Here is a 72,089-nt window from a genome sequence, read left to right on the forward strand (position 1 = left end):
ATAATGATTTACTTGTGTTTTACTTTTGTAGGTGCAATTCTATTGATTTGTGATAAAATTGAGCTATAAGATGATGTTTAAAGATGATTGTTCTCTTGGAGAAATTTAGAGCGTCAGAAGAACTTTATTGATAAGGCGTGGGCGCGTGCTGTCAACTGTGGACCTGCAATTTTTTTTTTTTTGAAAAGAAACTTCTATTAAATCAATAAAGAAAAAAGGTAAATCACTTGTGAAGGGTATGAACCCTTCCACACAACAGTCTCGCACTTCTCTAAAGCTAACTTAGCTAAAGAGTGGGCAATAACATTACAAGATCTAGGCGTATACTTAATACTAACACGTTCGAAGTTTTCCGCTAACTTCTGAATTTCTGAAACAACCCAATAGATCTCGGATCTGCTGCCCTGCTTGTTGTTAACTAAATTGACCACACCTTGAGAATCTGATTCCACGATGACAGCTTTCACTTGTGCATCTCTCGCCACAAGAAAAAAGGTAAATACTTAATACCCCATTCTATAGCTTCTGCTTCCGCATAAGAAACATCTTCGTGAAACTTAGAAACCTTGATAGCAGCTGCTGTAACATGCCTTAAAACATCTTTGATTACTGCCCCCAGCCCTACAATGTTCTTTTCGAAGCTGATAGCTGCATCAATGTTTACTTTGACAAAGCCATCTTGAGGGGGATTCCATGTCTGGGGAGGTACCCTCTGCTCTGTTTCGCTGCAGGCCTCAGCTGGAGAATGCACCTTCTTATAAGCTGCAATCATAGCTTCAGCTTTAGCTACCATGATCTGGGGGGTCTCCCTTTTTCCTTTGAAAATCAACTGATTTCTAGCATTCCATTTTACCCAGAAAATTGTTACCAACAGCTCCAGGTCATCTCTCATTCTCATTCTTTTCATAGCATGCAACAAGCTTAAAATATCTTGACTGTGAGCTACATGAATGTCATCATCAAAATGGATTAGCTTCCATACCTTCTCAGCCGATTTGCAGGCCACTAAAGCATGAAAGACATTTTCCATTCCCATTTTACAGACTTGGCAAGTGGGTTCCTAGATTATTTTTTTCTTCCACAGATTCTCAGCTGAGGGGAGTTGGTTTTTGGCTGCTCTCCAGGCAAAAATTCTAATCTTTTGAGGCAAAGCAAGGGACCAAATAATATTCCACTCATTTTTGGAAACCACTGAGCTTGAAGGCATGGCTGGAAATTTTATTTGGAGGGTTGTCTGGTATCCACTTCTAACCGAGAATTGGCCATTTTTTCCATAATGCCAAATCAGCTCATCCTCTCTTGGTCTTCGAGGCAGAGGAATCTTAGTAATTAAATCAGCATCTATTTTGTCAAAATGCTCATAAATCCTCTTCTCATCCCAATAGTTTGCCTCATTGATTAAATCCGAGACCATAGCATCAGGAAGCAGAGATGGCTTAACCACTGGCTGGAAAGTTGAAGGTTGTGGGATCCAATTAGCCTTATGAACATGAATTTTCTGACCATTGCCCACTCTCCACCTAGAGCCCGAGCAAATAATTTTCCTTCCCCACAGAAGGCTTCTCCAAATATATGAAGGGTTTGAGCCGAGTTTAGCATCCAAGAAATTTTTTGACTGGAAATATTTGGCTTGCAGGACCCTTGCCACCAGTGAATCTGGACATTGCCGAATCCTCCAGCCTTGCTTAGCTAGAAGGGCTCGGTTAAAGCTTGAAAAGTCATGAAATCCCATCCCTCCCAAACACTTAGCTTGGCTCATATTTTCCCACTTCGCCCAGTGAATATTCCTCTCTTCCCTCTTGGAGCCCCACCAAAACTTTGCCACCATTTTTTTAATATCATCACAAACACCCATTGGAATTTTAAAAACGCTCATTGCGTAGGCTGGGATGGCTTGAACAACCGCTTTGATTAAGACTTCTTTCCCTTCGCAAGAAAAAAATTTATGCTGCCAGCTTGAGATCTTATTGGAAACCGTCAGTTTGATGTCATTGAAAAAGCTACTTTTCTTTCTCCCGATCATAGACGGCAAGCCTAAATATTTTTCATGTCTCGACACAATATTGAGTTGAAAGAGATTCCCAATTGCCTCAGCTTGATCTTGTTGTACGTTGCCACTGAGAAACAGAGAAGATTTCTTGAAGTTAAAAATCTGACCGGAAGCTGTGGAGCAGCTCTCAAGGATCCTCTTCAAATTTTGACAGTCGGTCATGGAAGCTCTACTGAAGACAAGGCTGTCATCAGCAAATAAAAGGTGCAAAATCTTAAAATTATTTCCAAAAGAGAGCCCATGAATAAGTCATTGTTGCTCAGCCTGCTGCAGCAAAGATGAAAAAGCCTCTGCACATGTAATAAACAAATATGGAGAGAGGGGGCAACCTTGTCTTAATTCCCTTTGAGGTTTAATTAAGCCATTCACTGAACCATTTATTAACACTGAAAATGTAACCGAACTAACGCACCCCATAACCAAGGTAATCCATTGATGCGAGAAGCCTAGTTTTTTCAAAGTTTGCTATAAAAAATTCCATTCCAATCTGTCATAAGCTTTACTAACATCTAGCTTTAAAGCAATTAATCCATTTCGCTTGCCTTTACAATGCCTTATCTTGTGCAAACATTCATATCCAACTATTATATTGTCAGTGATCAACCTATTGGGGATGAAGGCACTTTGCGACAGAGAGATGATTTTGTGCAAAATTAGTTTAAATCTATTCACAACTGTTTTAGCCACAATTCTATAGATAACATTGCACAAACTAATAGGCCTAAAATCTGTCACTTTCCTAGGCTTTTCGATTTTTGGTATCAAAGCAATGTAAATGTGGTTTAGGGGGCCTATAGTACCTTGTGAATTGAGGATATGCAGACAAGTGGTGAGCACTCCCTCCTTAACCGAATGCCAATGCTTTTGGTAAAACACTGCTGGCAAACCATCCAGCCCCGGAGCCTTCCTTGGGCACATTTGACTCAGAGCTTCCAAGACTTCCTCGGCTGTAAACGGTTCCCCCAAACTCTCATTCATGCTGGCTGAAACTCTCAGAGTTATTCCTTCCAAGGCTGCTGCAATTTGATCTTGGCTCGGCTGGGTTGATGTAAAAAGATTGGTGAAATAGTTGCAAAACTCATGCTCAACTTCATTTGGCTTCTCAATCCATCTCCCGAAATTATCTTCAATCCCCCAAATTCTTTTTTTTTTCTTCTTGCCGTCGCTTTGCCGTGAAAGAATTTTGTGTTTTTGTCCCCCTCCTTGAGCCAATCTACTCTCGAGCATTGCTTCCAGTAGATTTCTTCATCTATGAGAATATTTTGGATTTGCTTTTCCACCTTCCGAATTTCCTCACCATTTACATATTGCACCCTTCTTTGTTTTAACTACCGCAGCTGATTCTTTAGCTTCTCCAATTTTCTGTCACGTTTTCTAAATTCCAGCTTGCTCCACCCCAACAGCCTACCCATCGAAGCTTTTGTTGCTTGTCGAAAAGATTGGGCTGTATCTTCACTGCTCCAATTTCTATGCAAACTCCATTCCTCCTTAATTATCTCTTTACATACATCATACGAGCTCCACATATCCTCATAATGGATTCGCGAAGAATGTCTACCCCTTTGGTTCATGCCCTCCCTTTTCTCTTGAATAGCCATCAACACGGGACAATGATCCGAAGTCCAGGTGTCCAGGTTGCTTGCTTCACAGTCCACAAATCTGTCACTCCAAGCTTTAGAGCAAACAAATCTGTCCAACCTTTCTTCCATGAATCCCTTCCCATATCTTCCATTATTCCAAGTAAAATCATAACCCCGATACCCAACATCCTTTAAGCCACAATCTCTCAAAGCTTCTTTGAACTCATTAATTAAATTCACGTTCCTGTCATTGCCGCCCCTCTTCTCATCTGGATGTAAAATTTCATTAAAGTCTCCACAACACAACCAAGGGCTAGAAGATAAAACCGCCAGCCGCCTAAGGAGCATCCAAGTGTGTTTTTTATGACTTATTTCCGGATGGCGGACCTGCAGTTTTTAGTTTAACGTGTTTTGTATTTTTAGTTATTTTTGTAATTACGAATTTAATATTTCAGATATTAGTATTTTATTTTAAATAGAACTCTAAAAGAGAAGAAAGAGAGAGTATTTAAGGGAGGAATCTATTGTGAAAAGGGGGAGAAGGGAGAAAAAAAAAGAAACCCTAGATCTAAACTTTTCTCTTCTCTCTATGAAGAACTAAACCTATTTTTCTGGTTGAAGGTTAATGAAGCTTTGATTCATCACTACTGTGAGATCTTTCTTATGCTTTAATTGTTTTATTGCTTTTTGGGTATTTGTTTATTCTCTGAATTATTTTCATGATTATGTTTGTTAATTAGATAACTGGCCACTATTTAATTATCAACTTAATCTATTGTCAATTAAAGGATTCATCGTATGAAGATTTTAATGTTTGTGACAAATAACATAGCAGTGAGTTGTGTTATGAGAATAAACAATCTAATTTAAATGAATCATCGTATGTATTGATTATGATTTGGGTCTCTCTGGTCTTTCAGGCTGTCAATTGATTAAATTCTATGATCGTATCTAGGGTTGTCTATTGATTAGGGAAATAACCAACGGTCGTACCTTGGTTATCGACTAGTTAAGGAGAGATTAGCTATTAGAGAGTCTCAGTAGCTATAACCGGTCTATTCATAAGTAATAATAATCTATATTTGAATCAATGATCAGTAGTCGAATCAAGCTGAGTTAATTCCTTCAACCAGAGCTTTCTCTAATTTGAATTACAACTTTAATTTGCATTCTTGTTATTTTAATTTGATTTTTATTATTGTCAACAATTCCCCCATTTTACGTTTTACGTTTCAAAAGGATTTAAACAATTACCGATCTCTGTGGACACGACCCTACTCAATCACTATACACAATTTATTTAGAGTAGGTATTTATTTTTGGTGGCTTCGACAACCATCAATATAATATGGTGTTAATTTAACTACATTAACTTTTTTTTGTATTTGCAGATTTCTGCAGACTTACAGAAGAAAATTCATAACTAATCCACCGACTGTAAATTTTTAAATTTTTAGTTTTAATGCAATTCGCTAATCCAAAAATTATATTGTTGCAAATCAAATTTTTGTGGGTCAAAAGAATTAAATGGATCGGATTGATTTCGAAACACCCCTAAGATTAAGGGTGGGCAAAAACCCATTGCCCTTAAAAAATTTGACTTGGTTTTTAAAATAAAAAATTTGATCAGTTTATTTTAGAAAAAATTGAAAACTAAAAAAATTAGAAAATAGAACGAAAATTACAGTTTATAACTGAAAAATAAACCGAATTGGAAATCTGAACGAATTCAATTTGATTCGGCTCAAATTAGTACTTCTAAAAGATCGGAACCGACCCAAATAATTGTCTACCCCCACTGAATGCTTTCTAGTTTAATAGTCGCATAAGTATCTTATGCCACTGTATTGGTAAAGTTTATTAATGATGTTTAACTAATAGTCTTGAATCCAATCTTTCTCAAGATAAGATTGAGTTTATGTTATTTTTTTTTGTTTTTTTCAATAAGGAAAATTTGTATTCAAGCTTAAATAGAAAATTAATCAATAAGTTTGGCCAATGTCATACTTAAATTTGACTAGCCACAATATTAAAGTGTTTTTTAAATTGATCTCTTTAGACTTAAAACTTTTGACTGCTAACCTTATATATATATAATCATAATTAAATAGATGTAATGTTATAAGAGTAGGACTATTGGCACCCTTTAATTAATCTCATAAAACCTCTATTCGATTGAAATTATATTTAAAGACAACTAAGAATAGACAACTAAGGCACCCTTTCAGAAAGCCTTGAAAAAACTTTTCCTAAAGATGTGCCATTAAAAAATCTAAAACTTCATATTCTAATAATACCATTATTATCCTAGAACAGTCCCTTTCTTCTCCCTCTTCATTCAATTTCTATAGTTAAAATTTACAAAAAATGTTTAATAAATCATATTTCTCTCTCAATGTTTAATATATTGAGTCTTTTGTTTTTAATTAATTATATTTGGCTTATTCTATTTTTTTTTCTTTGAAGTTGCAGCATGTTATTTTCTTAAAAAATTAGTATTTTTTTTTTTGTGTGTGTGTGTTATTTTATATTGATGCTCGAGAAAAGGAGGGAAAAAATCAAGAGGCTTATTTGTAGCGCAAAACTAAGAATTGGTTGCAATAAACTCTCGTGTGTTTTATCACCATGAATCTGTAAACCTCTCTCCTCTCTCTGCAAATGAAGCTCTCTAGAGAAAGAAAAAGAATAAAGAATTAAATTTGTTCATTTTGAAACCTAAGGAAGTATGCTCTGCACTTGCCTTTTAATAAGGATCCTGTGCATCAGAAAGCTTTTGATCATTTTCTTATCTGGTTTGGTACCCTGTTTTAGACTAAAGGAAAGTCTGTTTTGGGTTGTATAACCCGAGCTGAAAAATGTTTTAAAGGTTTTTCTGATTCCCCATTTGAGTATATCGACGGGAAACCGACGACGTAAATTCCAGAGGTGATCCTGAATAGGCACTAGTCTGGTCTGCACTGTTGGATAACAAGTCACGTACCCTAAATGATATCAGAGCCATACCCATCCTTGAAACTTTCATGTTTTCTAAATCACCGTTTTCCTGACCAAAATGGTATAATTTAAGGCTTTTTCTATTTTGCTCTCTAGAACTTCAGGCGCAGAGAGAACTTCTCATTCATGGCTTCCACTTCATCTTCACCTCCTGTTACTCTTTCTTCTACTCTTTCTTTGCCCAGATCTTGCACTTCTCATAACACCAATAAAATTGAAAACCTTGTAGAATATTCTTATATCCCTGAATCAACCTAAATCAGTGAGTCCTCCTACCCTCTTATTAGCTCTTATCAGTTGTACAAACGACCTAGCTCCTTTACCCGCAGTATCCACACCCTCATCTCTACCAGACGCCCTTACCCTAAGGAATATATCCAGTCTTCCTGCCTGGATCAGTGTGCTCTTCAAGCCACCTCTGCTAAGCAATATGTCACTCTGGAGATTCCCTCCGAGTTACTCTCCAACTGAAAACGAGAAGGTTATACTCATCTTCATCTTGGAGGCATCAGATTAATCCTTACTCTTCATGGAAGAAAATGGTTACCGGTTACAGCTCGCCTTGCTATGCTTGATACCCGGTTTAAATAATACCAAGATGCTGTTATCGGCACTGTTCTCACCACCCTCCATGCAGGCAGTGTTTTACTTACCTTTTACCCAAACTTCAACATTTCTCTCTAAGATCCCAACTTGCCCACAACCTTGAAAGTTCAAGTCCAAATTCAAGGTGTTGAACAAATTTCTTCTGCCAAAATTGCCACCTTACACCACCAATTGGTCTATAGGCTTCAAAATCATGCCTTAGATCTACCCACTCCTGAACATCATTCTGATACCCTCATGGTCTTAGTCGAATCTGACCAAATCCCAACCATAATCCAGATCCCAAGACAAATTCCCCGTCATAAGCTCATCAAGCTTATGCCTCTTGAATGGATCTCCAACTATGAACAGTTCCATAACAATACAACTCTAATTCAGACCTCTAAAAGCATGTTTGAAAGACGCCAAGATAGAACAGTCTGAATAACTTTTAAACCACCTCCAAGTGCTCCACAAGAGCCTCCTCGGCTCTCCTTTACCTATTCTTCAATGATTACAGCTGTCCAGACAGCCCAAAAAGATCTGCCCATCTCAGGGTTCAATTCTGAAGGCTATCATGTTTATCCAGCCAAGCAAAATGACCATTTTCTATGGGATGCCCCTGGCTCAAGGAAAAAGAAACCTAAAAAGAAAAAACCTCCAGTTTCCTGCCACCACTACGATCCTAAACCGCCACAAGATCCTCCACCTCCACCAGCTCCATTACCCTTTTACCAAAAAGAACTCAAATGGATTGCAAAGCATTGCAAATCTGAGACTCCATCACCACTTTCACTTCCAAAACCCCCACTGGCTTGTATGATGTTTTCATCCACTTCTTCATATTATTCTTCCTCTTTTCCTCCTTTAGACACCCACATCGATTCCCAATGAAATGTTGTGTCCAAACCCTTTGTCCCTTCACCAATTACCCCATCTGGCCACCTCGAACCTCCCAAACCTTTTGAATCAGTCCTCAACTGGCAAACCCAAAATGCCAGAGCACAGAATGATACTTTGTTGAATATCAACTCCAAAGTTGAGAACACCAATTTACGAACTGAACAACTTGAGACAAAAGTTGACTCCATCTCTGCACAGATGCAGCAAATCCACCAAAATCTCCAGTCCCGAGTTACCCAACTCGATTATGAGTTACGAGCTATGCTTGCCCAGAGCTATTATGGCCCAGAATTTGACCAAAAGGAAAGGGAAATTAGACGCTTAAAAGCTGAACTTGCTCAGATTGAATCTGAAAAACAAAGACCTACCCTTTTTACCACGTCACCGCCTATCCCTTCCATAGGTCCAACTTATCATCCTTTTGCCTCTATGCTTTCACCCATTAGACAGTATGATCCTTCCAAGTTATTCTGAATGACCCATACTCTTTTCAGAGACAATCCCTTACCACCACCACCTAAGCCTAAACCAAAGCCTAAACCACAACCACGACCCGTTCCATTTCATTAGTCATCTATTACCATCCCTGGCCAACACTCTCCTGGTCATACTCCGGCATCGCCACTAGTACCTCCTCCACCAACTGAATCCCAACCACCATCTCAATCCAAAGATAAACAACCAATGCACCAGTTTAGTGCCCATACAATCGCCCACTCTTCTACCATAGATGACCAAACTTCAGATTCAAATCTAGTTGTTTCTGATAGCCATACTGAGACTGACACAGAATCCTCAGTCTCCACTAGTGATTCTGAAAAGTCCTATGCTGATATCACCAGAATCTTGATGGCCCAACCTGATCAACCTCCTCAAGGCCAAACTTCCCATACAGAACCATATGTTGATATTCCCTCAGAAGTTGAAGAAGAAATGCCTGAATCTTCTACCACAAACCAACCCCCTCCAGCTCAAGCCCATACCAGTTCACCCAGTAAAAAATCTTCAAATGGCCCATGGTTCACATTTGATGATCTTCCATCTCATAAATGACGTGATCGCCTTAATGAAATGTCTGCCTGGATTGACCTTCAAATGCTACGTCCAGGAGCCACAACTCAATCAATCCTTAGAGAGTTTGCTACTCGTTTTACGGGTGCTCTAAGAGATTGGTTTGATTCTTTAGGCAACTACAGACAATTGCAGTTTGTTCAATTACCAGAAGTCTCAAGTGCCCTTGCAGTTATCCATGATCAATTCCTTGGAGACCCCTCTGCAGTCTTTGAAGCTGCACGACGAGACTATCTCAACATGAAATGTTGTTCCCTTAGTGCTAAGGATCTTGATTTCCATTACAAGCGGATGTCTTTGCTATTTTATAAGCTTAATGGATTCAATGAACCGACATTAAAGCATGTCTTTCTAGCCTCTCTTCCAGATGAACTCCAACCCGACATCCAGCGACATCTCACAGCATCCAATCTTTCCCTTGGCAAAATCTTCCAGCTTGCCAAAACTTATCTCGATAAACTCTGCGAGCAGAAACAGTTTTTCAAAGAACTGTTGAAAGACAAAGAACCATTTCGGAGTGCTTGCAAAAAACCTTATTTGCAGATCAAATGCAAAAAGAAAAAGGATTGCGATTGTAGTCCTAAAAAGAAAAAGTATTTTAAGAAATTCAGAAATCCAGAATTTTCATCCAGACCTCGCCGATCCAGAAAGCCTTACATATTCTTCCGAAAGAAGTCATCTTCTTCCAGAGACTTTAAACGGAGAAAATCAAGCAGATGTTTCATCTGAAAGAAGAAAGGTCATTATGCCAAAGACTGTCCCAACAAGCGATAAAAATCTATTCTGTTAGTTGAGCATCTTCAAGCAACTACAGATTTCTCTCCAACAAAGGATGAACTGGAATTCTATTTCTCTGAACAAGATGAACCCAATGATGAAACAGTGTTCGCACTGCAGAACTCCTCTGATGATTCAGATAGTGATCAGTCCCAACTCATTTTCCACCAACAGTTACTGTCCCTTGACACTACTATTCCTATACCATCCATCAAACTCCAAATCTTGCCCTCGAAGTTCCAAAGGCCCATTCCAGCAATTGATCTCATCGACACTGGTGCCCAACGCAGCATGTTAAACCCACATCTTCTTCCACCAGAATACTGGACAGACTATGAAGAACATTTCAAAGCTGTCAATGGAAAACTCTTCACCACCTCTTTGATTACCAAAAAACCCATTGGTATCCAAATCTTCCCAAATTGTGTCATTTGAACCAAAGTTATCGGTTCAACCCTTCCTAATAAGGATCTCTTGTTAGGTTTTGACATCCTTCACCAGATCTAACACCTCCAAATCCTTCCCAATAGAATTCGAGTCAAGTCCATGTTCAAACCTTTCACAGACATTCTAAAACTCTATAATCTGTCTGAAACCCCTCAACCCTACCAGGATATTTCAACCAAGCTTTTGAGTTTCTGTTCAGAGTCTCATTCTGAGTTCACCCATCCAAACCCATTGTGGAAAAACAAGTCTTTCTTCATTAGGTTACCTTTCAAACTCAATGAAGACATTAACCCAACCAAATCTACTCACCCAGGAATGAGTCATTCTGATTTACTCCTAGCCCAACAAGAATGTTCCCAACTGTTAGCCCAAGGTCTTATTGAGCCCACAAATTCTCAATGGGCTTGCCAAGCCTTTTATGTTGAAAAGCATTCTGAAATTGTCAGAGGCAAGAAATGCCTAGTTATTGACTACCAGCCATTAAATATGTTTTCACAAGATGACAAGTTTCCCTTGTCCCGTCGACAAAGCATGTTTACTTTTCTAAAAAATGCCTAGATCTTTTTCAAATTCGATTTAAAATCAGGTTTCTGGCAATTAGGCATTGAACCCTCTGAGCGTTACAAAACTGTCTTTTGTATCCCAAATGCCCATTTCCAATGGACCGTCCTACCTTTTGGCCTCAAAACTGCCCCATCCATTTTCCAAAAATCCATGGTCAACATCTTTCAGCCTATTCTGCATCATGCATTAATTTATATTGATGATATTTTACTTTTTTGAGGAACACATGATGAACATCGTCAGCTGTTAACTCAATTATATGATATTGTCCAAAGTCATGGAATTATGTTATCGGCCAAGAAAAGCACCATTGCTACCGACAATATTGAATTCCTCGGTATGATCATAAAAGATGGCCATTATCAACCAGGAAAGCATATTGCCCAAGAATTGCTTCACTTTCCAGATCAGCAACTTTTCAAAAAGCAAGTTCAACAGTTTCTCGGCATCATCAATTACATCAGAGACTTCATCCCACATGTGGATCACTACACTCATCACCTTTCAGCTTTATTGAAAAAGAAGCCCCCAGAATGGAATGCTGACAACACAAATGCTGTCACTACTCTCAAGCAGATTGCGCAAAATCCGCCTCCTTTAAAGTTGATCACTGATGGAAAGCGCATATTGCAGACAGACGCAAGTGATGACTCATGGGGTGCCATCCTCCTTGAGGAGATCAATTGAAATGACCACTTTATCGCTTACGCTAGTGGACAATTTTCTGACACACAGAAGCACTACCATAGCGTGTTCAAATAAATCTTAGCGGTAAAGAATGGCATCAAAAAATTTGAGTATCATCTGATTGGACATCATTTTCTCATTCGTATGGACAGTTCAGCCTTCCCCAATATTCTCAATTTCAAAGGTAAAACTGTTCCCGAAAAAATGTTACTCAGATTAAAAGATGGTTTTCCAAATATGACTTTTCGGTCCAGCATATAAAGGGATCCCAGAACCTCATCCTTGATATGCTATCCAGACTCTCCAAATCAGAAAAACCTCTCACCCTGTTTTCCACTACATACCACTTTTCGATAATCTCCATGGCTACATCATTACCCCCAGAAGCTCTCACCAAGAAAACTTTTCCCTTTAACAAAAACTTCTCTTCTGTTTTTGCCATCCACGAATTTGGAAAGAAAGCTCTCTTTCGCTTCTTCATAAAAGCCTACCTTATCACAGAACCTTTTCCATTTTCCTCCTTCCACCCAGAAAATCTGTTCCTTACAGGTTTAACCCTTAATCCATCCAGAGAAACCACTGAAGATGTGTTATGGTACATCTGGTGCCTAACAGTCCTTTATGTCACTAAGTTAGTCCTACCAATTACTCCCACTTTGGAACATCTCTTTGACCCAGACAAAGCCACCTCTCTTACCTGGACATTACTTGAATGGTTCTCCCCAATACCATGGTGGAGAAAGAAGCTCCAACAATTGTCAGAAATTTATAACCTTGAACGTATGCCTGCCTCGGAAGCACAAATGTTTACCTCAGTCTTTATCATTCACAGGCCATACTTTCAACATGCAGACACAAAACTCATTTGGACTCAAGACCAGGTATATGAATAGTTCACTGCACCACATCTAGCTGTCATTGAAAATGAAATCCAAGATGTCCTTCACAACTACCTTTGCCAATTAAACCACCAACCTCCGCCACTTAAAGATATCTTCCACACCTCCTTAAGCCCACAACATGACCTCCTCATGATCCCCACTTCATCCGCCATATCCAAACCGAAATCCACGGGAATCATTATCAAGGAAGAAAAGCCAGACTACACTGACTTCCTTTTCCAAAACTCCCAAGACCCCTGGGAAGATTTCCTTCCCCTCAGCCAACATCTCCAACAGTTCCCACAACCATCCATGAATGAACCAGGATCCTCATCCCAACCTCCCAATGCTGACACAACCACTACACCCTCCAAAGTTGACAAAGCCACTCAAACATCACCAAGGCTAGGATACCGACGAGATTGTCCTTATCCCCCTTGCCGTGGTCCCCACTGTAAGCATCCAAAGCTCTCCAAGACCTTTTTCCCAAAATCCAACCGTGACACTGACCCCGATGAAACCGAAAGCTCATCCAAAGACGATTACATGAATCTCCACTCTCCATAAAGTTGTTTGTCTTGTTGCTTTCAATAAAGTAGTTTGTCTTGTTGTAATAATTATGTTTTACTTTATGGTTTTGTCTTGGCTTGCCTTACGCTTAGGCTTTTGCCAGTTGTAAAAATCTTTGTAAGCCTGCTTTATCTTTTGTCCATTTGTCCAAAAGTCTTGATCGATGGGCTTAGCTTTCTAAAAAGGTGTGCTACAGGTCATGATCACTTGAGAAGTCATGATCACTTGAGAAGTCATGATCAATGTTGTCGTATCTTTATCTTTTGCTTTTGAAAAAAGATAGGGGTCCTGTCCTATCTTCTCTGAGAATTCTCCTATATAAAGGATTCTCCCCTTACTTGTAAGATATAGAATATAGAAGTTTGAAGCAATAAACTCTCGTGTGTTTTATCACCATGAATCTGTAAACCTCTCTCCTCTCTCTGCAAATGAAGCTCTCTAGAGAAAGAAAAAGAATAAAGAATTAAATTTGTTCATTTTGAAACCTAAGGAAGTATGCTCTGCACTTGCCTTCTAGTAAGGATCATGTGCATTAGAAAACTTTTGATCGTTTTCTTATCTGGTTTGGTACCCTGTTTTAAACTAAAGGAAAGTCTGTTTTGGGTTGTATAACCTGAGCTGAAAAATGTTTTAAAGATTTTTCTGATTCCCCATTTGAGTATATCGACGGGAAACCGACGACGTAAATTCCAGAGGTGATCCTGAATAGGCACTAGTTTGGTCTACACTATTGGATAACAAGTCACGTACCTTAAATGGTATTATAATTAATAATCATTAGTGTGAATTTGATTTAAGTTTTAGAAGATGACTCCAACCCAAGTCTTGATCCTAAACAATGAAGTGAGAGAAAAGAGGGGTTTCATCATTTACTTACAAATGAAAATATTGTTCATTTAAAAAAAAGTATATTTTTAGTATCAATTGGGGTATAATTAAAAAGAGTGATGATACAACCACAAACTCTTGTATAAACTTATCTTGTACAAATTAATGTGGTATTAATTCATTGGTTGATTGAAAATATAAAATAATATAAATAAATCATGTGGACTGAGAGATATTTAATTCAACCAATTTTATCATGCCACATTAGTTTGTACAAAATAAGTTTGTATAAGAATTTGTGATTATATCATTACTCAATTAAAAAAAGAGTTTTAAGAGGATTTTGCAGGGTACCAATAGTTTAACTAATGTTATAATGCAAGCAGCAATTGTAACATATAATTGAGGCAGATCTAATTATTTTTAAAATTAGGAAACATCAAGATTCACGGGGTTGTAGCTAGAACATGGGAATATTAAAAAAGAAAAAAGAAACAAGAAAAAGAAAAAAGAAAAAAGGGATTCGTGCAGCACGACTGTTACTTTAGACCAATTTGCTGTAGGTGAGATTAAATTCCAATTTCCAAATTTAAATGCGTGCTGCAGCTCCACATATTTGCACACACAGTGTGCGTGAGTCGACGCGCACGTTGGATAAGATTATCACACGCAGGCAGAGGCACGCACACCAGTCCACAAAAGTACCAAGTTGGCTAATTTATTTGTTAGGAGTTGAATTCTATAAAGTTTTTGCTAGTGCAAATTATATGAATGCTGACATATTTTGACTGTTAGTTTGTCGTGTTTTGTCAATTGGAGCTTTTTCTCCGAAGACCAACGATGGCACAAAAGCTGCCAACCCAAAGACCAGAAAAATTGAGTTGTAGAAATTAACCATTTTAAAGAATAAAAATCAACCTCTTATCACATGCTCTTCTTCTAGAGGGATACGGCCAATTCTTCTGGCACACGTGCACACAAACCGGCTGTATTTCTCTGACAAATGACAGCCATACATACAAACATTCATCAACTTAATTAATTACCTGATATCGGATAAATTGTAGGGGAGATAATGGAACAGCAAGAACAAGTTTTAAAATTATAAATCGGGACTTCACATGTAACAAAGATTACAGTTGAAACAATGATTATAGTAATGAGATAAAAACATAAAAAATAACATGAGAATAGGATGTAAATCGATGCCTTGTGTGATCCCACAGTCCTTTTAAAACAAATTCACAACAACATCTATATTTTAGGATATAATGGTGACGAATAGCTCTAGTGCACCACTAGGTCATTCTACATCCATTGTGTCTTAATTCTATAAAAATTGAATATTCTATAAAGAAGAAATTAAGGATCTTTTATTCCTATTCTTGTATCCTTATTTAAGATATTTATGTGTCTCTTATCTCATTCCTTGTCACTTTAATTGAAATGAAGAAGAATGCCACTTTATTGAATGGGGGGCATTTAGTCCAAAAATTTGATTGCTTAAATTTTGTAAATGGTACTTTTAATATCTAACTAAATGCGTAACCGTTGTTCATTAAACCTTTGATTTAATTCTCAAATTAAATTTAAAGTGTAATTGTAGCCCTATTAATCACATATTAAGTTTTGGATTTAATTTCATATTAAAATTCAAACTTAATTCACCGTTATAATCTCAAAATAAGTCCCAAATTTAATTAGTAATTACAAATAACAAATTCTGAAATTAATTGCATAACTAACTCCAAATTTAATTAGTTGTTACAATCTTGTGTAGCCCCTACTCTTATTTAGTGCAGTAAATTAGAGTGTCAATTTCTCATTCATCACATCATGATTTTGAGTTTATAAATATATTATTTCAGAATACTCATAGAGGAGATTCCGAATATTTTTTACTTTTAACTTACACCAAGTAGTTCCCACTCAAAATTATGCTTTAACGTTATGTTATTTTTCCTACATAAATATGAATGATGATGATGTCCAGGCTATTGGGTACTTGGAGTTACCGAGCTTGAGCTTTCAGTTGGACAAATAACATAGTGAGTTGCTATTTTAAAGAATAATTTTAAGTGTACTTACTTTGCGTAAGTGAAAGATCAAGAATGAGTCAGAATCTCCTATGTGAATACTACGAAATGGTGTACTTGTAACTTGAAATCTTGTGGGGTGACTGAGAAATTGATGCTTAAAATATAATCGTTAACTGTATTAAATAAGAGTAGGAGTTAAAAAGATAGTAACGGCTAGTTAAATTCATATTTAATTATGCAATTAGTTCCAAGATTTATTATTTTGAATTGCTAATTAAATTTAGGATTTATTTTAAGATTGTAACGGTCAATTAAATTCATATTTTACTATGAAATTAAATCCATAATTTAATATGTAATTAATGGGGCTGCAGTTACACTAAAAACTTTTTGTACGTTCTTCTTCATTTCAAGAGAGACAAAATATATAGCGTATAAGGTGACAAGAGAAATGATTATAAATGGAAGAATAAGAATAGAAAATCCTCAATTCCTCTGTTGCCGTATATTCATTTTGATAGAATTCACACACGATAAAAGTTCAATGTTGAATATCAAAGTTGTTCATCATTGTTGTATCCTAGGAAAGAGATGCCGTTCAAATCCTAAAAGTATTGACAGTAAGAGGCAAATCTATTTCATGGAAATTGTGGTATCACATAGGCCTCAACTTGTATTTTATTCTTATGTTATATTTAAGTTGTTAATTTTATTCTTATGTCATATTTAAGTTGTTATCACATTACTGTAATTATTATTTCAATCGTAATTTTTTATGATTTGTAAAGTCCCAATTTATAAGGGGTGTTCAGAATTTATTCCAATCTGCTCAATCGGTTTGATCTGCTCTAATTTATGGATTAGTCTATTAGATTGGAAGAAAAAATTAAAAATCCACATTGGTAGATTGAATATGGATTTAATTATGTAAATCTGAAAAAATCGTGAATTGGTAAAAAAAAATTAAAAAAAATTATTTAATTAAAAATAAAACTTGTAAATGTGGCATTACTACTTACTAATAAATAAATAAGTTAAAATGTAGTTAGATTAACACTATATTATATCTTATTTGATAATAATATAAATAAAAATATTTAAATAATTGAATAATTACATAAACATATATAACTTACTAAACAACAAAAGTTATAAAAGTTAAAATTTATATTGTCACTCTATTTTTTCAAATTGACATTTTTCTTTTGTCTTACAAGTATAGAGATTTTGGGGCTGACAAGAATATATTTGATGAAGCTTGATAACATTTGATGGGAGGGTCCAGCTACAATACCCATGGGGTTTGGTACCCTATTTTTTGTCTTTTTCAAACTTACCGTTGGATTTAACGTAAGAATTGCATAATGGCTGAGATGTGATTATTGGGTTATTAACATCAAAGACCCTTATTGTTCATGCAAAATAAAAACAATCAAAAGTTTTGAAATAATGACATATAAATCCATAATATTCTCTTTTTTTTTTTTTTAACTCCATTGAAATAGATTTCCAATTAAATGACTTATTCTTACATTTATTAATATCTATTTAAATTAATAAATTAACTACTTTGTTATATAGTTAAACTATGCATGTATATTATTTACTAACCATAATTAGTGATAAGTATAAATATGATTTTTTTTTTAATTTAACATAATGGCAACCAATTATCTCTCACCTATGTGAACAATGTTCAAAACCCATAATTTTGTTTTTCAACACAAGAGATTTTATTATCTCAAGTAGATGAAATATACAAAATACAAAAATAAATTTAATTTCATATTCTATGTAGTTGATTTTTTTTTGTAACATAATATTTATTAAACATACTATCAACTATTTAATTATATAGTAAAAATATGTTAATTTACTAGTAATAATAAAATGTTAGTTTATTAACTTGTAAAATCTTTTTTTTTAACAATGAGTTTTTGTCCTTAAATAAATAATAATAATTTAATTGCACGCTTAAATAAATTGGTATTTGTTACTCCACCCCAACTGTTTAAATAGTCATTAACTTATCAGAGAGAAGGGTAAAAAAATTCTAAACAATTACTCTATTTGAAAATAATTTAAATATTTCTTTAGAAAAATAAACTAAAAATAAGTATTTTCTATTCTTTCTTCTTTCTTGCTAACATCACACATGGATAACAATAGAGATGGCAATTCAACACATATCTATCAATTAAAATAGAAGTCAATTAATATAATTAATTGACTAATTAATTGTGTCATGAATGAGTTATCATATTAGGAGTTTTAAAAACAAACCCAATAGAATTATTAATCAAGTTAATAGCTAGAAAGAGTAAACAAATCCATTCAAGTTGGATGTCTAAGTATCTGATCTGAATAGATTGGATAATATTCATCTAAAATACTCTGAATTTGATTTATTCAATATCCATCCATGAACTTGAATATTAGTAATATTTAAGTGTATGAGACTAAAATTGACTATTATATTTAATATTTAAGTTTTGTAAATCAAATGAAAAACCAAAATAATATTGCTAAAAAATATTGCACCACCAATGACAACAATGATGGTATCATCACTAAGAAATAGACGTGAGTGAATAGAAAAATAAAAACTATCAAAGTATTCAAAATTCTTCGATCAATGTAATGGTGGCAATGTTGCCGGATAAATAGATATGTCAGCGATAGATGAGCCTTCCAATGCAAAACAACTATAATAAGACCATATGATTAGATGACGTTTTAACGCAGGGCGGAAGCAATACTAGATTTCGTTCTATCATACGTCTTGAAAACTCAAGAAAGAGACTCTCATCAAAGAGAAGATATTTTAATTGAGAAAAAACTGAATATTATTAATGAGAAGCTTGTGTCTGTTATCATAAATTAAGAATAACAAGCCTATATATATAACAATAGCTAAATTAATCATTATCTTTCTCAAATCAGAGAAATAATCTAAAATCCTAATTAGATTGGAATTACAAATATGATTCAAGTAAACTTAATAAAATAAGATAAATCCTAATAAAATACTAAATTTTAAATTGACCCAAATATTATAATTCCTAGTAAATTCTAATTTATTTATTTTTTTATAAGTTTGTTTGGTTTTTGGGTGTTTTTTAAAGAACATAAAATTATAGGTAATAGTATAAGTATAGAAAAGTAAATGGGCAAAATTATAAATAGGCAAAAGTTGGTGTTGCCGGCGACGGTGGTCAAAAAATTGGCCTAGGATAGGTGGATTTGGAAGATTTGATGGTCCTGAGTGTGATGGTAGTGGTGGTTTGTCTCAAATAGTTGTGATTTGACCGAAAAGTTGAGTTAAAGTAGCGGGTGAAGGTTGGTTTCGGTTTTCGGCGATCCAGCTGGGGGTTGGCAGCGTGAGTGGGTTGAAAAGAAAGAGCTGATGATCGTGGACGAATGGGTGGTGGTGGAGGCTGTGAATCGCGGCGGATTGCAGCGAATAGAGAGGCGAATTTTCGTGGTGGTTCAGTGGCTGTTTTGGCTAGTTTCCCGTGGCTATGGTGACGGGATGGTGGTTTTATGGGTTGGGTTATGATTGACGGCGTGAGGGCTTTCGGATGGGAGAGAGGATCGACCGAAAAGAAGAGAAACCAGTGGCGGCAGTAGCCGTGTGGCACGGATGTGATGGCGGCTTCGGGTTTTGTTGGGTTTTTTTTTTTTTTTAACTTGATGGAATTAATGTACGGAGTTGGTGGTCAAGAATGCTCTGCCTGGTACAGAAAAAAGCTCTAATATGATTTATGTCTTGAAAACTTTAAAAAGATGCTCTCACCAAGGAGAAGATATCTCAATTATGAAAAAATTAAAAATTATTAATAAGAAGTTTGTGTCTGTTATCATAAATTAAGAATAACAAATTTATATATATAATAGTAGCTGATCTTTCTCAAATAAGAGAAATAATCTAAAATTCTAATTAGATTAGAATTACAAATATGACTCAATTAAGCTTAATAAAATAAGATAAATTTTAATAAAATACTAAATTTTAAATTGACCCAAATATTATAATTTCTAGTAAATTCTAATTTATTTTATCTAATATGCTTCCTACATTACGTTTTAAGGTTCATTGCCTTTAACAACCAAATTGAGGGTCTCTAAATTAAAAAAAAAAAGAAAAGAAAAGAAAAGGTGGTAGTGTAATGTAACTCCTATAGTTATTGTTGTAGTTATTTTAGAAAGAGCATGCAACTTTAAATATCACCATTTGCTAGCATTGAGACTATCTTTAAGTAAATCATCCAATTTCAAATATAATGGAACCCTTCATGTCCCCTTTCAATTAAAAATGTCATTGCACGCGAAGAAACAGTACTCACTAGTGATTGTTTATTTTTTAATACAAAATATCTTTTTATAATTAATTAAAAAATAAGAATAAAAATTTTATTTTATTATTCTGTTTCTATATGGAAAATAATTTTAATTACCTTTTAATTAAAATGGGTGAGAAAAATGATGTCATTGATGGTGCAAAATGGATGAGAAAAATGATGCTATGTAGGTGCAGGACTAATGCGTAAAACTTCAAAAAATTTCAACATTTTCATTTTTATAACAAATAGCAGGACACTATGATAATTGACCTTTAAAAAGACAAAAGAGAGGGGTACCAAACGCATGTTGCAATGTAGCTTTGCCCTTGATGGGATGGTAAGTAAGGGTAAATATTTATTAATTATTTTATTAAATAAAATACTTTTTTTTTTGCTATTTATTCCAATTCTGTCTATTTTGTTCACGTGAAAATAAGAAATACAAATTGGAGTTGGACATCTTGACAGAACATCTAAGCTCTCAAGTTTCAATATTTGCATAGATTTAAATTCATAATTTTAGTTGTCTTTCATGTATTGATGTAAACAAATGAGATTTTTTTTTATATTTTTGGTGTGTTATATTCTGAAACTTTCCATGTACTATTCTAAATTTATTTAAACAATTAATTTATTTAAATCTTATTCAATTTTGAATTTAATTGATAGTAAAATTATTTTTATATTAGATTTTTTAATTAGTTCATGAATTAAACATAATTAAAAAATTTTAATTTACAAACCAATCCACGAAATGATAGATTGAATATGAATTAGGTCAAATTCACATCAAGTCTACGGAGTGCAGATGTATGGATTGAATTTGAATTAAATTTTACCAATCCATAAATTAAATTGAATAGAGTATTTATAATAAGCAAAATCGTGGATTGGATATGGTTGATGTTCAATCTGTAAAATCCTATCTGTGAAAACCATTACAATTTATGATTTATAATTTGATAATCCTTTCCTCCTATTCGGTGTATTTTCTCCTACGCTTTCTTACCTAGACCTTGACCGTTTTGTGCTCTAACATAAATATTGTTCATATTTTCGGAAAGGAAAATTATCAGTCATATACCCTTAAATGATATCCGTATCAAACGTGCTACAACACTTTTCAAGTGTATCACTTGTATATCCTAAGTTGACAAAACACTTCTGCCGTCCACCAATCCGTTAACTTCTGTTAGAAAGTTAACAGAATTGTGGTAAATTGACTATTTCGCCTTTGAAACTCAAAATAAGGTAAAAAGATAAATTTACCCCAAAAATTAATATAAATTTTCAATACACAAATTTTTTTATTTTTTTATTAACAATACATTTTTTATTAAAAAAATATGAATTATTAATGGTACATATTATTAATAATTATCCGTAAAAAAATCCATATTATACCATAAAAAATTATTAATAACATATTATTTACAATTATACATATTATATGATAAAAAATTCCAGTTGGGGCTTGGAGAAGTAGATTTTCAAAAATTTAGGTTAAATTTTGGAGGAGTAGATTCGGTTGTAAAGTAGTTTTTTTTAGCAATTATTAACAATTATCCGATAAATGGGATGACATGTCATTTTTATCAATATGTATCATATGACATGTCATTGTTTACAAGGTAAATGGGATGACATGTCATTTTTTAAAAAGACTAGATTACCCTTATGATGTCAGCGCTTGCAAATGGCAGTTAACGGATTAGTGGACGGCAGAAGTGTTTTGTCAACTTATGATCTACGAGTGACATAATTAAAAAGTGTTATAGCATGTTTGATACATGTGTCATTTAAGAATATATGACTGATAATTTTCCTTTCGGAAATTGGTAGCATTTCGTTTCGTTGTGATTATACGTAACGGATTCAGACGAAACGATGTTACCACCGTTGTAAGATACCACCTAGAGTTCACATAATATGCATTATGAAATATTTCCGACATGTAATCAACAACTATGTTATCAATAGTGTGTGTTTAGTTGCAGTTTAGTAAACGGATTGTACAGTTTTTAATCCAATCTTTATGTTGAAAAATGAAAAATGAAAAATGAGGGATTAACTGTAGTGGATCTTACCTGCTACTCACTATTAGCACCCAAATAAGGCTTTAACTCATTCCATTCACACTGGATCAGGTAAGTTTAAGTAAGTAAATTATAATTATTTAACTAGTAAATTATAATTAATCATAGATTAAATTATTTAATTGGTAAAATTAAAAATTTTAAATGAACGATTCACAATAGAAAAAACTCAGCAAGAAAATTGAAACTATTTAATTACATAATGAAAAATAAAATATTTTTTTATAAGTACTTAATTTAGAAATAAATGTCTTAATTGTAATGTAGTTATAATTTGAATATTATATAATGCAAATAATAAGTAAAAATATTTCTATAAATGAAAAAATCTTAATTTTGATATTATGTTTTATTCAATAATAAATAAATTTTTTAATAGGGTAAAAGATGTATAATATTATAAATAAAAGAATTTAAATATTTAATAATTAAAATTACCTATTATCTAACTATTTAATTAATTTGCTTAAATTTAAATATTTAATTAATTGTTATTCGAGCTTAATATAATTGCTATTTTGCTTTTTATATTAGTATTATAATTATAAAATTAAATTTATAATCCATCGAATTAATTATATATTACCCAAACAAAAGATAGAACAGTAATATATATAATCTGAAAAAATCCGATAAATTCTTTCCAATTCATTCCAGCACAACAACCGAATGGCAGCTGCAAATAGTACGACCGGTTAGCTGCCGCAATCTTTGGTCATATTCTATTTTGGAGATCAAGGATTCCACGCAGGGCAAAACTAAGAAATTAGGAAATGAGTAATATAATATTATTCGTTCTAATCGATAATAACTCAATTAAATTAAAGTTTACTCAAACAAGTATAGCTAGCTAGAGAAAGAAAAGATTTGAGATCAAAATTTGATTTAGTGTATCTGAATTGATTTGATTTGTATACATCGATCTATAAACAATTTTACAAAGCGAATGAGCTAGGCCAAATTAAGAACTATCAATTCAACCAATCGACCATTTTCTTGATGATTTAATCTTGATCTTGGACGATTTTGATGAAGATTTGGTAGAAGTTACACAAACGAAATGATCCGGTGTTGTTGATTTCTGATTCTTCTGATGGCATAATTTATTCCTTCTCTTCATCACAAATGAAGAAAATCTCTTCTTGTTTTTCTCTTTCTCTCTAATGGTCTCCAGCTTTGGTTTCCACCTCCGTAGGCCAACGAGCTGGGTGTAATCCTTATGTAACTGCGCCGTGTTGCATACTTTTGTTAAACTAGTAGCATCGTCATCACCTCTTAATTTGTTGCTGCAGCTTCCTTGCTCTATTAGTTGGGATATAAACTCGTCTGAAACGCGTATTCTGGGACACCCAGATGCGCTTTTGTGGATATCGAAAGGCTGGCGGCAAGAGGCCGCCTTCTTAAAAAACGCGTTTCTTGAGGCTAAAGAGGCGATGGTCACAAACGAAAACACTGTTTGGAAAAATTGGTTAGGTAGAAGAAAGTAGTTTTGTCCGAGCTGGAGCTTTTCATTTTCAGAAAGGGTTGGGATTTTCTGGCCTATGTAAAATGAATCAGAACGGCATACCAAATGCTTTGGAAACTCCATCATCAACTCTGAGACATGAATTGGTCTCTCGTATATCTTGACATGCCCATCTGAGTTTACAATCTTGATTGTTCCGACTCTTCGAGGCTTATCAGCCGTAGCTGCCTCATGAGGATGACTCTGCTGAAGTTGCAGGCAGGCAATATGGTTTCCGAGAAAATGAAACCACCATGGATGCATCTTAAGTTTTAAAAGCTTCATCCTCAGCTTTGTATTTTACTATTTTCTGGATTTCTCTTTTGGTTTTGATTTCTTTTGATTCTTCTCTAGTTAGGATAGGTGGGTTGGACTTTGAAGAGTCGGAGATTTTATATATATATATATATATATGTATATACATGCATGTGTGCGCGTGTATGTATATTTAAAAGGAAAGAGAACACACGTGGACATGGAGCTGGGGAGGATTGAATTGAACATGTGGTTTCATAATTTTATATTATTTAATAAAGAAAAGCAATGGAATATACAAATAATACAAAAGTTTTTATGGTTGGTTCGGTTTTAATATTGGGTTTGAGTGAGAAAGCGTGAGACCGAGTAAATGAAAGATTTGCTTTTCTGGCGCACATTACATTGAAATTATTTTTTTTGTATTTTTTATTGTACTTTGAAACTTTGACACTCTTTATGTTCGACTGAAATGTCTCTATTCCTTTATCCAATCGACGCCAATTGAGGCCAAAACAATTTTGAATGGGTCTGCCCACTATGGATCTGGTGTAAGCATACTTCATTTTGACATGACATGCAGCCAATGCAATCGTTTTGTGTGTGCGATAATGATTGTAAAGTAGGATCCGTTTACTGTGCAACAGTTGCACGCTACCCAAACTTTTGCCTTTTCTGGTTTAGCCAATAAATTTAATGGTTAAAGTGTTCAACGGCTGAGATATGTTTAATTAGTTATTAATACTTAAATTCCTAATTTTTATTACAAAATTATAAAAATTAAAAGTTTTTAAATATTTACTTAAGGCAAAATAATAATAATGACAATAGTATTACTTAAAACTAAAAAATCTATAAAGTTTAATAATGCTGATGATGATGTTGACAACATTAATAATAATATAATAATTAAAATAATAAATTTAATAAATTTTAATAATATTACTATTAATAAAATAATAATTAAAATAATAAAGTTAATATACTTTAATAATAGTAATAAAAATAATAAATAATAATAATAACTTAATTAAAGTAATTGTAACAATTAACATAATAAAATTAATTAATTTCATAATAATAATAATTAATGACAGTAATAATAATACATAATAATTAAATTAATAAATTAATGAATTTTAATGATAAAAATAATATTATTAATAATGATGACATTTATGGTAGTAATGAAATACATGACAATAATTAAAATAATAAATTTTAATGATAATAACAATAATATTAATATAATAATAATGATATTAATAAATATTAATAATAGTAACAGTTAATTTTTTTTAAAAATCCATTTTATCCCAAAAGAGGACTCATATATAAAAATTTGTAACTTCTAGTGTCTATTCAATTTTTTTTATAAAATATAGGTATTGGGATGTAATTAATTGAAAATGAGAAAATTGAATGGTATGCTGCAACCGTTGCACCATAGTTTCATCTTGTAAAGTATCCGGTTATTCCGGTTAAGATCGCAACATTTGTTCTCCGTTCTCCAAATTGTTTATAAGTAATTTTTAGGGACCTCCCCTGAGGTTTAGTGTATTGACAGTTTGATAAAAAGTATTCACGTAATTATAGAGACCTCCCCCGATATTAGTACCCAATTAACTTGACTATTACTGGACTGACGAAAAGCCAAAAATGCCCTTGGCCGCAAAAATGCCCTAATAGTTACAGTTTCTATAATGATAGTAACTATAGTTTGGCATTAAACATCACACTAGAGCACTAAAAAGTCTAAAATAACCATTGAAAACAAATCATTGACATTACATAATATAAAAAAGGAGAAAAATATAAATTAAGAAAATCAACAAAGTTATCAATGTATTGAATATTTACAACAACAGTGGCTGTAAATGCAACCATTGTCAAGCTAAAATCACCATTACAGCCACTGCTTCTTTAACTTTCATCTCACAATTTCTTCCTTCATCATTCAACACATCTCAAAAGCTCAATACTTAGTAAGCTGCTTCAATAAGACAATAAACAAACCATAAGTCACTCTTCAATGCATTCAAAATACACAACTAACACAGTAGAATCAAATCCACAAACCTCTGCTAATGAAATATAAGAACAAATGGGGAAAATATGGAGCTGACATGGCTTAGATACTCCCTCCATATAGCTGTTAGAATATTATCAGATATTGTTGTTTTTAAATACAACAGAAAGATAACAAGTGATTTATGAATCATGATGCTTGCTTTACTTTTTGGCAGTGGTAGCTTCAAATTCAATAACAGTAAATGAACAATGGTTCATTCATTATGAATGCAATTGTAAAGTTAGGAATTTATAATATTCAGATGTTGGAATTAGAATAATATTTCTTAGTGATTTAAATTGAAGCCAAAGAAAAAAAAGAAAAGAGTTCCTTTCATAATCCAAGTTTCACACCACTAGCCATATGAAGAAGGTAGACCAAAGCATAACAACGAATGCTACTGCCACAACAAAAGTCTGGACCAATTGGGTAATGGTACCTGCCATGCCAATTTGACGACAATATCATCCCTAGACCAGAACACCAAGTGAGCCTACCTTTTGAATATAAAATAATAAGTAAATAAATCGAAGATTTCAACGCATTTAAGTAAGAAATCAACTAAAACAGCAAAAAAAAAAAAAAAAATTTCCTTTTTTCATTCAACATAACTTATCCATCAACTTCTTCAACATATCTTTTCATTCTTAATCATCATATCAATTCAAAAAAAATAGCGAGTCTAACATGCAAGGCCTTTTTGCGAAACTAACCTTTTTTGGGTTCCAATTCTAGTCGTCTTAAACTTTAGCCATTAGTGAAATTCACTTCACGGCACACTTGTGCCACCATTACAGTTTATCATGTTCATACTCAGCTTAAAATTACTTGAAGGTAGAAGAGATTCTATAGTTACAACTTACAAAAGCTTCTACAGAGCTTTTCAATCTTGAAAATAGCTGTGGATTTCATAATTAGGGAGAAAATAACATTTTGGTTCTTTGATTTTTTTATTTATGAAATTACTAATTTACCCTCATATACTAACAATAGACAAAAACGTGTATTAATGTCAGGGGAGGTCTCTACAATTACATAAATACTTTCTATCAGACTGTCAATGCACCAAACCTTAGTGGAGATCCTTAAAAATTACCTAAATGTTTACCCACCTTGATAAGGTCACTCAAGGCGCATTTCATATAATGTATTATATTATCTTGTATTGGAAAAATATCCACCGTCCACCCGTTTTTTTCAACTTTTTCAAAAATACACAATTCTTTTTTTTTTTTTGGGCTGGAATCCACTTAAAGTTACATTTTGTTTAACTTCTCCACTTCCGTTTGGAATCCATTAAGGAAACTAACGGAAATTTTAAAAAATAACCATTTTACCCCCAAATGAAAATTTCAATTTCACTCTAAAAATGCCAAAAATAATTAGATTTAATAATGAATATCATTATTGGTACGTTAATGAAGTACAAAAAAATCTTAACTACTAGAGATTATAATTCAATGAATAATAAAATTATATTTATCTTAAATTCAATTGATGGTTTGTGAGATTGGACTATTTTTAATACTACTATTATAAATTAGCATTCTAATTACATACATATTTAAAAAAAAACATGCATTTGATGGTTGTGGAATTAATTTCTTTATTAACTGATGGGGAAAATAATTAGATTTAATCTGATTATTTTTGGTAATTTTTAGGGTAAAATTGAAATTTTCGTTTTGGGGGGTAAAATGGTCATTTTTTTAGGTTTCCGTTAGTTTTCTTAACGGATTCCAAATGGAAGTAGAAAAGTGAAACAAAATGTAACTTTAGGTGGATTCCAGCAAAAAAATAAAGAATTGTGTATTTTTAAAAAAGTTAAAAAAAACGGGTGGACGGTGGATATTTCCCTATTGTATTATAAAAGTATATAAAGGCATTTCATATACTGTATTATATTAACACTGTATTATAATAATATTTTTACGTTCTACTCTATTGTATTAATATTAATTAGTATTACTTAAATTTATTATTTTATTATTAATTATATTCAATAATTACATTATATTAATTACTATTATATAAATATAATATAGTAATTTTTATTTATATCTCATAATAATATAGTATTATTAAATAAAACGTATTATAATATAATTTATTTCTATATTTTACTTATTATAATAGAGATTAAATAATATTTGATGCCTCAATTAGCTAAAAGTTAATGCATTACACAAACCCGATGTCCCATTGGGTTCGTGTAATGTGCCAAAATGACGCATGTGGAGCACTATTAGGTTTGATCAACAATATAAAATATTTGTATTAATAAAAGATATAAATCCTTAAAAAAAATTGTATCCTATTAATAAATTGGTTAAATTTTTTAACTAAAAGAAAAAAAATGTTATAATCCCATTTTGTAAAATTCATATAATATCATAGAAAAATCTGTAATTATAATTGTAATAGGAATTTTAATTATTATTTTAATACAAATTGTAATAGAAATTGAAATTAGTCAATGTTTTTAATTCCCATTGAACTAAAATTGTAACGCTGACATAATTAGAATTGTCATCGGCATTGTAATTGAAAAATTGGAATTGGAATTGTAATTATAACTTATTGTAATTGGATTTTTAATTGGAATTGGAACTGGAATTGCAATATGAACCGTAATTCAATTGCAATTGTAAATTGTCAGTGTAATAGAAGTTGTAATTATAATTGTTACGGCTGTTGTAATTGTTCTTGTACAATTGCAACTATATTTTAGCTTTAGTTACAGTTAATAATATATATATATATATATATATATATATATATATATATATATAAAGCTGGGACTTGAGGAGGTGATGTGGCATCACCATTTCTCATCTTTGTATATTCTCTATTATCTAATAAATAGAGAAATTTTCTTTTAGATTTGGCTTTTCATCTTCTCATAATTAATTTGATTGTTATTACACAATAACAATTATATAAAGATTTTAATGAGGCATATTCTTTGTAATGAACATCCAAGGGGGTGTGTTATGAATTTATTAAAATAAATGTAAATGTTCATAACATTTATCTCTTAGTCTCCCCACTATCTTCCATTAGCAACCTTTAGCTTCCCTATAACTCCCACTATCTTACAAGAAATTATGATCCATAATTTTTCATTAATTTCATGAAGTGATTACGTAACTATAAAAGGAGAGCTCATCTTTTTGTTTTGTACACACACAATTAGAATGAATAAATCACTTTATAATATAGTATCTTATTTTATTCTTTATCTTGCGTTGCTTCTTTATTTTTATTGCTGGCTAATAGCTTTTTTTTATTTTTTATAAGGCTGCCTCATCTTAAAAAAAATCAATTCATATTTTTTTATCAGTTTCATCAAGTGTAAAATAAGAAAAAAAGATAATATTAAATTCTTTTTTCAAAACCGCGTGAAACGCGGTTCTATTTTCCAGTATAATTATAATTGTAAGGAAATTATAATTACAATTGTTATTATAATTATTGTTACAATTACAAATTCGTTATTGTTATTTTATTGTAATTGTTATAAAATATTATTATAATAACAATTGTAACCATTGATGGAATTGAGATTTCAATTAACATTGTACACACTATTGTAATTAGAATTGAAATTGTAATTGTAATTATTATAATAATTGTATTGTAATTAGAATTACAGTTTAAATTAAAGTTGTAATTGTTGTTTTAATTGAACTTGGAATTAATAATACAAAATTGGAATTGGAATTATTGATGTAGTTATTGTAGCTGCAGTTGTAATTTTAATTCTAACTGTAATTGAGATTAAAATTACAACTGAAATTATAAATTGTAAATACAATTAAAATTATAATTAGAATCGTTCAACAAAAAATTAAGTAAAAAGGTGTCCACATTATTTTTCATTTTGAAAAAGAAAGAGAAGCAACAGTAACAAAATCTTTAGTGTTATAAAATAAATGTATAATATATATAGAGGAGAATTTAGTAAAGAGAGGAGAGGAGCTTCACGCTGCTCCATTTTCATTCTTATTAATTCTTATATATATATATATATAAGTGGAGTGGGCATTATATTTACAACATTCCTCTTTGAATGCACTATTTATTTACATACAATGTAAATGTATTATTTGATGTGCTTAATACTGCCTTGTTAAAACCTCACCAGTAAAATCCAATGGGCCAAAACCTAGTTGAAGGAAAATGAGTATAATGCACATTTATCTAATGTAACTGTAGAAACTCTTATTAATGCAAAGTACGCTCCTCCTAATGAAATATCTTTTCAAGAGGCCATGTATCAATTTGACAGTTTGTTGAGTTATATATGTCAATACTGAGGACTAACTTTTCAAATGTTGATGGATAATAGGCCGCAACTAAATACACTCTCATTGAAAGTGAAAACATATCCTGTTTGTGAATTAGTTTTGTTGGAATCATAGAGGTAGCTTGCGTCTACATAACTGATAAGACAAGGATTTTTTATTGGCTCACTTGAATAAAATAACCCCAAGCCTATTGTTCCACAAGGATATCAGAAGATATATTTGATGTCATTCCAGTGTCGTTGTGTTGGCACTAAGCTAAATCTCGCCAACAAATTCACATAGAATACAATGTCATATGTAATGCATTAAACCAGGTACAATAAAGCACCGATGGCATTTGGATATGGTACTTCTAGATTAAGTATCTTCTTGTCATCCTCTCTGGGATAGAATGGATCCTTTTTAGAATCGAAAGACCAAAGAATCATAAGAATGCTTAGCAGATGAGCATTATCCATATTGAAACACTTTAAGATTTTTTTCAATATAAGCTGATTAGTGGACAAGTACTCTGTTTATTTTATGCTCAATGTACTGGCCAAGACAATTTTCTATCTTCGAGCAAATCAAAGGCATCATGATGAGTCAGATTAATAGGATATGAGTTATTAAATAAATTAGTTTCAAAATTTTTTCCATTTTTTTTAGATGATTCGTAGAGGTCTACTAAATGCTTATCCATACTACAAGTATATGACCAATATCCTTGTCATTTACACTAATAAAAAATTTCTTCATTATTTCATCTAACATTTTTCCTTTCTACATCATTGTCCTTATCATTTTTCTCATAGACATTTCACTTTTTATGGCGTCCATTTTTATTATTTCACTCTCCTGACCAATGTTCGTTTTCATCTACACTAATAACAAATTTCTTCATTATCATATCTAACATTTTTTTCTTTCCACATCATCGTCCTTATCATTTCTCTTCTAGGCATTCCACTTCGGTGGCATCCATTTTTGTTATTCTGCTGTCTTGAATGCCTGTGACCACTACAAGGGTACTAACCTCACCCTCTGTTGTTTACTCAATTACATCCATTATTAGTTCGTATCTTTGCATTCACTTATGAGAATGATTGAAAACCATATGGATGTAATTTATGATTTTTCATTTCAAATTCTTTCTTTAAATCTTCAATAGTTTTTAAGAGTTCTTAAGGAGTTGCAATTGAGTTCAGGTCATCAATATAAATTGCTAAAATTACAAAAAAATTAGATATTCTAATTAATACAGATGTGTAAATAGGATCATTTTTGTATCCTTCTTTTGTTAATTATTCATCAAATGATTGTATCACATGCACCCAGATTGTTTCAATCAGTATAAGGACCATTGTAACTTAATTGGACACAAATTATGATCCTTTGATTTAAATACTTCAAGCATTTTGAATCCTTAAGAAATTTTCATGTAAATATTAGCGTCAAGTAACCCACACAAATATGTAGTCACTACGTCCGTGATATACATGTTAAGTCTTTCTGAGATACTAAACTAATTAAAAAAGGAGTAATAGTATCCTTTATTGGAGAATACATATTCTCATAATTAATATTAGATCTCTACAGGAGACCTTGTGCAACTGGTCATGCATGTTTTTTATCTAGTGGTAAAGCAAATAAAGAGTATAGAAACAAATTTAAACTAAAGACAAAGGTACTAATTAGAGTAGCTCATTAATTTCTCCTTTGATTTTATTCAATATTTTTCTCTGTATATTATATCATCTTTATATATTTTCTCTTTATATCCTTCACGGATATATCTATGTCATTCAGGGATATATCTAAATTACAAAAAAATATTGTAATAGCTTCTCATACTTTTCATTTTTCTACGTTTTCTCATAAATAACCATTTGTATCCAATGTATTTGACATTATTAGGTGTATGGACTGCATGTCCAAAAACTTTATGTTTAGCTAAAAAAGTCAATTATGTTGGAATTACTTTTATCCATTGAAGTCAATCATGCCTTTTTCTATATTTATCAATGGTTTCGTGATCATGTTACTATTTCAATAGCTACTGTAAAAGTAAATATATTATTGATGGTAATTTCTTTGTGATTTCGCACATTTGTGTTTTTAAAATGTATAGACATTTTTTTATGTCCGCCCACTTCAAGAGCTTATGCCACATCTTGGACATGTACTGCTTCAAAAACTTTTTCAAGGTATTTGGTCTCATTAAGAACCAGGCGCATTTAAAAATATTAAGTATAGTCAATGGAAATCACATTATTTCTAGATTCATTTGCCTTTTTACGAGTTACCATCACTTTAGGGACCTATGTCTCTTTAGTGACCATCAATTCATCAAGAACTGTGATGCAAATAATGCAGGTAAATTCGTAGCTCAAGCTTTATTTTCAATAGGATCTTGAATTTTGATTCTCCTCTTTTGAGGAGCATTATCTTTAGAACAAATTGATCTGTCACATTTCTAACATATAATAGATAAATCATTAGCTTCTCATATACTTGATTGTTTAGTAGAAACAATCTCCAAGTTAGTGTATTGGTGGCTGGAATATGTGGCTTGGTTACTTTTGCTAAATCTATATTTAGCAATTGGTTTACAATTTACTATAAAAATATTATCTTCCATACTTCATTTTCACATTGACTAGTATGAGAGTCTAACGAGACAAAGTGGAAAAACTTTTCAAGACAATCCATGCCTTAGTCCAGGAGGCTTTCCATTCCTCAGTGATTGGAAAATTTATCTCATCAAATTGACAATGCACAAAACGTGTAATGAAAAGATCACCCAACATGGATTCAAGATATCCGCATTATAAAATGATGCAATCAACCTTGCACATGCAATATTGTATGTGTATAACGAGCAAACATGTGACTACCACGTAGATGCATTATTCAAAACCATAAAATAACGAAATGGTCCATTATGTAGATAGATTGGTCCATATATATCTCCCTGAATTCTTTATAGAAATGATGAAGATCCAACCATAGAAGAGCATGGTTTAACTACAAATTCTCTTTGTGAGCAAGCAACACAAACAATCTCATAGGATAATCGAATCTTTTAATTCTTTAATGGATGTCCATGGGGATTTTTTTTAAAATAATTTTATGTATCATTATAGATCCTAGGTGTCCAAGACAATCATGTTGCAATATAAATGAATGAACTTCTGGTTTATTACGGTGTAGCTTTTAATTATAAAAAAAAAACAATTGAGAAGGCTTTATAGCTTCTCTATTATGTATTCAATGCTTTTATAGCAATTATACTTGAATATCAATATAATATCCATTTCAACTGATACCTTTTAAAACGCATTAGATTTCTTCTACATCTTACTGAATATAAGGCATTTAAAAATATAATTCTTGTTCTGTTTGCTAACAATATTATATTTCTTTTAGAGAATTTGATTGATTATAACTCTTTTAAGTATTCAACCATGTTTGCAGGACTAAATATAATGTATAATTTTTGCTTCAAACAATAATAAACATACAATAGTAACATAATAATAACAATATAGGCGATATTCTAAACCAGTCATATAAATCAACATAGTAATAAAGCATAAAAAAATAAATATAAATAAACATAGGAAATAAAATTAAATTGCTCACTTTAAAAATTTTCACTTTAGGTGGTTTGCTTAATATTTTTATTTTCATAAGAAATTATGACAGTGATCTTTTATCAGAAATTCCAATGCTTGTATTCACTTCAGGGAGTGATAAGCTTTTGACATATTTTTAATTATTTTTCATCACGATCTCAACTGTGATTGATATTATACTCTTGCATGTATTTAGAACTTCAAGTCTCCCTCCTCATTTGTATTGTAAACTTCAAGTTACAACAATAACATTAAGAAATATATAAAAAGAAATCTTAATTACTAAAATAAAAATAACTTAATAGGTGGTTAAACCAATAACAATACAAATAAAATTTATATATTATGCATAGAACTTCAGTACACAAACCTCAAATTTCACGTTCGATATTATAATTCTGGACTTCAGGTTCAAAATATTTGTGATCGTGAATAGTTACCATATAAGTGAATAGTAACTATATACATATTCTGAAACTTCTAGTTCAAAAATACCACCTAAAACATATCTTGGATCTTCAGGTTAGTAATGTTAAACTTCAAGTTCATATACATATATATACAATTATTTCAGATTCACATATCTTAAAGTCAGAATTTCTAGTTCATGTATATAGGGTTGTAGAGTTAGAACTTCAGGTTCTAATCTAATAATCCATAACTTGGGTCTCAATTTAAATTTCAAAACTTCAGGTTCCAATGGTTAGTTATAATAACTTCAAGTTATCATATGCACCTTTGTTACAAACTTCATGTCATGAAACAATTATTACGAATAAAATTAAATACATATGAGCTGTATCATAATGTAAATAATCTTTAAGGATCTAAAAAATGTTTACCTCGAAATTAAAATGACGAAAATACCCTTAAAGTATAAAATTACCAAAATGCCCTCATCAAACAATGGTGACTGAGAAACAAGCGTGACGTGAAGGCCAAGATAGAAATAAATTGCGTTAAATGTAATGATGGCGATGATGAGCTCTAACATGCGGTAATGGCGGCGGATCGGGCTTGGCGGCTTGGTCGGCGGTAAACGGCAGCTTCTGGTGACTGTTGACAGTCGTCTTTTGAGGAGGACGATGTGAGGAACAAATCATAGTTGACAGTTGACCAAAATCCGGTGAAATCACACTAATTTAAGCCGGCTTTAGCCATGGCTTTTCGCAGGTTCGTGTGACGGCTTCTGGCCACTTTTCGACAGCGATGGTGGCATGGGGATGTTTGATGTCATCTGAGAATCCAATCAATGCCCTTCATTGTCGGTGACGTGGCCGAATTTGTAAACGGTGGCCGAGTTCGAGTTCGGATTTAACCAGACTCGTTTGCTCCGAATCTCTCACTCTAAAACCAGAGTTTTCTGGTGGCATTTACTAGTTTACCTGAGTTCTGATCAAGATGATTTTTACGGCAGAATGCTTAGCTTGTTTGTTTTGATATATTATAGTGCTATATCAAATCATATCCACCCCACCAAGGCATTGTAGTAATTTTATAAAGTGGTGAATCCACTATATTTACAATACTTACGGTGTGTTTATTTATAGAGAATGAAAATGAGAATCAAAGAATGAGAATGAATGATTTATTTACTTTCTAAAATAAGAGGGGAATGAGAATTAAAGTAGCGGATTTCACCTAAAATTGAAAATGATTACGAGAGTTTCTATTCCCATAGAGGGAGGTGAGAATAAGAATCTCATTCCTTAAAGTGACCACATTACTTCTACTTAAATCTTGAAATTCTCATTTTATCCTTACTGCATTATTATTATTATTATTACTATTACTACTACTACTATATTAATTAATTAAGGTCAATTTAGTAATTTGTAACAATTTATTCTAATTTTAAGATAAAGTAAATATATCAATGGAAATACTATTCATTCCGATTATGATTCCCACAACTAACGTAAACAATTTATTTTGATTCTCATTCCTTATTTTCATTCCAACTTATTCCGATTTCGCTCTATTTCAATTCCAATAAATTCCGATTACTTATTAATAAACACGCTGTTAGAGCATTACATTGGCTTTCTTGTTTTTTCAGTTGTTTTTACTGAGCCACCACTGGTTCAAAAAAGAAAAAAACCAAGCCACCACATGTTGCTGCCGGCTGGCCGCAAATCCAGTGGTTTATATTTTTTTTAAAATATTTTATTACCTGCGATCCATCAATAGATACTGCATGGTAGTCGTAGCCAATACATGCACGGTCATAGAAATTGAGCATCTTCAACCCCTCACTCCTTGGACCATTTGGTGGGCCGACCTTTAGTTTTTAAATTCTTGTAATTAATTCATCCAATCGATGCCTTTCATGACCAAGACGTTCGGGCTTTGATTGAACTGATGACTAGCACAGTTTCATTTTGCTTCTTTATCCGTATATATAAAATTAAATGAATTTAATAGGGAAGATTCAATTCATATTGCATGAAGATTTTTCTAATTTTTGAAGAAAGGTCTCACGTTGATTAGTAAACGACTACTTTTAGTGACACTTTTCTCCCCTCATTCTTCAACTCAAGGATTCATGCATTACTAAAATTAATGTAATTAAAAATAAATGAAAGAAATGTCTCAATAGATATTTAAAATAGTAAAATATATTTATTTATAGATTAAGATCTTCTCCTATGTTCTTGAAAATACTATTTGATGTGTCATTTAATAATTATATTACACATGTAAATTTTTACTCGAAAAAAGTTTAAATCATGAGAGATTCATGATCCTCTATCTATCTCAAAATAATTAATATAGATTATATAGTTACAAGATCAACAAACAGAAATTTATTCATTTATATTGTTGATTTTTTTTTGTATAAACATAGAATTTCGATAACGGTCTATTTAGTAACGGAGCAAATTTGACCTATGATCACATGATTCAAATTCAAATGAGTCAGATTCATGTCGGTTTAAAATTAGATTGGAACTTGGAAGCGAGTACAAATTAGATGAGTATACCCAAAAGACCGTTTTGATTTTTCTTAAGATCAAGAACCAAATCAATATCCAATTAAAAGTATTTTCATTTTGTTCCTTTTTTTTAATATATAGGGTTTATTATTTTTATAGTCAAATTAAACTTATACCTAACTAAAATTAAAACCACACTTTTTATTTTTCTCTCTAGTCGCTAATTACAATTAAAGCCATTAGTGAGGATATTTATTTGTTTAATTTGACATTTGAAGTTTTGTTGTTCTTTTTCCGTTTTAGTTGAACTTTATGCTTCAGTTGATATCAGTACATTGCCATCTTTCATCTCTTTAATTAAAAAGTTATGTCACTTTTTTATTTCCCGTGAGGTTTTAAGTATACTGCTGATATCTGTTTTCTCGCAATAAGACTTGAGATAGGAGCAATAAATGAAGATTGTACCTTTCCGCACAGTAAAAAAGAAAACATTAAAACAGGACTGAAAAAATAAGTTTTTTCTACCCAACCCACTCTGATGCTCAATTCAGTATATTGAATTTGTTGTTTTATGCTTGCTGGTTGTTATTAATAGTGAACTTACCCTGAATATTTCTCCTCCTTAGTTTATATACCTGAATTTGCCAGTATAAAATATGTTCTTAGGGACTTGGGGTCATGTCCTAATGCTCTTCGGTGGAGGATAATTTACACCTTAATTTATTAACTTTAGTCTTAGTTTTTCAAGTCATTATCATCACACTAATTGTCTCCACTAGATTTTAGGCTTGTGACTTGGGATATATATTAATCGTCATCACACTAGTCCTTTTGATTGATTGATAAATGCACCTCAGGAGTAATATATCATGAGTTTCTAACTTGGAGGGATTCTTCCCTGAGATGGGATATCTTGGAAAAGAATCTCACACAAACAGTTGCAAATTAAGCGAAAACTAAAACTCTTTTTTTTTTGTAGGATTAAAATAGGATGTGTACCATAAATAAATAGGTAGAAAATAACTCAATACAATCCAAAGAAATAAAACAACCACAAAAGATACAAATTTTTACATAAAAAATCCAAAACGGGAAAAACCACGAAACCATAATCCGATATAATCTTCCACTATATAATAATGGGATTACAATATAAATTATTCTGTAAATAACACTAAAGGCTAATAATATCAGGATTTTCAACAATCTTGGCTTATAAGAATAGGCTAATATTTGTCTCTTTAATAAGTAGGTATATTAAATAACAGCCAACGAAAAGATAAAATAAAGTAGAAGATAATGCTAGGAACATACCCTCCAAATTTGGGAGAAATCAAAGTTAAGTTTGCCTTTCGATCGTTCAATCAAAGATTGAAAAGTCTTGCCCCCAAGTTTAATATCGCCATTGACTTCTCTCTCTCATCCTTTTTTTTTCCTTTAATGTCAGTCGCCTCTTCTTTATGTAGTGCGATTTTCAAAACCTATTTTAGTGTAAAATTTCATTTAATCCCTTTAAATTTTCTTTAATTGCTTGACTACCTAAACTTAGAAAACCTTTGGGCTTGGGCTACCCAAATGAGATGGACCTAACAAATCTCCATTTCTAGATCATATAGAGGACAACACCAACCCCGCTTCTGCATATGACTTTTCAGCTTCTCCTTGGGTAATGACTTTGTCATGGTAATTAATCTATTCTTCGTTATGTGAATCTTTTCAAACTGCAACTGTTCATTCTAAGCACGTCTTGTATCTAATGATACCTCACATTAATATGTTTACGTTTTGAATGGTATGTCAAATTCTTTATCAAGTAAATGGCACTCTAACTGTTGTAGTATACAACAAAGCAATCTTTTTTCACACTCAACTCTTGTAAGAAATTCTTTATCCATGAGGTTTCTTTACAACCTTCAATAATTACAATATACTCTGCTTTAGTGGTGGACAAAACAACACATTATTGAAGTTTGGACTGACATGAGACTGCTCCTCGTATAAAATTGAGCAAATATACTAATATGAATTTTCTAGAATCAACATCTTCTGCCATATTTGCATCTGTGTACAGTTATAGCACATGTTTGTCACCACCAAAATATAAATATGCTCTGAAAGTGACTCTAAGATATCTGAGAATTCACTTCACTACTATCCAGTACTCTTTGCCCGGATTGGAGAGAAACTGCCTGGGTACACCAACTGTATGAGGAATATTTGGTCTTGTACAAACCATGACATACATCAAACTTCCAACTGCTGAAGCATAAGGAACTCCTCTCATCTCTTGCTTCTCTTTCTCACTTGTAATGCTCAGAACTAAGCTTAAAATGACTTGCAAGTGGAGAACAAATGGATTTTGCCTTACCCATGTTAAATGTCTCAAGAACGCTTTCAACATATGCTTATTGAGATAACCATAATTTCCCTAATTTTCTATCGTGGGAAATCTTCATTCCAAGAATATGTTTTACCATTTCCAAATCCTTCATTGCAAAAGACTTGTTAACCTCTTTCTTTAGATTATCAATTTTACTAACATCCTAACTAACGATCAACTTGTCATCCACATAAAGCAAAAAAATGATGAAATTATCATCACTAAACTTTTTTCAAAAAAAAATAATGGTCACCCATATTCTTACTAAAGCTATAGTTTTCCATAAAAGAATCAAGCCTCTTGTACCACTGTCTTGGGGCTTGTTTCAGCCCATAAAAAATTTTCTTTAAATTACATAGAAGTTCTTTTTTGCCTTTGACAATGAAGCCTTCAAGTTGCTCTATGTATATTTCCTCCTCTAAGTCACCATGCAAGAAATTTGTCTTTACATTGAGCTATTCAATCTCTAAATTCAAGCTAACTACTAATTTGAGAACTATCCGGATAGGAGACATCTTCAATACAAGAGAAAATATTTCTTTAAAATCGTGACTTTTCTTCTGATCGAAACCCTTCACCACTAATATAGTCTTGTACTGCTGTTGTGAGTTGTTTTCATTCTTCAACCTGTAAACCCACTTGTTCTTCAGTGCCTCTTTCCCTTAGGAAGCTTCACTAGGTCATAAGTGTGGTTCTCATTCAAAGATTTCATCTTCTCTTGCATGGCTTTAACTTGCTCATTTTTATGTTGATGAGATATAGCTTCTTCAAAACATTTTGGTTCTCCTCCATTTGTAAGCATCACATACTTATGTGGATGATATTTAGTGGAAAGTCGTCGTTCTCGAGTGGATCTTCTTAATTCGAGCTCAACTAGCGGTGTTAGTGGTTCCATATATACTTGCTCAACTGGTTTTGTTGGACCAACATTATTATCCTCTTCAGCTCTCCTATAATCATCATGAACTACTGGTGGAGAAACTGGTGTTGAAATAATAGAAATCTCTAGAGATGACTAAGGCTCATCACTTTTCTCTTCATCACTGACTATCTGATCTTTAAGAAACACAACATCTTTACTTCTAAACAATTTTCTTGCTTATTAGTGTTAAAAATTGTATGTTTATTAAAGGGTAAAAATGTTATTTTATGCTTATAATATAATTTACATTTGTAATTATGTAACATATTATGAATTTCTAATTATTTTTCTAAATATTTGATTTTAAGTCTGGTCAGCTGAAGGGAGTTTTGGGTTGTCAGATTACAGAAGGTTTGCGAGTCATAGCTTCACCCAAGATGCCAATTCGAATAGTTTCTTGGATGAGGCCCCCTCCTAGAGTTGTGAAGCTTACTATGGATGGTTGTTCTAAGGACAATCCTAGGGTGGCTACTTCGGGTGGTATTTTCTGTGATCATAGGGGTACGGTTTTAGCTGCTTTTAGGTCTTTTCTTGGCTGTCAGCTGATCTTTATGTTGAACGTATGGCAATCTGTAAGGGGTTAGAGCTTGCTGTTTAGTTCGGTTACTCTATGCTTGAGGTAGAGTCAGACTTTGCCACAATGGTTTCTTAGATTCATTCCCAGGGTCCTGTTTGTTAGGATTATGCTTATTCCTTGCGTCGGGTGTGTGCTTTGATTTCTTCTTCTCTTACTTCAATTAGGCATGTGTTTCGGGAGGCCACATATGTTTCCGACTTTTTTGCCAGTTAGGCCTGTACTCATCGGGTTAGTTGGCATTTCTTGTGTTCTTGGTACTTCCTGCAGGCTAATCTGGTATTCTTTATTTGGACGCCCAGACTGTACCTTATGTTAGACGCTAGGATCGATGGATTTCTTATTCCATTCGATTGTTTTATATTTCTCTTTCTATTCTTATGTAATAACATTTGCTTTAAGAGATTTGATTTATGTCTCCCTCCTTATGTATTTGCTTATTTGCTGATTTATATTATAGATAGCGGTCTTGCCTAACCCCCGTCTTCTTGGTAGTTTAAAAATAATTCTTAACTTTTTAATAAGAACAATTATCAATTAATAATACATTTACAAGCATAAATTGATCCTTCAAATATTTTAATATTTTGAAGAGTTGTTAATAAGTTTTTATTGACAATAATGCAAGCAACTTAATGGAACTTCCCTTCTAAGGGTTAAGATGTGTCTTAAGCTCTGCTTGATATTGAATGTTGTACAGGTTCTGCGAAAAAAGTTGTGACTATATTATAAAACTTAATATTATGTAGTAAATACAATTTTTTTAATAATAGTTTTGATAGACCTAGTAAAAATATGATAGATTTATTATACAATTGTAAAATCAAATTAATTTATCTTTTAAGGTACAACTAGTATTTACTAAATATTTTAGTATTATAAGTTTTAAACTACGATAATCAACCTCAATCCTAAATAGGTCCATAATAGTATGAATAAATAGATTCTCGTTTATCTTTAATGGTCAATAAAACTGTTAGTGAGATCAATGTTGATGAAAATTATATAAAAGGAAAAACAACAATCGGGTCTCAAACAACTATCCAGAAGAGGATAAAATAGAAATCAAGATCAAGTATGAACATAGAGAATGATTTCAGAATCTTTCTCTCTGAATATAAGAAAAATATTGTTCATATTATCTCACACCAATTGTGGAAAGGGTTGGTGATCAGTTTATAAGTGTGAGGAAAGCATTACCCATTAAATTAGCTTTTCAGGTTGAAAGACCAAGACCCCTACTTCTTGTATTAACGAGTGCCCAAGTTCGTCAACAATCTCGATCCAATAGCTTAATAGGGAGAAATAAGTTGTCATTGCCCTCAACTAAATATAGATGTGTGAGGAAAAGATTGTAGGGATCATCATTGCTGAAGGAGAGAAGAGCATTGGTTAACTGTTACACATAGAATACACATTAACAGTCGAATAATAAAATTAAATTGATGAACTGCGTCACAAGAAAATCTTTGATGAGGATTCCCTCAGCAATATGTTTAATTAAAATGCTTACATAAACTCTATAAATTGTTAGTTTCATAAACTCTAATGCATTAATGAAACTCTTTGTGCAAAGCATTATGTAAATTTTGATCTTATCGTTAGTCTAAGTAAATTAAAAAAAAAACTTATCTTATATACAATTGTTATTGACAAGCGTCATATCAATTGTGATTAAAACTTTATATCTATGTTCAAAGTTATTTGTTAGATCTCCATTAGAAAGTGGATTCACTTTTTAACACTTTCAAGTTATTTTCCCTTCTTTAGTTTATGATTTCTATTTTGAATTTATATGTAGGTTTCAGGTCTGTTATTTCTCTTAGAACCCTATAAATATTGTTGCCATCGAACATTTACATTCAAATAGAAAATAATAATTAGAGTTGGCAAATTTGACATTACCTTGATTTCCTGATACGAACACGACACGAATAAATAAGTATGGATAATCAAATTCAACATGATTAATAAATGAGCTAGGTTTGAGTTGACATGAATTTTTTTTCGTGTTGGGTTATGATTAAAGTTCTTGACCCATTTATCCAGATAATGACATGATATTATTTTTTATTCTAAATTAATTTGTAAGTTCTTGTCATCAAAACTCAAATATTAAACATGATTCTCTCTCTCTCTCTCTCTCTCTCTCTCTCTCTCTTTTGGATGTGGGGGCAACCAATGATGAATATATACATTTAGAACTTGGAGTTTCATTTATAAAATTCTATATAAATTTAGAATTTCAATATTATAAATAGATAAAATATTTGTAGACATGTATATTGTACAATATCGATATGTAATATTATTTAGATATATATAATTACAACTTCAATAGTGTAAATGTGTAAAATACTTTTAGACAAGCATATTTTATAATGTCGATATATAATATTATCTACATACATATAGTTATAACTTCAATAGTATATATATATATAAGGGAGAGCAAATGTTTGAAGTAAATCTTGTTAAATACATAAATATTAAGTGAATTATTGAGTAGCCCATTTATTTTCTGTGTCGGGTTAGTTCTCAATATTTTAACACAATTATTAAATAGATCATGTTGACATGACATGAACACAATCTAGTGACTCGTTTTGTATGCTCTAATAACAATAAAAAAATGTCTTTTGACAAATTAGAGGAAGATCCTTTGAAGGAGACCATTCTAATATTAGGATGAACTTGCATTTCTTCCCTTTACCATGACACTCTTTTTTTTTTTGGAAAGGAAAATAAACTTCTTAGTGAAGGCCAAAACAATAAATAATATATCGTTATGAGAGCGAAATATACAATGTCAAAATAGACTCAAATACGTACTTACGATAATCTAAGGCTCCATTCTTGTTCACTATAGATTTTTCTTTTATAATCAAAATGACATGCTATTGTTGGGAAAATGCGCTCTTTAAAAGCATATGTGTTTATTTAATTGTAATAAATAATTTTTCTGATTAATAAAATAAATGAGGTATTTTATTCAAATATCTTAATTGCATTAATATTTTGATTAAAGTCCATTTAATCATATTATATGTATTTATGTGATCACCATGTGGATTCACAAAAGACATAAATACAAGTTATCTTATGATTAAATAAATTTAGTTCGCAGTTGATAAATAAAGTTGGACACTTTATTTAGGTATAGACTGTAATAGATTCATTGAATGATTTGTTTTAATCATGTATGAATTTATTGATGTAGTACGACTACATTGAACAAGATCACATATGAGATTTAATTAACATTGAAATGACTGTCAGACTTATTAAATCTCATAGGCATTGATTTTACTGTAATATTAATCTTGAGTTAATTATGATTTCATGATTGTAATTGTTATTCCATTTGAGTTACCAATGGGCACGACACGTACTTGTAGTCAAGATTACCTAGTATCTTGGTGGGAGCAATTATGAGTATTGGAGTTATAGATTAACAATATAGAATTTGTACAACACATCTCTTGATGGGTTTTCGGTACTTGATCATAGAATTCTCTGGCCAGAATGTGTCAACATATTTAGTATGTTGAAAATGATCATTAGAGAAAACCAATAAGAATCAAGGAACAAGATGTAATTAAATTGATTGGACAGTTGAGATATCGATTTAATTAATGATGTGGTACAAAGGATTGTGCAATAAAGAAATCAATGTGGCTTGGGATGAATTATTATTCGAGCATACAATTATGGAGGCCAGTTCCAATCTTTTAGTGAAGTAGATTTAGAATTAAATAATTGGGGTAGTTTAATTACAGGCTTAATTATTACAGCCACTATTGTATATTCTCAAATGATCCTCGGGTTAGCTCATTTAATTGACTGCACCACTATTGGATTAATAAGCAAGATAACTAGCTATTTTGGTCAAAAGCCTAAATGTATCATTTAGTGGGAGGCTCCATTTAATATGCTTGTGTGTAAGGGGCTTTATGTTATTTTACAAGATGGACCCCTTATAGAAAAAGCAAAGTAACGTGGCTTTTGATTTTCATTATTTGGAGCCTAGAGTTTTCACTAAAGAGAGATATAAAAAGGCTTATTTTCTCTGAAGAAAAAAAGAGCAGCCACTTTATACAGATTAGAAAAAAAAAATTTCTCTCTAATCTTGAGAGAAAAACTTTCTCGTGCTAGTTGCTTTAGTGGTGATAAAGGCGCCCACACGTCAAGTGCAGATCAAACCTGAGTTATAACCTGGAAGATCATCGGTAACAGTTCGTGATCTAACAAACGTGGTGGTGACAGATCGTGATCGAACAGGCGTGGTGGTGGCGGATCGTGATCTGGGAGCCTAGTTTCACTTCAGCAGAAAAGCCAAATCAGATTGTTAAGGTACGATTTCTAAATTACAAATTCTTATATATTGTATGAGATCGACTTTAAAAAATTGATTTTTCTCCAACAACTATTTCATACATTAGGTCTCATGAGGTACAGTAACAATTTTTAAAAAAATTGCAGATTTGGCTACTCAACTTTGATTCGTAAGGTGGAACTATCATCCAATCAAACTAAAGGAAAACCACTACCACAAGCAACTCCCTAAGGCACTTTATCGAATAAACCCATGACAGGCCCCCACCCTTGGCCATTGTGAACCTTGACGCCCCACCATTAGAGCCGAACAAAAACTTCAACATAGGTGTACTCTCTCGATCCTAACCACTAGGTTGGCACCATCAACAATCACCAGAAACACGTCCAGTAGCAGCAGAAACAACTACAAAAGAATCAATCAACATCAAATACCAACAACAAATAAAGCAAAAGGAATAAAATAAAAAGTACAAGAAAAATTCTTAATTTATAATTTTACTAGTATATATATAAATTTAATTTTAATCGGTTCCTAATATTAAGTTGCATATTTGGGTAAATCAGATTAAATTGCATTTTAGATTTTAGGGCTTGTTTTTAATGGATTCAATTAAGTTTTGGACATCTAATCATGCAATTGGACTAATAAATTATAAATGAATGAGATAAGTGTGTGATTTAAAAATACATTTTGAACTTTAATTTGTTGAATTTAATTAATTGAATAATGGTGTCGAAGCCAGCAAAAATAAATACCTACTCTAAATAAATTGTGTATAATGATTTAGCAGGGTCGTGTCCACAGAGATCGGTACTTATTTAAATCCTTTTTAAAATGTAAAATGAAAAATGGGAGATTTGTTGACAATAATAAAAATTAAATTAAAATAATAAGAATGCAAATTAAAATTGTAATTTAAATTGGGAAAAGCTCTGGTTGAAGGAATTAACTCAGCTTGATTCGACTACTGATCATTGATTCAAATATAAATTATTACTACTTATGAATAGACCGGTTATAGCTACTGAGACCCTTTAATAGCCAATCTCTCCTTAACTAGTCGATAACCAAGGTACGACCGTTGGTTATTTCCCTAATCAATAGACAATCCTATATACGATCATAGGATTTAATCAATTGACAGCCTGAAAAAATAGAGAGATCCAAATCCTAATCAACAAACGCATACGATGGTTCATTTAAATTAGATTGTTTATTCTCATAACACAACTCATTGCTATGTTATTTGTCACAAACATTAAAATCTTCATACGATGAATCCTTTAATTGACAATAAATTAAGTTGATAATTAAATAGTGGCCAATTATCTAATTAACAAACATAATCATGACAATAATTCAGAGAATAAACAAATACCCAAAAAGTAATAAAACAATTAAAGCATAAGAAGGATCTCACAGTAGTGATGAATCAAAGCTTCATTAACCTTCAATCAGAATAATAGGTTTAGTTCTTCATAGAGAGAAGAGAAAAATTTAGATCTTGAGTTTCTTTCTTTTCTAAAATATCCCCCCCTCTTCACAATAGATTCCTCCCTTAAATACTCTCTCTCTCTCTTCTCCTCTAGAGTTCTTTTTTAAAATAAAATACTAATATCTGAAATATTAAATTCGTAATTACAAAATAACCAAAAATACAAAACACGTTAAACTAAAAACTGCAGGTCCGTAGTTGACAGCACGCACCTACGCCTTATCAACAAAGTTTTTCTGAAGTTCATAATTTCTCCAAAAAAACAATCATCCTCAAACATCATCTTGTAGCTTAATTTTAGTACCAATCAATAGAATTGCACCTACAAAAATAAAACACAAGCAAATCACTATTATTAAGTGCAAAACATCGATATTAAGGGAAGTAAATAATGCAAAACTAGTGTATAAATTGCACTCTAACAAATTCCCCCACACCAAGATAATGCTTGTCCTCAAGCATATAACTCAAGACTAATCCCAAATCTCCACTCAATTCTCATCTCAACTCATCCAAAAACAATCTTAAGCAAGCATACCTCAAGAATTTAAGTCGATCAACATTCGAGAGACAAGGATTTTAAAGCATAGGATCTCATAAACTAAGATAAAAGAAAAACATTCAACCACCAAGAAGATCCATTCAAAATTCAAGTGCAACAAGATTTAATAGCCCTCTCAATGACTTCACTCCATGCACTCAAAGTGTTTAGGGTATCATTTATGCACTCAAATCAAATCAAAGAATGCTATTACAATAAGCTTGCTCATATATCACATCTCAATCCACAAAACATGAATTAAATGAAAAAATCTAAGGGTCTTAAAAAGGTTGTAACGGGGTTAAATGGGTTAAATGAAAAAGAAAGGTCTATGAAAGAAAAAGAGATTAAAATTAGAAGAATGAACTCATTGAACGAACTTTATGATATCGAAACGCTTATTTCTACTCAAGTCACCAAGAATGTAAACATTTTTTTTCTTCTTTTTTTTGTTTTTTGTTTTTTTTTAATCAAACAAAAGAAATGAACCTTGCACAATTTAATTCAAGCATAATGCTTGTTGATCTAATTGAGAAACTTTAATTCAAGGTAGCAAGAGCAACAAAATATATACAAAATATATCCAAACAATGAGTCCAATAATCTCCTTAAATTGAGGCTAAAAAAGAAGGAAAATGGGTAAATAGATGGAGAGAATTAGATGAGTAATGGTTGAGGCTCAAAGAAAGATAGCAAATAAAGGTCTTTGGGTAGAGAAAAAAAAAGAAAAATGCGAGAATATAAAAATGGAAAGTGGTTTGCCCTTATCATTTTAATGCATAAAATCCCGTAATGCGGCTTCAACATGCATAACAAAGCAAGTTCTAGAATAAACAAATTAAGATTGATATTCACATAACAAAAATAATTAGAGCAAAATGGTTGCTCATAGGCTCAAATCCTCACAAAGTTGGTAAATTTACCATCAAATCATGTACACTATTCAAATGAATCAACCATCAATAGTGGTGTAGAATGAGAAGAAGGTAGGAGTGATATGCAAAAGGAAAGGTAAAAATGATAAGAAGTGAGAAAGATGTATGTAGTAATATAAAAGGTGAAAGATAAAATGTGAGTGATGAAAGAGTATGATAGAATAAAAATAGATATAAATAATTTGAGATAGATGAGAAAAGAGTAGTGAGAAAGTAAAGAAAAGAAAAATAATAATATATGAAGCATACTAACTCCAAAATTATTTAAGGATGAGCAGAGTGAAAATAATACTTCCAGACATCAATATTGCAAATATCCCTCCCTCACACCAAGAACTTACATTGTTCCCAATGTAAGATAATCAAAGCTCACATAAAAATTAAAGCGTAAAGATAAAAGATTAAAGGCAAAAACTTTCCTGAATTGTGAGCTTTGATCCACATAACGTCTACTGGCTTGGCAGTAATAGTAGGATGAATCCCACACTCTCGAAGTATGCGGCCAAATTCTACTCCATCTTGTTCAACTTGTGCTCCATTTTCTCTAATGGAATGCTCAAAGGTGGTGCGGATGTAGAAGGAATAGTTGGTGGGCAGCAGTTTCGTCGTCAAACTCGTCATCAGAGGTAGCACCACTCCTAGCATAAAGCTTCTTTGGAGGTTGAGTGGGTCCTGGTTCAATAAACTGAAATCTCCCCTCCTTGAATTCGACCACACCTATTCTTTCAAACACAGACATATCCAAAAATTCCTTTTTGCAAGCAGGATGCAAATCATTATTATCAAGATCAAGCACACATAGGTTTATAGCTAACAGAGTAATGTATGGACCAAGAAATAAAGTCCTATACTGTTTAAGCACACTCTGAAATTGATCTACTAACCAAAAACCTAAATTAGGTCTCACATCATTTAACATGCACCAGATAAAATAAAACTCAGTTTTAGAGAAAACTCCCGAGTGATCTTTCTTCGCTAAAAAATTATATGCTAAGAACCGATGCACACATTTCAAAATAGGATCACGTAAGAAAGAACTCTTTGATTTACTCGGGTCATAGGCATTGTGATCAACAGATAAATTACGCCAAAGACCATAAGTCATAAGTTGTTCTTAAATATGCATCACTAGAAGAATAATCATCATCAATGAATCTTAAAGTTAGGTTAAAATCTGTGATAGATTGTGAAAAATTTCATCCTATTAAACTAAACTTTATAACATCCGGAGTATGCAAAGTAAAATCATTCGATATATTAAATTGAAAAGTAGCATAAAACTCCCTAATCAACTCAACATAACCCAAACAATCAACATCAACAAACTTACGCATACCAATCTTATCTATCAAAGAATCAAAATTATCCTTAACATTCAATTTTTCAAGAGTCGGGTAATGAATATACTTAGCTGAAAGTATTTTTCGCTTAGAAATATCTTTGTACCTTTCTTTCTCTTGTTGAGTCGTGAATGTGAGGCACCCTCCGAGATTGGATTCCGCAAGTGACAAAACACTCATGCTCTTTCCATGTTTCGATCTTTGTCTCACGGCTTGGCGTGAATATGAAACTGTGTTCCATGGAACGGTAGTGGGAGCTGAAATCTTGGATTTCTTTGTGACGGGTTTCTTTTTAGACGTTGATGACTTGGAAGTTGATGTTTTCCTCTTCGGCATTGTTACAGTACTTTCACTCACGGGTTTCAATTCACGCGGCTGGAATGCAGGGCGTGGGCTGGTTGATTGCATGGGCTGCCGGTTCAGGTTGCTCGCGGATTGGTGCTGGGCGTGCACAGGCTGGTTGTGGATGAAATTGCGTTGCTGGGCTGACGCTGGTTGCTTGCATGGGCTGCTGCTCGTGAGATGCTTGCGCTGCTGATTGAGGCATGGAGCTGCGCGCAGGATGTTGGTGCTTGCGCTGGTGACTCTGGTGCTGCGAGACACAGGATGGAGCTAGTTGCGGAACGCAGCTGCTGCTCTGGTGAAGGCTGGACACGGCTGGTTCCTGCGGGAAAGAAAACAAATTTTTGTGAATTAGGGATTTTGTGAACAGTGAATTTTTTTTTCAAATAAAAAAAAATAAAAGAAAAAAAACCTTTTTTCATTTTTGTGTTTTTTTTTAATTTTATTTTTTTAATTTTTTTAAAATAATAATAAATAAATAAAATAATAATTTTTTTTTGTGATGAATTACTTGAGACTTTAAAAATTTCAGAAGTATTTTTTTAATAAGCACGTGGGCACGCCTTACCAAAAATTTTCTTCTGGCCAAAATAAGCAAAAACATTATTTAAACAATCTGAATTAAAATTAAAAACAAAAGATATAACAAAAATCAAAATAAATAAATCTTTTGGGTTGCCTCCCAAAAAGCGTCTTTGTTTTATGTCTTTGGTTAGACACATTCATGCATCAATCTCCATAAATGGAATTCTCGAGAGTCACATCCTCCACAATATTCACCGACAAACCTTCATAAAAAGGTTTTAAGCGATGACCATTAACCTTAAAAACTTTGTCAGAGGTCGGACTCCGAATCTCAACTGTACCATGAGAAAAAATATTAGTAACAATAAAAGGTCCAACCCAACAAGAACATAATTTATCCGGAAAAAGTTTAAGTTTAGAATGAAAAAGAAGAACTTTTTGACCAACAGAGAACTCCTTTCTCAAAATCATTCTGTCATGAAATGTCTTCGTCTTTTCCTTGTAAAAAACTTCCTGCACTACAAGGTTAATAACATCCACAGAAAATACCGAATGTTCCTCACTAGGATATTTCATGGCATCATTCATATTGAATTCTATAACCTCTCCATCAAACTCCATAGTGAGAGTCCATTTTATGTACATCCATTTTAGTTCTAGCAGTCTTAAGAAAATGTCTTCCTAGCAAAATTGGGACAGAATTAGAGGAGTTATCCTTTTCCATATCAAGTACATAAAAATCAGCAAGAAAAACCAACTCATTAACTTGTATTAAGACATCTTCTAATACCCCATCAGGATATGCGTTAGACCTATCAGCTAGTTGAATTATCACGCGAGTTTCTTTTAATGGACCAACATTCAAAGATGAATAAATGGAACGAGGCATGACATTAATAGAAACTCCTAGATCTAACATAGCCTTTTCAACTCTAACACTACCAATTTTACAAGGGATAGTAAACACACTTGGATCCTTGCACTTAAGAGGTAGTTTCTTTTGGAGAACTGCTGAAATATTCTCCCCCATGTGAACTTTTTCATCTCCTCTTAATTTTCTCTTGGAGGTGCACAGTTCCTTAAGGACTTTAGCATATCGAGGTATTTGTTTTATAGCATCAAATAAAAGAATATTTACCTCAAACCTTGTCAAATGTCTCAAGGATATCATTCTCTTGTTCCTCCTTCTTGGATTTTGCAAATCGGCTTGGAAAATGAGGAGGTATCACAATAGGTAGGGGTTTCGCTCTGTTGGATTGCGCATCTTGAGATTTAGGCATCAATTCATTCTTCTCAAGCTCATCTTCTATATGTTTTGTCACTTTCTTGTTAGGCTCTTGCAACTCCTTCCCACTTCTAAGGATGATAGCACTAACGTTTTGCTTTGGATTCACCTTTGATTGTGAAGTCAATCTCCCTAATACTTGAGACTCCAGACGGCTCACTGTAGTCGCCAATTGACTCATTTGGTTCTCCAAATTCTGAATGCTTGTTGTAGTTGCCTGCTGAAATTGTTGAGTGTTAGTCGCAAGTGATTTAACAATTTATTCAAGAGATCTACCTGACTTGGGGTTTGACTGTGGAGGGGCTAGTTGTCTTGGTGAGTATTGTTGTGGGAATCCTGACGGCCTAACTCCATAGCTGAAGTTGGGATGATCCTTCCATCCCGGATTATATGTTTGTGCATAAGGATCATACCTCCTCTGAGGCATGCCTGGAAATCCTCTAACTGCATTGGCTTGTTCAACAGGTTCTTCTTGAAGTGTAGAACACATATCAGTTGAATGACCCATTTTAGAAAAAATGCCACAAGTCTTCACCTGTTGCACATTACCTACAACAAACTTTTCCACAAGAGAAGTAAGTTTATCTAAACGTTGTTCAATAAAAGAAATATTTACCTCATTCACCTTCTTTGAATTGGGATTTTGCCTGCTGCCAAACTGTTGTGCATTGGCAGCCATATTTGAGATCAACTCTCTTGCTTGAGTAAAGGTCTTGTTCACCAACACACCTCCACTAGCAACATCTATCATACTCCTATCTATCAATGACAGTCCTTCGTAAAAGTATTGAATAAGAAGTTGATCAGAAATCTGATGCTGAGGACAGCTGGCACACAATTGTTTGAATCACTCCCAATACTCATACAAAGTCTCCCCAGGAAGTTGTCTGATCCCGCAAATGTCTTTTCTGATGTTGGCAGCTCTTGAAGCAGGAAAGTACTTCTCGAGGAACTGCTTCTTCAAACAATTCCATGTTATAATCGATCTAGGAGGCAAGTAGTACAACCAGTCTTTAGCTAGTCCATCTAAAGAGAAAGGAAAAGCACGCAGCTTAATCTGCTCTTCAGTTACGCCTTGTGGCCTCATACTTGAACACACAACATGAAACTCCTTGAGATGTTTATGAGGATCTTCACCTGCAAAACCATGAAACTTGGATAACAAATGAATAAGACCATACTTTAATTCAAAATTTACCTCCAAGTCTACATATTGAATGCAAAGTAGTTGCTGATTCAAGTCTAGTTCAGCTAACTCTCTAAGAGTTCTTTCTGTAGGTAGAGCTCTATCCATCACTTGTTCTTCTGAATCGCTAGATGATTCAACCAAATCAGGCACCGTATCTGTTTCAAAAAGCAAAAGCGACGAGGATCGTTGCTTAGCTCGCTTCGTCTGCTGTCTCAGCTGGCGAGCTGTCTTCTCAATTTCAGGATCAAACGAAAGTGTACCTGTACTAGAAGAATGAACCATACACCAAGTAAAACGTAAAAAGGATTAAATAAACGACACCAATCCCCGGCAACGGCGCCAAAACTTGATGGTTGTCGAAGCCAGCAAAAATAAAATACCTACTCTAAATAAATTGTGTATAGTGATTAGGTAAGGTCGTGTCCACAGAGATCGGTAATTATTTAAATCTTTTTTAAAATGTAAAATGAAAAATGGGAGATTTGTTGACAATTACAAAAATAAATTAAAATAACAAGAATACAAATTAAAATTGTAATTCAAATTGGGAAAAGCTCTGGTTGAAGGAATTAACTCAGCTTGATTCAACTACTGATCATTGATTCAAATATAAATTATTACTACTTATGAATAGATCGGTTATAGCTACTGAGACCCTCTAATAGCTAATCTCTCCTTAACTAGTCGATAACCGAGGTACGACCATTGGTTATTTCCCTAATCAATAGACAACCCTAGATACGATAATAGGATTTAATCAATTGACAGCCTGAAAAAATAGAGAGACCCAAATCCTAATCAACAAACGCATACGATGGTTCATTTAAATTAGATTGTTTATTCTCATAACACAACTCACTGCTATATTATTTATCACAAACATTAAAATCTTCATACGATGAATCCTTTAATTGATAATAAATTAAGTTGATAATTAAATAGTGGCCATTTATCTAATTAACAAACATAATCATGATAATAATTCAGAGAATAAACAAATACCCAAAAAGTAATAAAATAATTAAAGCATAAGAAAGATCTCACAGTAGTGATGAATCAAAGCTTCATTAACTTTCAACCAAAATAATAGGTTTAGTTCTTCATAGAGAGAATAGAAAAATTTAGATCTAGGGTTTCTTTCTTTTCTAAAATATCCCCCCCTTTTCACAATAGATTCCTCCCTTAAATACTCTCTCTCTCTTCTCCTCTAGAGTTCTTTTTTAAAATAAAATACTAATATCTGAAATATTACATTCGTAATTACAAAATAACCAAAAATACAAAACACGTTAAATTAAAAACTGCAGGTCCATAGTTGACAGCACACGCCCATGCCTTATCAACAACGTTCTTCTGAAGTTAATAATTTTTCGAAGAAAACAATCATCTTCAAACATCATCTTGTAGCTCAATTTTAGCACCAATCAATATAATTGCACTTACAAAAATAAAACACAAATAAATCACTATTATTAAGTGCAAAACATCGATATTAAGGGAAGTAAACAATGGAAAACTAGTGCATAAATTGCACTCTAACATTGAACAAGGAAAATTTTGTAATTTCAACTAACGATATAGAATATATCATCTGAAATCTTTGACCAAACGATGGCAGCTGCCCCCACTTGCCCTTTATTGGCTTCGCCACATGCTATGCTTAGGGATAACCGTCACCTCTAATGCACTCACCAACTTCAAGCCATTTAGATCCATCCATCGCTTCCATTCTTCCAGTCATTGTCATCGAAATGCCTACTTATTTGAAATATGTAGCCGTCACCAACAACCTAAACTAGGAGCTTCCATTCGAGAAGGGATTCTCCCATTCCCTCTTTGGCTGGTATCGCACTGTTTCTATTTTTATTTTTATTTTTATTTTTATGTCCTTTTATTTGTTTTTGTTATGTTTTTTCTTGTACTTTTTATTTTATTCCTTTTGCTTTATTTGTTGTTGTTATTGGATGTTGATTGATTCTTTTGTAGTTGTTTCTGCTGCTACTGGACATGTTTCCGGTGATTGTTGATGGTGCCAACCTAGTGGTTAGGACCGCGAGAGTACACCTATGTTGAAGTTTTTGTTTAGCTCTAATGGTGGTGCGTCAAGGTTCACAATGGCCTAGGGTGGGGGCTTGTCATGGGATTATTCGATAAAGTGCCTTAGGGAGTTGCTTGTGGTGTTTCTTTTTTCTTTCTTAAGTTTTTGTTGTTTTAATAATGCCACCGAATTTAGTTCAATAAACCGATTAAAAGAATATATATATATTCTTCAATCTTCAGAATTTGACTATCTTTTGTTACAACTCTAATTTCTCAAGGAATGTAAGAGAAATACTAATTGTAAATTTTTTCCTTAGGATGCACATAAATTTTACCCCCACTAATGGGATTAATGGGCCGTTTGTTTTTTTGACTTATAGACTTAGTTTTAACTAGTTAAATTATTAAGTTTGTTTGTTTTTTTTTTAACTTAATGAAAGTTTTCAGTCATTATGCTATTATGTTATCAAGCTAATTTTTTTAAACTTTTTACTTAATTTAAAAAGTTTGAATGATATCATTAAAATATATTTTCTAAAATTAATATCCTTATTTAATTAATTAATTTTCATCTTTACCTAAGTAAATTTTAATAATTAACATTATTATCCGTCTCTATCACTTGTTGTAATATATAGTGGTATATTATTATTATTTTTATCTTTTTATTTTCTTCAAATTAGCATTATTTATCTTCCTATGTTTTCGTGAATATTTTTCATAGAAAAACATCATAAACTACAAAAAAAAAGTTGATTAAGATATACTACCATATAATATTTAAAGGTTGTATTCAATTGAATATGATTTATGTTACAATAATATATTATCTTATTTATGTTGTTTGAGATGATTATTTTTTTAAAATATTTATAATTTGTAAGGGCACAAATATGAAAAAAACTAATTTTTAATTTTTTTAAGAAAAAACATAACCTAATATATTTTCAGCTATTTAGACAAAAATAAAAAAATAAAACATATCATTCCGATTCAAACAATTAACTTTATTTACAATTCAAACTAATTTAAGTCTATTCATATTTTTTTAAACATATAATTTATGTTACAATAGTATATTATCTTATTTATGTTATTTAAGATGATTATTATTTGTTTAATATTTATAATTTGTAAGGGCACAAATATAAAAAAATTAATTTTTTTAAAAAATAACCTAATATATTTTTAGCAATTTAAACATATCATTCCGATTTAAACAATTAACTTTATTTAGAATTTAAATTAATTTAAGTCTATTCATATTTTAAACAAAAAAAAGTAAATGCTACCTAAGTCACTGAGCACAACAATTTGATCGCAAGAATACAAGACAAACGGCAGTGATGGTGCTTTATGATTTTGGTGATCTGTACCCAGATCGCGGTATGTGTTGGTCAGAGACTAGGAATAAGCAGTAAGGGATGGATTGAAATGCAGAGTGTAGAAAGACGCGCGGCTGACGGTGGTAAAAGAATGGTGGCTGCGCATTCTTGTTGGGATTAGGGTTTGCTTTTTGTTCAATATTTTAAAAGAACCGTAAGCCACAAAATCCAGGAGAAAAGACTAAATTCCCCCTTCACAATGACACTGCTTAATTAGTATATGTGGTACTTTCTAATTGGCTTAACCAAATTGATCCGTCAACAATCATATTTTAAAATCTGCCCCAACAAAGTCATATTTACATAAGAGTAGTTTATGTTCAATGGCCAATATCGCTTTTGATTGTTAAAACTAAATATTAACAAATCAAATTGAAGTGTGGAACACATGCAAGGAATTAATGAATTAGACAAGACAAATCACCACATATGTTCTCCTTTTAAAATGCCAAAATTAGGTGCATGATTACTGGCAATAATCTATGACGGTTTGGTTCCAACCACGCTCAATCTTCTTTCACTTTTAGAAAATAGTCCAAACGTGTGTGCAAAGTTTTGATTTTTTTAAGATACATTCAATTGAAAACGAATGTTTGACCTGGAAACGCACGTGTTTTGTCTAAAAGAAGAGGCTGAGCTGGCTTTGAAGAAAGAAGACTTGAATTAGTAAACTCTTACTATCACGTGTTTCATATTTATTTATAAATGATGTCAAGTTGAACTATCAGCAGTATCATGCTTAGTGGTTGACTGGCTGTTAGATTAATTAGAGATTTATCTGTTGGGATTAATAAAATATTTGAGATATTTTCAATTGCATAAATATTTTGAATAAGGTCTGTTTAATCATATTATATGTATTTATGTGATCATCATATGGATTCACAAAAAACATAAATACAAGTTATCTTATGATTAAATAAATTAAGTTCGCAGTTGATAAATAGAGTTGGACGCTCTATTTATGTTTAGACTGTAGTAAATTCATTAAATGATTTTTCTTAATCATGTATGTATTTACTGATATAGTTTGACTACATTGAGCTGGATCACATATGAGATTTAATTAACCTTGAAATGACTGTCAGACTTATTAAATCTCATAGGCATTGATTTTACTGTAATATTAATCTTGAGTTAATTATGATTTCATGATTGTAATTGTTATTCCATTTGAGTTACCAATGGGCACGACACATACTTGTAATCAAGAATTTGTACAACACATCTCTTGATGGGTTTTCGGCACTTGATCATAGAATTCTTTGGCCAGAGTGTGTCAACATATTTAGTATATTAAAAATGATCATTAAAGAAAATCAGTAAGAATCAAGGAACAATTTGTAATTAAATTGATTGGACAGTTGAGATATCGATTTAATTAATGATGTGGTACAAAGGATTGTGCAATAAAGAAATCAATGTGGCTTGGGACGAATTATTATTCGAGCATACAATTATGGAGGTCAGTTCCAATCTTTTAGTAGAGTAGATTTAGAATTAAATAATTGGGGTAGTTTAATTACAGGCTTAATTATTGCAGCCGCTATTGTGTGTTCCCAAATGATCCTCGGGTTAGCTCATTTAATTGACTGCACCACTACTGAATTAATAAGCAAGATAACTAGCTATTTGGGTCAAAAGCCTAAATGTATTATTTAGTGGGAGACTCCATTAATATGCTTGAGTGTAAGGGGTCTTGTGTTATTTTACAAGGTGGGCCCCTATAACACAAGAATAAGTAACGTAACTTTTGTTTTAATTATTTTTTAATTTAAATCAAAAGGGATTTAATAGAATTAAAAATTAAATAAATATGGAGCCTAGGGTTTTCACTAGATAAAAAAAATATAAAAGGGCTTATTTTCTCCCAAAAGAAAGAGAGCAGCCACTTTATATATATGAGAGAAAAAGATTTTTCTCTCTATTGTTGAGAGAAAAATTTTCTCGTGCTAGTTGCTTTAGTGGTGATAAAGGCACCCACACGTCAAGTGCAGATCAAACTTGAGTCATAACCTGGAAGATTATTTGGTGGCGGATCGTGATCTAGCAAGAGTGGTGGTAACGGATTGTGATCTAACAGGAGTGGTGGTGACGGATCATGATCTGGGAGCCCAAATCACTTTAGCGGAAAAAGGCAAATCGGATTTTCAAGGTACGATTTCTAGATTACAAATTCTTATATATTGTATGAGAGCGATCCTAAAAGGTTTTATAAAAATTAAAAAAAAACTGATTTTTCCCAACATTATCTGCATCTTTACTAAGAATAATTTTTTTAACTTTTAAATGAATTGTGTAAATGCAGTCAAAGTAGGTAACTGGAGCAGTGGAGTTGGCGAAATGGAATTTATAGTTCGTATTCAAAATATAAAAATATTCCTTTCTTTTTTTTTCATTTTTTCGAAAAATGGACCAAATAGCTTTGGGCTAAAAGGTTGTGGCCGAATAGACTCAAGTGTATAAGGCTAAGAGTTCTACTATTTACCCCAGGTCAAATCCCGAGTCAAACCCCGAAATTAATGCAAACGACGCCGTTTCGTGAATTTTTTTTTTTATCACCATCAAACAATGTCGTTTGCTATGCTTTTCATCTCCGTATGAGCACTGCATCAATTGAATTTGCTAAGTACTTCCCGATCCCTTAAGCCAACAAGAAATTGGGCAAAGCTTCAAGAAACAAAGCCGCTTGAATGAATACTGTACCAACAATTTCAGCCGCTTGAATGAACATTGTACCACAATTTACAGGCCGTGAGAGAGAAAATGAAAAGAGATATATTTCTTTTGCCATTTACATCTCATATTTACAGAATAATGCCCTCAACTTCCCTTACAAAAATTCTTGATCATCTTTCCTACCCCCTTTGCTATTACACACTACACAGATATAATCATGTGATTCTAGTTGGAGAATTTTAATTAGAATATATCATCATCAATTCCCTTGAACTTTTCCATTTTTATCTTTGTTTAAGGATGAATCCCCGATAAAATAAACAAAAAAAATAAAGATGGGAACAAAATAAATAAAAATAAAGAAGAGTGAGAAATTACGATACTAACCTTATTGCGCTATTACAACCTTTCTATAAAAATACACAAAAATAAATACGTGAAATAAATTAACTAAAAATTAAATTAATAAAATAAACAAAAAAAATTACAAAGAAAAATAAATTGAAAATTAAATTACAGAATTTTAAAGAAGAGAAAAAGGAAAGAAATACTAACCTTTAAATGTAGATTCACTTTTTTTTTCTTTTTTTTTAATTAAAAAAAATTACAAGAAAATAATTAAAAGAAATTATTCACAAAAATTAATTCTATGAATTAAAATTACTTACCTCCCCGGCAACGGCGCCAAAAACTTGTTGTGCAAATTTTAATGTACTCGCAAGCGCACGAATCTATTGTAGTATAGATTTATGGTGACGAGTGTCGATCCCACGAGGAGGTGGATTTTAATTGTGTAGAATTAATTTTGTAAATGGGTGATTGGATTTATGGTGGAAATGATTTGGAATATGCTAAAACTTAAATTAAAATGGCGAGAATAAATTCTAAAATTGGTATTGAAATGGCGAGAATAAATTGACGAGAATTATATTGAAATGACGTACTTGGGTATCTGGATCCGTATCAACATGCATCATGGGCTAAATAATCCGTATTAATGCCAATTAAATCATGAGGGGGGAATCCACACCTCATGAACCACGCTCTAATCAATATGGTGCTAAGGGCTTATCGTGCCAAATAATAATAACCTTATACTAGAGAGCCGGTGTAACCAAGGCGGTATCTAGACAAGACTATTATTATTTGTCGACGAGAAGTCAAAACATCCACAAAAATTAGAGGGGAAGAGAAAATAAATTTACCAAATTAAGCCCATGACACATGTTGAGACTTCACCTTCAACCCAAGCTTGAAAGAAAATTAGCCACTCATAGTTGAACTAGGGGCAAAATGGGAATTTATTAAAATACGAAGAAAATACAAGATGGAGAGGGAATTACAGAAAATGGATCCCAAAAATGGATTCAGAGATATCAAATTAGGGGGGAGAGGCCCTCTTTTTATAGATACATGGAGTAAATCATGGCCATCGGATTAAAAACAGTTTGGACGCTCATGATTGCACCACGTCATCAGTCAACAGTCCACGGTTTGACCACGCGGATAAACAGTAACACGGTTTGACCCGACTTTGAACAGTAACGCGGTTTGACCCGGATGAACAGTAACGCGGTTTGGTTGAAAATAATCCTGTGTGATGCATGCACCGTACGCGAGATTTTTCGTCCATTGATATGCTGCCACGTCACCATCAACAGTACATAAGAATTTTAGTCCAACAGGATCGTGACACCTCATCAGTCAATGCCACATCATCATCCGTCTATGTGAACAGTGTTGTGAACAGTAACGTATACAGTACCGTACACGTGAATAGTACCGTACATGTGAATAGTGTCATTTTTCCTTTTATGCTCCTCCTAAGGTTTTCTACCGTCCTGAGTTCAAAAGTGATGTCCGTTTTGTCGTCTGATCTCTCCTTTATTGTGAAATGACTATAATGCCCCCTAAAATACATAAATTACTTAATTAAAATAAAACACACGTAATTAAATCACAAGAATGTTAAATACATAAAAGTAAGGGTTGTTAGTAAAACTTGAAATGTAAAATGACAGTTTTCTCCTTTATAAATATGCATTTTCTAACACTCAACACACCCCCCAACCAACTTATTGCTAGTCCCTAGCAAATAAAGCGAAAACAAAATTCAAATTCAAAATGATTTTTTTTTTTTTTAGAAACCCTCGTGTTTATTCAATCAGATTAATGACAGCAATCAAATAAAAGTATAAGCATTATCTCCAGTCTAAAGCAACATCACACCCACATCAACCATCCACATGAATTAGCCCAGTAGACTTTGTTATAGCTACTTTCAAGAATGACATGTCAAACCCCAAAATCTCACTGGAAGTAGTGACACTCTCACAAATAAATTAAACCCAATAAAAATAGTCACTCCAATGAATGGTAATTGAGAGAGAAAATAATAAAGAAGTGATATCACATGCTCTCACCAAGATGAAATAAATATGCCCTCAGCTTAGAAATAATACGATCTCAAGTCAAATAAAATGTAAGTCAACCCACTTTATTTATCTTTTTTTTTTTTAATTATGCATCACTACATCTTTTTAGCCCATATAACTAGCTTCTACTTCAAACTATAGTTCCCTAAAATCAAGAAGGACTTTTATTAGGACGTAACATAGGCTAGGGACATGGCTAACAAAGAAGGGAAATAAGGAAAACAAAGTGTATGTTTGAGAAAAATGCAGAAATTTTTTATTTTTTATTTTTTGGAAGTTGCAAGGTGGATTTCACCTATTATTTTTATTTTTATTCTTTTGAAACAACAACTTTTGTTTTGTTGTTTTTTTTTTTTTTTGCTATAACTTCACTGAACAACATAATTATTTACATTTTCTCAAACATAAATAAGTGATGGAACTTATAAGATATCGGGTAATACTCCAAATCGGAGTGGGTCAAGATGATAAGTTGACAAAGAAAATATTTTTTTTTTAAAGGCTCAAAAGGGTTAACTATGGATATTTAATAAAAGGGATGGCTAGAAAGGCTCAAACGGATCAAAGATGGTCTTTCCATCGTCTTTTAGGGCTCTAAATAACCTTCCATATCTACTAGTTAGATGGGCCTCCAAATGTAGCAACACACTATTTTTTTTTCTTCTTTTTTTTTTTAATTTTTATTAAGGGTTAACTCAAAAGAAATCTAGAGATCGTGTATACAATAATAAACTGTTAAGCTGTATAAAGAATGGGCAAAAGGGTTACTCTCCAAGGAAAATGATAGGCTCAAAAACTCACTTGGTACTTATTATGACATGTTGATTCCTTCAAGCAACTCATATTTGTCTCCGACATCAACATGTAGAGTAGCAAACATAATGTAACATCACTTAAGACCAAAGATAATACAAATACTAAAATTTGAAATTAATCATGTCATCCAATGTTAAAACAAATCACACAAATTTTTTTTTTTAAACAACATTCTACCCCCCAACCTATTCTAAACATGAAAGGAAAATATGCATGCATAAATGTGAAAATGATGCATAAAAACTAATTAGAAAAGTTACACGTAAAATGATAGAAATATGGGTGGTAACAGAAATGAAAATGTTTTTTTTTTTAAAGAAGATGCGTTTCTAGAGGAACTACACTCCATATTCAACCATTTTCGACCACAAGTTGGAAAATGTATATTTATAGAGGAGAAATTAAAAAGAAGAAAAATAAAAATAAAAACATAATAAAGAAAAAGAAAATGTCTGAATTTTTTTTTTAATTTTTTAATAATAATTTTTTTTTTACGATGAAGATGCGTTTCTAGAGTCACTACACTCCATATTCAGCCATCTTCGACACAAAAAGTTAGCAATAGTTAGTTTCTACAACAAAAATTAGTAAAAACTTAACCAAAATTCCACAATTGTCGACTATTCCCTCCCCCCAACCAGAACGAAACATTGTCCTCAATGTTTGAAAGGAAAGAAGTAGAGTTTAGAAGACATCACCTGGGTGGTGCAACACAGAAAACAATATTTACAAGCGGAGAGTTAAATCTAATTTGTACTTCTTACTGCGGCTACTGTTACCATCATTATTTGGGCGCTCCAACACAAAAGTCCAGGGGTCTGGCTCCGGTTTATAAGCTTGTAACATATCAAGTAGCTCATTAGCAGTGTGAGCACAAATAAAAAGTTTTTTCACATTAGAAGGAATGAAATAGTTTTTTATTGCATGGTTAAGAAATGCGATAAAGCCATCATAAAAATTATTGACATTTAACAAACCGATGGGTTTTTGGTGGATGTGCAGATGGGCCCAAGATGCTAGCGTGATAAGTGCCTCTAGTGTTGCAAGATCTCCTGGAAGGAAAATAAAAGCATCAGCATGATTAAGCATTTCAGTTATTCTTTCTTGCATACCTGAGACGACTAACTCTTCTCCAGTTGATGAGTCAGATGAACTGCCCAATGGTTTTAAGACTCTTGGGATGATGCCTAACACTTGACTTCCTCTGATAAAAGCTGCTTCTGAGACCATTTTTGATAACCCTCGATTACCTCCTCCATACACCAAGTGTAATTTTCTCGCTGCTATGCTTCGACCAAGATCTATGGCTGCCTCAACGAACTCTTTATGTTTGTCATATGTAAATCCAGAAAGCACACAAATGTTCTTGAATTGTCTATTGGGAGTAGCTGACATTGTGATACTTCTCAAAAACAATTTGTGAGTGCTTGACAAAAAAGAAATTACATTTAAGAGTCTTGGTGATAGTGGGTCATGGTTGTGTATGAGGTAATATGTTAGTGTCAAATAACGCGTAAAGCACGTGGCTCGCAAGTCAAAAAGAAAACAGTAAAAAGGAAAAAGCAAACAGTAATAAAATTATTAAAGACAATAATGCAAACAATAAGACAATAGTGAAATAAAATAACAATAAAGTAAAAGGATATTTACAGGTAGTTGCGACTGTGGCTCACATCTTCCTCTGGTTTTACGTCCAGAAACGGCTTGAACGCCCTCTATAGGTCGAGGATAAGCTTCCTATCCAGTTTTCTTATAAACTGGCAAACAAGATCATTTATAGTCAGATTCCCGAGACTATATCGTGCATGCTCTTTCTGGAATAATGGCCATAACTGGAGAATCGCTCCTTGCACATATCCACTGGGATGCGTTTCAAGAGACAAAAGGATATCATCCAATGACTCCTTATTCAAGTCATCCCTAATGAATTGAATCTTATCTTCCCTGTTATCAGACACCATTCCTAAAGAACATGGGTTTTTATTGCAACTCATTCTGGCACACTTATGACAAGCAACAGAAATTCTTCGAGCTCGTCGTTTTCTTGCATAATTTCCTTTACCACAACCAAGCATGTATGCAATAAATTTTGGAGGTAACTCACCTGCCGATCGTACTTTAGCCTCAATTAACCAACGGATGTCAGCAGGTATGTTATTCCTCATGAGTAATCGCATGCGTTCGGACCGAGCTTTATAGATCGTAAGGAGGGCATTCTGAGGAAGTGAAGGGAATTGCTTGTGAAGCTTCGCTAGAATCTCGTTTCTGTCCATACCTTTGCCTCAGAATATCAGTTATTATGGGAAACTGAAGTAACCGACTTGATTGTCACGGAGTACCGTTATCCGCCACTTCACCGGGGTAACAAACTAAAGCACACAAACAGAAAAACAAATTAAAACACACAAAGAAAATTAAAATCGTCCTCTTATTGAATTTACCTCAAGCTCCAACTGGATGTCGTAAACACTTCTCTCAATATCTCTGAGTTGGCTTTCTAAACCCTCAACATAGGCTACTAACTCTGGTGGTTGTAGAGCCCAAATGCGATGTGTTTTACAAAATTGAATCTGTCTTTTGAGATGAGTTTTGACACGTTGAAGTGGTTTAAGAATGTTCAGGAGGAACGGTCTAAGTATGAGACTCATGATTAAAAATGATAAGAGAAAACTTAATGGTAAAATAAACACACTTATGCAAAAACAATTTCAATTAGCAAAAGAATAATAATAAAAAGAAAGAAAGAAAAATCAAATCAACGAAAAAAAAAAATCAATTCAAATTTGGTGGGTCACTCAAATTTATTTCGGTGTCTTCGTCATGTGGTTGGTACTCTAGATATGGCTTTAATCTTTGACCATTAACTTTAAACGTGACACCGTTCTTTAGGTCCTTAATTTCAATTGCCCCATGTGGAAAAACAGTATGAACAATAAAGGGACCAGACCAACGAGAGCGTAACTTACCTGGGAATAGGTGCAAGCGAGAATTGAATAAAAGCACTTTCTGACCTGGAGTGAACGATTTCCTCATAATTTGCTTATCATGGAAGACTTTCATTCGTTGCTTGTAAATCTTGGCATTTTCGTATGCATCATTGCGAATTTCTTCAAGTTCTGCCAGCTGTAATCTTCTTTCTGAGCTGGCTTGCTGCATGTCAAAATTGAATTTCTTGATGGCCCAATACGCACGATGCTCGAGTTCCACAGGTAGGTGGCAAGCTTTTCCATACACTAGCCTGTAGGGTGACATCCCAATCGGGGTCTTGAAAGCCGTTCTATATGCCCATAAGGCATCATCAAGTCGTAATGACCAATCTTTTCTGTCTGGCCTCACCGTCTTTTCTAATATGTGCTTTATTTCTCGATTGGAGATCTCAACTTGGCCACTGGTTTGCGGATGATACGGAGTCGCCACTTTGTGTGTGATTGAATACTTTGTCAAAAGAGCTTTGAATGCTTTGTTACAAAAGTGGGCACCACCATCACTGATTATTGCTCGAGGGAATCCAAAGCGTGAAACAATGTTGCTTTTCAAAAATGCTATCACCACCTTGTGATCATTGGTCCTACATGAAATTGCTTCTACCCATTTTGATACGTAGTCAACAGCAACCAATATGTATTGATGGCCAAAAGACGGGGGAAAGGGTCCCATGAAGTCGATACCCCATACGTCAAAAATCTCAACCACTAAAATTGGATTTAGTGGCATCATGTTCCTTCGTGTAATGCTCCCCATTCGTTGACACCTATCACATGAAGAACAGAAAGTGTAAGCATCTCGAAATATAGTTGGCCAATAGAAACCACATTGTAAAACTTTAGTCGCTGTTTTCTTAGCACTGAAATGGCCTCCACAAGCTTGTTCATGGCAGAATGAAAGAATATTCTGAATTTCATTTTCTGGGACACATCGTCTAACAATTTGATCAGCACAATACTTGAACAAATACGGGTCATCCCAAAAGAAATTCTTTATCTCTGCAAAGAATTTAGCCTTGTCTTGCTTGGTCCAATGCTCTGGAAGTTTACCTGTAACAAGATAATTAACTATATCAGCATACCAAGGTAATACTTCCACACTCATTAATTGTTCATCTGGAAATGACTCATTTAATGGTAATTGTTCTATAATTGTGTCAAAATGGAGACGAGAGAGATGGTCCGCCACAACATTTTCTGTCCCTTTTTTATCTTTGAATTCCAAGTCAAATTCCTGCAAAAGTAACACCCAACGAATTAGTCTAGCTTTTGCATCTTTCTTTGTGAGAAGATATTTAAGAGCAGCATGATCCGTGAATATAATTATTTTACAACCAATGAGATATGATCGAAATTTTTCCAATGCAAACACTACTGCTAGCATTTCTTTTTCAGTAGTTGAATAGTTCAACTGTGCATCATTTAATGTCATACTAGCATAGTAAATAACGTGGGGAATTCGATCAACTTTTTGTCCTAATACAGCTCCTACTGCATAATCAGATGCATCACACATGAGTTCAAATGGTAAGCTCCAGTTCGGGGCCTGAATGATGGGTGATGATGTCAACAACTGTTTTAATTTTTCAAACGCCACAAGACATGAATCATTAAAGACAAAAGGTGCATCCTTAGCAAGTAAATTGCATAAGGGTCTAGAAACTTTGCTAAAATCTTTAATGAAACGTCTATAGAAACCAGCATGCCCAAGGAAAGATCTTACTTCTCTGACTGTTTTGGGTGGAGGAAGATTAGAAATGAGATCCACCTTGGCTTTGTCAACCTCAATACCTTTGCTCGAAATGATGTGACCAAGAACAATACCTTGTTTTACCATAAAATGACACTTCTCCCAATTTAAGACCAAGTTCTTCTCGATACATCTCTGCAGAACTAGTGTTAGATAATGTAAACATTGATCAAACGAGTCACCAAAGACAGAAAAGTCATCCATAAAGACTTCAAGGAATCGTTCAACCATATCAGAAAAAATGCTCAACATGCATCGTTGAAATGTAGCAGGTGCATTACATAATCCAAATGGCATTCTCCTATATGCAAATGTGCCAAAAGGGCAAGTGAAAGTAGTTTTCTCTTGATCTTTTGGTGCTATGGGAATCTGATTATATCCTGAGTAGCCATCTAGAAAGCAATAAAATTCATGGCCTGCTAATCTATCAAGCATTTGATCAATAAATGGTAAAGGAAAATGGTCTTTACGTGTGACAGAATTCAACTTTCTATAATCAATGCATACACGCCATCCTGTAGTCACTCTAGTGGGTATCAATTCATTATCAGCATTCGTAACTACTGTGACTCCTGACTTTTTGGGGACAACTTGTACAGGACTGACCCATAAACTATCAGAAATTGGGTAAATGATACCTGCGTCTAATAGCTTAAGGACTTCTGTTCTAACAACTTCTTTCATATTAGGATTTAACCGACGTTGCATTTCCCTAGTAGATTTAGCATTTTCATCAAGGTGAATGTAATGCATGCAGTCTACTGGGTTTATACCTTTTATGTCCGCTATGGTCCATCCTAATGCCCCTTTGTGCTCTTTCAAAACATCTAACAACTTTCCTTTTTGTTCGTCATTGAGGGATGATGAGATGATTACCAACAGAGTACTTTCTTCCCCCAAAAATGCATATTCCAAAGTGTTGGGTAATGGTTTGAGCTCGAGTTTCGGTGGTGATTCTGATGATGGGATGAGTTTCTTCTCTGATGGTGCTAGTTGTTCAACTCTTGACTTCCATTCATTAGTGTCCATGGATGGTACTGAGTCAAGCAGGGCGTTGACCTCTTCGACCGATCTGTCAATATCAAAATCAAAACCAAAGTGAGTTAAGCATGTCTGTAAAGTATCATCACTAAGGTTTGAAACAAGAGTGTCATCAACTAATGCTTCTATTAAATCCACATCAACAATTCCATCATCTGCATTGTGAGGTTGTTTGGCAATGTTGAAAATATTTAGCTCCATAGTCATATTGCCGAAAGACAACTGCATATTTTCAGTCCTGCATTGAATGTGAGCATCCGCAGTTGCCAAGAAAGGTCGGCCTAGAATAATGGGGATGTGCTTCCTTGAATCCTGTATTTGTTGAGTGTCAATTACAATGAAATCAACAGGAAAATAAAACTTGTCTACCTGGATAAGCACGTCCTCCACAATACCACGAGGTATTTTCGTGGACCGATCTGCAAGCTGTAACACCACTGGAGTTGGGTGTAATTCTCCAAGTCCAAGTTTCAAAAACACTGAATAAGGTAACAGATTTACATTAGCTCCTAAATCCAACAAAGCATTCTCAATTGTGTGGTTCCCTATGCTACATGAGATAGTGGGGGAGCCTGGGTCTTTGCATTTTAGAGGAATTTTATGTTGGAGGATAGAACTAACGTTTTCTGTTAAAAATGCCTTCTTTTGAACATGCATGTTTCTCTTTTTAGTACAAAGGTCTTTAAGAAACTTGGCATAAGATGGAACTTGCTTAATAGCATCAAGTAAAGGGATGTTAACACTTACCTGTTTGAAGATTTCAAGAATCTCACCTGTGGATTTTCCCTTTTTTCCTTTAGCTAACCTCTGAGGAAATGGAGCTTTGGGAACATATTCCCGTGTGTTGGTTTCTTCTTTCTCCTCCGGTGATGATTCCTCAACATTCACAGGTACAATTTGATTTTCTTTTGTCACCGGCATCTCCACTTTGTTGTCGACTTCTTTTCCTTTTCTCAAGGTCATGATTGCTTTGACCTCTCCATGCTGCTGTGGTGAACTGGTACTTGCTTCATATACTCCTTTAGGATTAGGCACTGGTTGACTTGGAAATTTGCCTTTCTCAACAGTCATTGCCAATGTCTGAACTGAAGAAGCAAGTTGTCCCACCATCTTTTCGAGGCTTGAAACAGATTGAGCTTGTGAGTTGAAGCCTGCTCTCAACTCATTTCGTAGTCCATCAATGGTGCGGTTCTGTTGCTCAATCGTGGAGTGAGTAACATTCCTGAAGTTCTGGAATGCATCCTCCCATGGTCTAGGTTGAGAGTGGTTCTGGTTCTGATTGTATGGTCTAAATGGTGGCTGAGAGGCTTGAGGAACTTAAGGAATTTGTTGCATTGGTGGAGCTAGAGCTGCTGGTCCATTCTGTTGGAATCCTTGAGACCATGAAAAATTGGGGTGGTCTCTCCATCCAGGGTTATATGTGTTGGAGTATGGGTTGTAATTCGATGGTTTTCTCATTACACCTATGGCATTGACTTGATATGAGTATGAGTCATGGTCATGGTCATGTGGCTCTGTTGATTTAGCAGTCGATAATGATGCTATTTGTTGAGAGAGACCTTCAATTATCGCTTTGACTTCTTTAATTTCTGAACTTGATTCGCCAATGTGAACCTCATTTACTCCCTTAATTCTTCTAGTATTCTTGAGTGATCGACTCCGTTGTTGGGAATTATCTGCTTGTCGCTGGAAGAATTCCCAAATCTCTGATGCACTTTTTGACATTAGCTCTCCTCCACTCGTTGCCATTAGCCATTCTTGCACATTTGGTAATAATCCCTCCAAAAAGTATTGGCATTGGTGCCATTTCTCGTACCCATGATGTGGACACTTCAAGAGTAGCCCATTAAATCGCTCCCATGTTTCGAAAAATTGCTCGTCCTCTCTCTGGGTAAACTCTGAGATTTCCCTGCGAATAGCATTGGTTTTATGCACTGGGAAATATTTATTTAAAAATTTAGTTACCATTTGTTCCCATGATGAAATGCTATTAGCAGGCAATGTATTAAGCCATGAACGAGCTCTATCCTTTAAAGAAAATGGGAATAATCTGAGTTTAACATCATCGTCTGAAAAATTTTCATATTTAAAAGTTTGACAAATGGCATGAAAATCATTCAGATGATTATATGGATCCTCATTTTCTAGGCCATAAAATGTGGGGAGACAATTTAGCACACTAGGTTTTAGTTCAAAGCTCCTAGCAGCTACATTAGGGTATCTTATGCATGATGTGCTCAAATTAGCTAAAAGACTGAAGTAGTCCTTAAATGGCCTCTCCTGTGGTTGCAAATCCATTTTATTTTTAATTTGTTTGTGTGTGCGAAGTGTTTTCTCAAGTTCAAGGTCTATAGGTTCAAGATTGGGTAATAATGACCTTCGACCATGCATGCAAAACAAATAAAATAAAAAAATAAAGATGGGAACAAAATAAATAAAAATAAAGAAGAGTGAGAAATTACGATACTAACCTTATTGCGCTATTACAACCTTTCTATAAAAATACACAAAAATAAATACGTGAAATAAATTAACTAAAAATTAAATTAATAAAATAAACAAAAAAAATTACAAAGAAAAATAAATTGAAAATTAAATTACAGAATTTTAAAGAAGAGAAAAAGGAAAGAAATACTAACCTTTAAATGTAGATTCACTTTTTTTTTTCTTTTTTTTTTAATTAAAAAAAATTACAAGAAAATAATTAAAAGAAATTATTCACAAAAATTAATTCTATGAATTAAAATTACTTACCTCCCCGGCAACGGCGCCAAAAACTTGTTGTGCAAATTTTAATGTACTCGCAAGCGCACGAATCTATTGTAGTATAGATTTATGGTGACGAGTGTCGATCCCACGAGGAGGTGGATTTTAATTGTGTAGAATTAATTTATTAAATGGGTGATTGGATTTATGGTGGAAATGATTTGGAATATGCTAAAACTTAAATTAAAATGGCGAGAATAAATTGACGAGAATTATATTGAAATGACGTACTTGGGTATCTGGATCCGTATCAACATGCATCATGGGCTAAATAATCCGTATTAATGCCAATTAAATCATGAGGGGGGAATCCACACCTCATGAACCACGCTCTAATCAATATGGTGCTAAGGGCTTATCGTGCCAAATAATAATAACCTTATACTAGAGAGCCGGTGTAACCAAGGCGGTATCTAGACAAGACTATTATTATTTGTCGACGAGAAGTCAAAACATCCACAAAAATTAGAGGGGAAGAGAAAATAAATTTACCAAATTAAGCCCATGACACATGTTGAGACTTCACTTTCAACCCAAGCTTAAAAGAAAATTAGCCACTCATAGTTGAACTAGGGGCAAAATGGGAATTTATTAAAATACGAAGAAAATACAAGATGGAGAGGGAATTACAGAAAATGGATCCCAAAAATGGATTCAGAGATATCAAATTAGGGGGGACAGGCCCTCTTTATAGATACATGGAGTAAATCATGGCCATCGGATTAAAAACAGTTTGGACGCTCAGGATTGCGCCACGTCATCAGTCAACAGTCCACGGTTTGACCACGCGGATGAACAGTAACACGGTTTGACCCGACTTTGAACGGTAACGCGGTTTGACCCGGATGAACAGTAACGCGGTTTGGTTGAAAATAATCCTGTGTGATGCATACACCGTACGCGAGATTTTTCGTCCACTGATATGCTGCCACGTCACCATCAACAGTACATAAGAATTTTAGTCCAACAGGATCGTGACACCTCATCAGTCAATGCCACATCATCATCCGTCTATGTGAACAGTGTCGTGAACAGTAACGTATACAGTACCGTACACGTGAATAGTACCGTACATGTGAATAGTGTCATTTTTCCTTTTATGCTCCTCTTAAGGTTTTCGACCGTCCTGAGTTCAAAAGTGATGTCCGTTTTGTCGTCTGATCTCTCCTTTATTGTGAAATGACTATAATGCCCCCTAAAATACATAAACTACTTAAT

The 72,089-nt window shown here is 33.1% G+C and overlaps 1 protein-coding gene, 1 long non-coding RNA gene and 1 other non-coding gene across 3 annotated transcripts; 2 read left to right on the forward strand and 1 right to left on the reverse strand.

Annotated features, from left to right (window-relative positions):
• Window positions 1–23,272: 23,272 nt before the first annotated feature.
• On the reverse strand, window positions 23,273–24,461 carry LOC102628736 (uncharacterized). Its single transcript, XM_006478516.4, has one exon. It carries the CDS (start codon window positions 24,202–24,204, stop codon window positions 23,392–23,394), a length of 813 nt encoding a protein of 270 aa, XP_006478579.2. The 5' UTR covers window positions 24,205–24,461; the 3' UTR covers window positions 23,273–23,391.
• Window positions 24,462–54,490: 30,029 nt separating this feature from the next.
• LOC112498365 (uncharacterized) lies at window positions 54,491–55,257 on the forward strand. Its single transcript, XR_003065654.2, has 2 exons — window positions 54,491–54,818; window positions 54,962–55,257. It is a non-coding gene; the product is annotated as an uncharacterized LOC112498365 (long non-coding RNA).
• Window positions 55,258–69,918: 14,661 nt separating this feature from the next.
• On the forward strand, window positions 69,919–70,022 carry LOC127899568 (small nucleolar RNA R71). Its single transcript, XR_008051446.1, has one exon. It is a non-coding gene; the product is annotated as a small nucleolar RNA R71 (small nucleolar RNA).
• Window positions 70,023–72,089: the final 2,067 nt, after the last annotated feature.

The sequence above is a fragment of the Citrus sinensis genome, chromosome 8, assembly GCF_022201045.2.
Source record: "Citrus sinensis cultivar Valencia sweet orange chromosome 8, DVS_A1.0, whole genome shotgun sequence".
NCBI lineage: Eukaryota > Viridiplantae > Streptophyta > Magnoliopsida > Sapindales > Rutaceae > Citrus > Citrus sinensis.

Bases quoted from the DNA above. Each gene is read 5' to 3' on its own strand.
- LOC102628736 (XM_006478516.4), bottom strand. From the start codon at position 24,204: ATGAAGCTTTTAAAACTTAAGATGCATCCATGGTGGTTTCATTTTCTC.